The 72,089-nt window shown below is 42.7% G+C and overlaps 1 protein-coding gene across 2 annotated transcripts; it reads left to right on the top strand.

The window, feature by feature from the left end:
- Positions 1-13,089: 13,089 nt before the first annotated feature.
- On the top strand, positions 13,090-70,737 carry LOC111949919 (leucine-rich repeat and fibronectin type III domain-containing protein 1-like protein). 2 transcript variants are annotated; one of them, XM_023967268.1, is made up of 6 exons: positions 13,090-13,297; positions 24,345-25,749; positions 55,627-56,303; positions 57,361-57,450; positions 58,026-58,453; positions 70,351-70,737. In XM_023967268.1, the coding sequence occupies exons 2-4, from the start codon at positions 24,368-24,370 to the stop codon at positions 57,429-57,431; spliced, it is 2,130 nt and encodes a 709-aa protein (XP_023823036.1). In that variant the 5' UTR covers positions 13,090-13,297; positions 24,345-24,367; the 3' UTR covers positions 57,432-57,450; positions 58,026-58,453; positions 70,351-70,737. The 2 variants fall into 2 exon arrangements, with proteins under 2 accessions (XP_023823036.1, XP_023823035.1); XM_023967267.1 differs by having other exon boundaries at positions 57,361-57,477.
- The last annotated feature ends 1,352 nt before the right edge of the window (positions 70,738-72,089 follow it).

Here is a 72,089-nt window from a genome sequence, read left to right as displayed (position 1 = left end):
GCTTTTTAACCCAGCTTAATGCGGTCTCTATTTACTCAGGATTCTCGTGCCTAAGTGGATATTTTCATACTGTCTCACAGACCCATGACAGGCACGTTTACCCAACACTCTCCACCCACGCTCCTCATCCACGTACAGTAGCTGCCAGTATTTCCTGTCTGATGTTTGTGTTGTTGTTGTGGAAAATGAACATCTTTATTGTCTGATCAAAGTAACCCACCGGCATTGTTATTCTGCTGGTTGACAAGGGCTCTTGAGCTGACGGTTACATCTGATGAGCGGGTGATAAATCACTCACAGCTCCACCGTGACAGTGTGCTCATCTGGGCTAGGTGAATGGTCCCAGATTCCTGTGTGTAACGTGTGCCAACGTTAGGCCAGGTCTGTTCAGACAAACAGAGCACATATGGCACAGACACACGGCTAGCCTGGGTATTTTAGTTCACCTGACACATTCAGCTGTTTTCAGCTCCATTAGCTCAGTACATGAAGAATAAAAAATTCAGGAAATGGTAGATCAGGGAAATGTGAGCTATCCCTTTACACATGGCTATAATTATTAGTTATTATGAATAATACTATATGTAGTGTCTTCTCCCTTCCGCTCCTAATTTTGTTGTATCTCCGTAAATGATGGCAATGCTGTTTAATGGCAAACTCCTGTGACGTTGGATTGATTAATGTGACGCCTGCTGTTCATCGAATGATTAACTGTTTATAATTACGTGATTAAATTAATCAGGTAATTATTAACTCATTAACCTGGGGGCTTCATGGGAAAGTTTGGGCTTTATTGAGTTTCTATTTCCCAAATTAACTCAAAGAATAACAGAATATCGATTTTACAACAGTCGCTAATTAATTAATTTCCTCTACAGTCTCATTCTGAACGTCGCATAATCCGTGAATCTGCACAAATCCGAGATTCACTAAATAAGTCCGTACCACACCAATTGAGTTGATTATTTATTTACTAACAAMCTAAAATGATAATATAAGATACGCCTATGTAGATATTCCATAATAAATCAGCCGTTTCCAGCTACTATAGTCATTTACAACATTAACAATGTCTACACTGTATTTCTGATCAATTTGATGTTATTTTAAAGGACCAAAAWTTMTKTTTTCTTTCAAAAACAAGGACATTTCTAAGTGACCCCACACCTTTGAACGATAGATTACACAAACACACAGTCTATGATATTGATTAGAACTTAGTACAATGAAACAGGTCCCTAGCGAGCCAACACAATATGACACGTGTTACACAAAATAGGGATTTCAAAAGAGAAAGAAAGAGCGAGAGTGCACGAGAGAAAAGCACACTTTGGTACATTTGTAAACTATGCTTAGTTTAACCCTGACCTTGCCACGAACTGCCACTCTTATGGGTCAGAATATAATGATATAATTACATTTCGAAGGTCTCCGATGGGGTCTCTCCTCGTGGACCAAGTTCCGACCTCTCCTCTGATGGCGACACTTCTGTTGTTACCGGGTGTAACTCTCTGATTGTCCACGCGATGTCAGTGTCCTTTCTCTTAGTGGTCTGCTTCCTCGCCCTTGTTCTGAAAGCGGGGTCTTCTGAGGATGGCTAATCGGCCATATAGGTGGTTCCAGCGTGGGAATGAAAGCAGTGTAGACACACGATTCCTTGGAGAGAATAACCGGGTGGTCCTGCTTGAATTCACCCTCTTAGACACAGCTACTCATCRGTAGCATAGATTGTTAAAAGGTTGCTTTGTCTTCTTCAACCTCGTGTTTCGTTTTGGGGTTACAACTAATCGGACCTTGGCTGCAGCTCGTGGTCCCTAGTCATAATGTTAATTCTTAACTCACATGTTTTACACCCTCGGGTCAGAAATGGCCATTTCCGCATTTAGGGTAAGTTCTCTGGGTGTAACTAGTTGCGAGGCAAGGTCTGGATTTTACTCAGATCCAATTTAGACAACTAACTTCACATTTCATCTTTATATAAATGTTCTCTTTGATCTGGACATTTTCCACACAACGTACAGTATGCAAACATCAAGTGCATATTGTGWAAACTCTTCAAGTTGCAATATTTTCGTTATAACGTCGTCATTTAACTTTTTAATAACATAACAAAAACGACGTTCATTTTCATATTCCATCTATCGTCATTACTACCATTTTGTCTGACAAAACATATTGTCCCAAAGTCCATTTATTGCATGTTACTGTTCAGAGGTAGCTTCTCCATAGACCCATCGGGGCGGCAAGTAGCCTAGTGGTTAGAGCGTTGGACTAGTAACCGAAAGGTCGAATCCCCGAGCTGACAAGGTAAAAATCTGTTGTTCTGCCCCTGAACAAGGCAGTTAACCAACTGTTCCTAGGTCGTTGAAAATAAGAATTTGTTCTTAACTGACTTGCTTAGTTAAATAAAGGTAAAATAAAAAATCATGCATTCCATACTGAGAGGACGAAGGGATTTTGTCTGCTCCCTTAAGATTTACAATGGACGTTGAGGTGACATAAAACCCACCCACCTCCATACCTCTCCATCTCTCCCACGCTGGTGGGTGTGAGAGATATCTCTGTAGGATTATGGTCCACGGTAGCCTGAGCCGCACAGGCCAGTCATGACACTCTGCAAGTACCTAGCCTCTTGTTAGATCATGAAACCAATGAGAGCATATGGGGTTTTAATGAAAAAGGTGTTTTTTTTATTGCAGATGCTAATGAGTGGTTGTTTAATTATGTTCATATTGATCAGAGAGGGAGAGAGGAGAGAATAAATATAGAGGGAAGGCGGGAAAGAGGAAGATGGGAAGATATTTGTAGATAAATACTCCGATTAAATCAAAACACAATTCCTTCCTGTCTAGTTTGAAAGCAGGCCAGTGATGTAAATAACCCCAGAGTTAACCATCCGTCTCTTTGTTTGGGTTGTGTGCAAGTGAGTGTGTTATTTTCCTCTCCCTTTTTAAAGTAAGGACTTGACAGTGCATCAGTGTATTATCATGCACGGTTTTTCTGCTCTGCATATGCAAATGAGGTCTGATACCCCCGGGCATTTTTTCCGACAACATGTGCAAAAGTTCGAAGCAGGAGTGCAAGGCGGCGAGCGGGGCTGATTTGGAGTCGGCGCAGAGTTGAACTCGGCTCTCCCGCTAAGGTCAGCCGTGAAGGAACGGTTTAGAGGGAGACGTAATCTGTCATGTACTCTAAGATTATACTGTAAATAGAATAGAATAAAGTTGAGAATGCTATAGTTAAGTCGAGCATATCATATAAATTGATCAAATAAAACAGGATTTTATACAGGCTGGTGTAGCGTTGAATCAGTTTGCTACTCCATTTTGGAATGTGTTTCATCACACCGCATAGCTGTTCTCCCCGATTTTGATTTCACTGTTGTCTATAACTTACGCTATCTTAGCGTATTTTCTCTGAGGGGTTAGGGTTAGTGTACAAAACATTATGAACACCTGCTCTTTCCATGACGTGGACTAAGTCCACGTGAAAGCTACGATCCCTTACTGAATACACTTCAATGTGTGTAGATGAAGGGTAGGAGACAGGTGTATTAAAGAAGGATTTTTAAGCTTTGAGACCATTGAGACATGGATTGTGTATGTGTGCCTTTCTGAGGGTAAATGGGCGAAACAAAAGATTTAAGTGCCTTTGAACGGGGTATGGTAGTAGGTGCCAGATGCACCGGTTTGTGTCAAGAACTGCAACACTGCTGAGTTTTTCTTGTCAACAGTTTCCTGTGTGTATCAAGAATGGTCCACTACCCAAAGGACATCCAGCCAGCTTGACACAACTGTGGGCCAGCATCCCTGTGGAATGCTTTCGACACCTTACTAATTGAGGCTGTTCTCAATATTGGAAAGGTGTTCCTAATGTTTTGTACACTCAGTGTATATAATGCTGTGTCTCTCTCTCTCTCTCACCCACAGGTCAATGGACATCCTCCACAAGGGACCCAGTTGTTTCCTTTAGTCCCCAGTTCCGACACCCAGATGCTGCTTAGGTAGTCACCATTACCCCCTGCTCAGCGGCTCCCTGACCACATGTAGCTTCCCATGTCTGCCCTTCTCTGCTAGGCCAACACAGCCCACACAGTCTTCATGAGGATCACGACCCTGCCAGACCATACCAGATAGAGGTATGTATATCAGTGCAGTGTACCTCGATACATCTCGTATTGAACAGCACTGGCAATCTTGAGATGTTACACAGTGTGCGTAACGGACAGACTTTCTTTTGAATATTGTAATGAGGCAGCAGTGGCTTGATGGTGGACAGCTGTCTTGGTCTTGATTTCAATGGCGTGAAGAGGCATGAAGGGGGAACGTTGACATATCCAAGACAAGATACAGCTCACTCACACTGCCAATCTGCTGGCCATCTGGCCCATCAATAGGGATGATTTAAGTCACAATCGAAATCCACGGACCTAACCCTAAACCACCAGTTGGTTTTTCGGGATCTAATTTCCTAAGAACTGATTTGATAGAATTTAAAGAAAGCCTTTCCCATTCCTGTTCATCTGAGGTTTAAGGGCTGATATTTACTTTTCACAACCGGTTGCCATGGCAGCACCTGCTACACCTTCCCTCTGGGGGAAGAGCTGTCCTTAGTGTCCTTAGAGCTGTCCTTAGTGTTTAGAGGCTACGACACTGACCTTTGACCTTAAACCTCTATCAAGTACACCTGCTGTAGTCTGTCCCCTGAGACAGCTGCCCCTGTCTGGCCTGGGGTCAAAAGTCACCCTAACACAAAGTGACAGGCATTTTAACAGGAAGTAAAACCTACCACAACACCATCACAACACCATACATAAGTAAAATCTGCTAGTCCATTAGCACAAACTAAACTACTACTTGTAACGTTGGAAAGAATACTGAGGCTGTGCCTATGTGCAGCCAGGGATTTATTTTGTGCCAGCCCATGCAGTCTTAATTCATTCAGACACTTTCAATGTTGCTTTAAAAGCCAGAAACKTTGACGCTCACCCTACATTTAGKGGTGAATCGATCACTGAACTYGCTGTAACAAWGAAGAGAAATGGGGATAATGCATGAAGAAAACACAGTATGCAGTCTGAGTGAGTCATTTTGTAATTTGCCTGGATAGGTCTTGCAGAATTTCTCAGCTATTCTGAGACCTTGACATTTCTGTAAAAACAAGTAACGGACCTCAAAGTGCCCTTTTTGTATTTGCATGTTGTTACGGTTTTTAATTTAAGGAAAACACTGCGGTAGAAATGCCAACAGGTCATTTGGGGGCAGGTGGTGGTGTTAAATGTGCATAAATTGATATTTATGCTTCTTTGAGTTAATGGAGAAAAACAGAGAAGAAAAACAGATTCCCTTGGAATGATTTGAATATTGATTTTGATATTGACATTACAGAAGGGTGGCTGGTTGGGTGGCTGGGTGGTGTTTAGGACGGATGTATGGGTGGGTGGGTGCATAGGTGAATTGGTGGAATGGTGGATTGATTGATGTGTAGTAGGTAGGGCAGGTGATGGAGATCAGAGAGAGTAGGATAGCAGGATCCCATATGGAAAAGGTATAGAAGAATTTAACAAGATTCCTATATGTTCTACCTGGAACTTGTAAGTAATACATGTGGCAGCAAGTACACTTAAAAGATTCTTGTAATATCTGACTTATACGGGTGGTTAAAATGTAGACATAACAAAAATGTTGCATGTATTATATAAAAACAACATACATGAGACATTAAGCTAAGCCTTCTAAGGTCTCACATACATGTGTCATACACACGTCAAAGCACTTGCATACCACTGTCTGACATCATTGAAGCATGTGATGTGACAAAAAAAAGAATCAACGTCCTCAGCGAGGAGGAGCAGAAGGAGGAAAGGGGAAAGCAGAAGGAGGAGAGGAGCAGGAGAGGAGCAGGAGGACGAAAGGGGAAAGCAGAAGGAGGAGAGGAGGAGAATGGGAGGACAGGAGGAGGAGAGGGGAGGAGGAGCAGGGGGAGAAGAGGAGAGTTGGGGGAGGAGGGGAGAGGTGGACGGGAGGATGAGAGGAGGAGGAGAAGCAGGAGGAGGAAAGAGGAATGCAGAAGGATGGGGATGAGAGGAGAAAGAGGACGACAGAAGGAGGAGGAATTACTTTGATTGCAGCATTGAATCTATTTAGTTATTAAGTAGAGATTTCACAAAAGCCATTCTCATGATAGCACGTTGGTAGTAGTCAGTGACAAATATCAAACCTAAGTAGGGATGGGCTTGGTTAAAACCCTGYTTGGGAGACCAAWMGCATAGTTGTAAATAAATCAACTGTCCAGTAGGAGGTGCTGCCTAACGTTAACCATGGAAATTCCAAACATGAAAATGTACATACAGTGGTTGCTCCTTTAAAAGTTGCGTCATACTGCYGCACACCTTGCGGGCTGCTGCAGCATTCTGTAGCATGTTATCTAATTGTCAGSCATTTTTTCTGTTAATGCAAGTTAGTGCTAGTTTGACCACCAGAGGGCATCTTRGAGAGGCATTTGATAGTCTTCCATATTGACATTACCGGAGAATGTAATACCTTTTTTGTAATAACATAGTATATGGGATTTATTTTAAGAAATTTGCCTTAATTAATTTGATTAATATTGTGGTATTTCTATTCCGAGAAAAACAAAACCCTCATGGTTTCCATTAGGATGGAATAGAAAACATGGCGCTGTACAACGTGACGGTCAGGAGTAGGCTACAGCATAAGAGGATTGGAGGATTCTCTAAATTGTTTGCCTTCATTAGACATATTTTTTTCCAATATTTCTGTAAATCAGTTATATTTATTCCCATAGTAATTCGTTATGGATCCATAACTAAATCAACATCTGCATTTTGAAAGAGTCTTTTTATCATTATTTTATTAACGAAAGCATGAAGATGCTGATGAAGAAATATGGTACTGTACAGTAAATGCTTTTATATTTGGATAATAAAGTATTTAAAGCATTTTGAAGATATAAGCCACCTGCATTTGTTTATTAGGCTACTGTGCAGTCTGACACACAAACATAGCCTACAATACATACTGTAGTAAACATGGGAAAGTGCCTAATTCCTTACATAAGGGAGAGCAAGCATGTCTGTACTACAGAATTCTGGCACGCGGGAGACCGGGGTTCAATTCCCCGNAATTAACAGGTGTGCCTTGTTAAAAGTTAATTTGTGGAATTTCTTTCCTTCTTAATGTGACCCAGAGTTACCTCTGCTGCAGAGGATAAGTTCATTAGAGTTAACTGCACCTCCGATTGCAGCCCAAAATAAATGCTTCACAGAGATTAAGTAACAGACACATCTCAACATCAACTGGTCAGAGGAAACGATGTGAATCTGGCCTTCATGGTCGAATTTCTGAAAAGAATCCATTACCAAAGTACACCAATAAGAAGAGACTTGCTTTGGCCAAGAAACACGCGCAATGGACATTAGACCGGTGGAAATCTGTTCTTTGGTCTGATGAGTCGAAATTTGAGATTTTTGGTTCTAACCGCCATTTCTTTGTGAGACGCCGAGTAGGTGAATGGGTGATCTCTGCATGTGTGGTTCCCACCATGAAGCATGGAGGAGGGGGTGTGATGCTGTGGGGGTGCTTTGCTGGTGACACTGCTGGTGATTTATTGAGAATTCAAGGCACACTTACTTAACCAGCATGGCTACCACAGCATTCTGCAGCGATACGCCATCCTGTCTGGTTTACGCTTAGTGGGACTYTAATTTGTTTTTCAACAGGACAATGACCCAAAACACACCCCCAGGCTGTGTAAGGGCTATTTGACCAAGGAGCGTGATGGAGTGCTGCAGATTAACTGGCCTCCAAAATCACCCGAGCTCAAACRAGTTGAGATGGTTTGGGATGAGTTGGACCGCAGAGTGAAGGAAAAGCAGCCAAAAAGTGCTTAGCATATGAGGGAACTCTTTCAAGACTGTTGGAAAAGCATTCCACATGACGCTGGTTGAGAAATATTAAATATTAAATATATTTGTTTAACACTTTTTGGTTACTACATGATTCCATATGTGTTATTTCATAGTTTTGATGTCTTCACTATTATTCTACAATGTAGAAAATAGTAAAATAAAGAAAAACTCCTGAATGAGTATGTGTGTCCAAACTTTTGACTGGTACTGTATGTGCTTTGTACACGTACCCAGTCATGCGCTCACACACACATGCACGCACACACATTTTAAATACTTTATTTGAATCCACCAAACAAATTTACAAAAAAAGGATCCAATCATTTCAAAGGTCCCTGTATGCATGGCACTCAAGGGTACAGAAAGCACCTCCTTCACCAAAGAGCTAGGCTGCCCACAACAGCTAAAACAGAGCAGTACCGAGCCAATTGCTTTGCCCTAGTTTTTGTCAGGCCTGAAATGTGGAGGCCACACACTGCAAGCCTGTGTACGTGGCCGAGACTGCCGAATATCAGCGCCACCAGCTTGCACCTACACCAGAGGCTGTCCAAGAAAGCCACGAGGGGCTGGTACTTAAGCAGCTTATTGGCAACGGCCTGCTCCATATAGCCGTCAAATGAACAGCCCACTTCCAAAATGAGCACCTCTTCCTGGCCTCCTCCTCAACAACATCTGCCGTATTTGGCACACAGGAAAACACATCATCTTCAACATCGAACCGGCTTCCCCTTCCCCTTATGCATATGTGCGGTTGGTGAGACCACTTTTCCCAACTTGCTGGCTATCAGGTCAACAAYATGGTCATGTTTAGCAATGTACAAATCCTTGTAAGAACAGCAGACATTCACAACATGGGCAATGGACTCCATTACATTTCCCTCATGTAGAATAGAAAATGGGTCATGGTTTGCAGGGTACCAGAGTGCTAGACTATATTTTGTTGGTAGAACTTGCAGCCTCGCTTTAACAGTAAAGGTGAGAATGTCCTTGCCAATGGCAGCATTCTAGTACATGGAATGAGAGACAGAGTGGTCAGCACAGTCCACACACACACACACACAGTCTCCCTTCCCTACTGTGCAGTATCGACCCATGCTGAAAGGCTGCAAGACCGTAATGGAGAATTCGTAGAAAAGAGATGGTCTCGACTGGCTTAGGAGAACCAGCCCACAACCAGAGGTGCTTCTAGAAGCTTACGCTTAGGCATGGGTGGCCAGAAATCCATCAAGGCTTTTTAACCCAGCTTAATGCGGTCTCTATTTACTCAGGATTCTCGTGCCTAAGTGGATATTTTCATACTGTCTCACAGACCCATGACAGGCACGTTTACCCAACACTCTCCACCCACGCTCCTCATCCACGTACAGTAGCTGCCAGTATTTCCTGTCTGATGTTTGTGTTGTTGTTGTGGAAAATGAACATCTTTATTGTCTGATCAAAGTAACCCACCGGCATTGTTATTCTGCTGGTTGACAAGGGCTCTTGAGCTGACGGTTACATCTGATGAGCGGGTGATAAATCACTCACAGCTCCACCGTGACAGTGTGCTCATCTGGGCTAGGTGAATGGTCCCAGATTCCTGTGTGTAACGTGTGCCAACGTTAGGCCAGGTCTGTTCAGACAAACAGAGCACATATGGCACAGACACACGGCTAGCCTGGGTATTTTAGTTCACCTGACACATTCAGCTGTTTTCAGCTCCATTAGCTCAGTACATGAAGAATAAAAAATTCAGGAAATGGTAGATCAGGGAAATGTGAGCTATCCCTTTACACATGGCTATAATTATTAGTTATTATGAATAATACTATATGTAGTGTCTTCTCCCTTCCGCTCCTAATTTTGTTGTATCTCCGTAAATGATGGCAATGCTGTTTAATGGCAAACTCCTGTGACGTTGGATTGATTAATGTGACGCCTGCTGTTCATTGAATGATTAACTGTTTATAATTATGTGATTAAATTAATCAGGTAATTATTAACTCATTAACCTGGGGGCTTCATGGGAAAGTTTTGGCTTTATTGAGTTTCTATTTCCCAAATTAACTCAAAGAATAACAGAATATCGATTTTACAACAGTCGCTAATTAATTATTTTCCTCTACAGTCTCATTCTGAACGTCGCATAATCCGTGAATCTGCACAAATCCGAGATTCACTAAATAAGTCCGTACCACACCAATTGAGTTGATTATTTATTTACTAACAAGCTAAAATGATAATATAAGATACGCCTATGTAGATATTCCATAATAAATCAGCCGTTTCCAGCTACTATAGTCATTTACAACATTAACAATGTCTACACTGTATTTCTGATCAATTTGATGTTATTTTAAAGGACCAAAAWTTMTKTTTTCTTTCAAAAACAAGGACATTTCTAAGTGACCCCACACCTTTGAACGATAGATTACACAAACACACAGTCTATGATATTGATTAGAACTTAGTACAATGAAACAGGTCCCTAGCGAGCCAACACAATATGACACGTGTTACACAAAATAGGGATTTCAAAAGAGAAAGAAAGAGCGAGAGTGCACGAGAGAAAAGCACACTTTGGTACATTTGTAAACTATGCTTAGTTTAACCCTGACCTTGCCACGAACTGCCACTCTTATGGGTCAGAATATAATGATATAATTACATTTCGAAGGTCTCCGATGGGGTCTCTCCTCGTGGACCAAGTTCCGACCTCTCCTCTGATGGCGACACTTCTGTTGTTACCGGGTGTAACTCTCTGATTGTCCACGCGATGTCAGTGTCCTTTCTCTTAGTGGTCTGCTTCCTCGCCCTTGTTCTGAAAGCGGGGTCTTCTGAGGATGGCTAATCGGCCATATAGGTGGTTCCAGCGTGGGAATGAAAGCAGTGTAGACACACGATTCCTTGGAGAGAATAACCGGGTGGTCCTGCTTGAATTCACCCTCTTAGACACAGCTACTCATCRGTAGCATAGATTGTTAAAAGGTTGCTTTGTCTTCTTCAACCTCGTGTTTCGTTTTGGGGTTACAACTAATCGGACCTTGGCTGCAGCTCGTGGTCCCTAGTCATAATGTTAATTCTTAACTCACATGTTTTACACCCTCGGGTCAGAAATGGCCATTTCCGCATTTAGGGTAAGTTCTCTGGGTGTAACTAGTTGCGAGGCAAGGTCTGGATTTTACTCAGATCCAATTTAGACAACTAACTTCACATTTCATCTTTATATAAATGTTCTCTTTGATCTGGACATTTTCCACACAACGTACAGTATGCAAACATCAAGTGCATATTGTGWAAACTCTTCAAGTTGCAATATTTTCGTTATAACGTCGTCATTTAACTTTTTAATAACATAACAAAAACGACGTTCATTTTCATATTCCATCTATCGTCATTACTACCATTTTGTCTGACAAAACATATTGTCCCAAAGTCCATTTATTGCATGTTACTGTTCAGAGGTAGCTTCTCCATAGACCCATCGGGGCGGCAAGTAGCCTAGTGGTTAGAGCGTTGGACTAGTAACCGAAAGGTCGAATCCCCGAGCTGACAAGGTAAAAATCTGTTGTTCTGCCCCTGAACAAGGCAGTTAACCAACTGTTCCTAGGTCGTTGAAAATAAGAATTTGTTCTTAACTGACTTGCTTAGTTAAATAAAGGTAAAATAAAAAATCATGCATTCCATACTGAGAGGACGAAGGGATTTTGTCTGCTCCCTTAAGATTTACAATGGACGTTGAGGTGACATAAAACCCACCCACCTCCATACCTCTCCATCTCTCCCACGCTGGTGGGTGTGAGAGATATCTCTGTAGGATTATGGTCCACGGTAGCCTGAGCCGCACAGGCCAGTCATGACACTCTGCAAGTACCTAGCCTCTTGTTAGATCATGAAACCAATGAGAGCATATGGGGTTTTAATGAAAAAGGTGTTTTTTTTATTGCAGATGCTAATGAGTGGTTGTTTAATTATGTTCATATTGATCAGAGAGGGAGAGAGGAGAGAATAAATATAGAGGGAAGGCGGGAAAGAGGAAGATGGGAAGATATTTGTAGATAAATACTCCGATTAAATCAAAACACAATTCCTTCCTGTCTAGTTTGAAAGCAGGCCAGTGATGTAAATAACCCCAGAGTTAACCATCCGTCTCTTTGTTTGGGTTGTGTGCAAGTGAGTGTGTTATTTTCCTCTCCCTTTTTAAAGTAAGGACTTGACAGTGCATCAGTGTATTATCATGCACGGTTTTTCTGCTCTGCATATGCAAATGAGGTCTGATACCCCCGGGCATTTTTTCCGACAACATGTGCAAAAGTTCGAAGCAGGAGTGCAAGGCGGCGAGCGGGGCTGATTTGGAGTCGGCGCAGAGTTGAACTCGGCTCTCCCGCTAAGGTCAGCCGTGAAGGAACGGTTTAGAGGGAGACGTAATCTGTCATGTACTCTAAGATTATACTGTAAATAGAATAGAATAAAGTTGAGAATGCTATAGTTAAGTCGAGCATATCATATAAATTGATCAAATAAAACAGGATTTTATACAGGCTGGTGTAGCGTTGAATCAGTTTGCTACTCCATTTTGGAATGTGTTTCATCACACCGCATAGCTGTTCTCCCCGATTTTGATTTCACTGTTGTCTATAACTTACGCTATCTTAGCGTATTTTCTCTGAGGGGTTAGGGTTAGTGTACAAAACATTATGAACACCTGCTCTTTCCATGACGTGGACTAAGTCCACGTGAAAGCTACGATCCCTTACTGAATACACTTCAATGTGTGTAGATGAAGGGTAGGAGACAGGTGTATTAAAGAAGGATTTTTAAGCTTTGAGACCATTGAGACATGGATTGTGTATGTGTGCCTTTCTGAGGGTAAATGGGCGAAACAAAAGATTTAAGTGCCTTTGAACGGGGTATGGTAGTAGGTGCCAGATGCACCGGTTTGTGTCAAGAACTGCAACACTGCTGAGTTTTTCTTGTCAACAGTTTCCTGTGTGTATCAAGAATGGTCCACTACCCAAAGGACATCCAGCCAGCTTGACACAACTGTGGGCCAGCATCCCTGTGGAATGCTTTCGACACCTTACTAATTGAGGCTGTTCTCAATATTGGAAAGGTGTTCCTAATGTTTTGTACACTCAGTGTATATAATGCTGTGTCTCTCTCTCTCTCTCACCCACAGGTCAATGGACATCCTCCACAAGGGACCCAGTTGTTTCCTTTAGTCCCCAGTTCCGACACCCAGATGCTGCTTAGGTAGTCACCATTACCCCCTGCTCAGCGGCTCCCTGACCACATGTAGCTTCCCATGTCTGCCCTTCTCTGCTAGGCCAACACAGCCCACACAGTCTTCATGAGGATCACGACCCTGCCAGACCATACCAGATAGAGGTATGTATATCAGTGCAGTGTACCTCGATACATCTCGTATTGAACAGCACTGGCAATCTTGAGATGTTACACAGTGTGCGTAACGGACAGACTTTCTTTTGAATATTGTAATGAGGCAGCAGTGGCTTGATGGTGGACAGCTGTCTTGGTCTTGATTTCAATGGCGTGAAGAGGCATGAAGGGGGAACGTTGACATATCCAAGACAAGATACAGCTCACTCACACTGCCAATCTGCTGGCCATCTGGCCCATCAATAGGGATGATTTAAGTCACAATCGAAATCCACGGACCTAACCCTAAACCACCAGTTGGTTTTTCGGGATCTAATTTCCTAAGAACTGATTTGATAGAATTTAAAGAAAGCCTTTCCCATTCCTGTTCATCTGAGGTTTAAGGGCTGATATTTACTTTTCACAACCGGTTGCCATGGCAGCACCTGCTACACCTTCCCTCTGGGGGAAGAGCTGTCCTTAGTGTCCTTAGAGCTGTCCTTAGTGTTTAGAGGCTACGACACTGACCTTTGACCTTAAACCTCTATCAAGTACACCTGCTGTAGTCTGTCCCCTGAGACAGCTGCCCCTGTCTGGCCTGGGGTCAAAAGTCACCCTAACACAAAGTGACAGGCATTTTAACAGGAAGTAAAACCTACCACAACACCATCACAACACCATACATAAGTAAAATCTGCTAGTCCATTAGCACAAACTAAACTACTACTTGTAACGTTGGAAAGAATACTGAGGCTGTGCCTATGTGCAGCCAGGGATTTATTTTGTGCCAGCCCATGCAGTCTTAATTCATTCAGACACTTTCAATGTTGCTTTAAAAGCCAGAAACKTTGACGCTCACCCTACATTTAGKGGTGAATCGATCACTGAACTYGCTGTAACAAWGAAGAGAAATGGGGATAATGCATGAAGAAAACACAGTATGCAGTCTGAGTGAGTCATTTTGTAATTTGCCTGGATAGGTCTTGCAGAATTTCTCAGCTATTCTGAGACCTTGACATTTCTGTAAAAACAAGTAACGGACCTCAAAGTGCCCTTTTTGTATTTGCATGTTGTTACGGTTTTTAATTTAAGGAAAACACTGCGGTAGAAATGCCAACAGGTCATTTGGGGGCAGGTGGTGGTGTTAAATGTGCATAAATTGATATTTATGCTTCTTTGAGTTAATGGAGAAAAACAGAGAAGAAAAACAGATTCCCTTGGAATGATTTGAATATTGATTTTGATATTGACATTACAGAAGGGTGGCTGGTTGGGTGGCTGGGTGGTGTTTAGGACGGATGTATGGGTGGGTGGGTGCATAGGTGAATTGGTGGAATGGTGGATTGATTGATGTGTAGTAGGTAGGGCAGGTGATGGAGATCAGAGAGAGTAGGATAGCAGGATCCCATATGGAAAAGGTATAGAAGAATTTAACAAGATTCCTATATGTTCTACCTGGAACTTGTAAGTAATACATGTGGCAGCAAGTACACTTAAAAGATTCTTGTAATATCTGACTTATACGGGTGGTTAAAATGTAGACATAACAAAAATGTTGCATGTATTATATAAAAACAACATACATGAGACATTAAGCTAAGCCTTCTAAGGTCTCACATACATGTGTCATACACACGTCAAAGCACTTGCATACCACTGTCTGACATCATTGAAGCATGTGATGTGACAAAAAAAAGAATCAACGTCCTCAGCGAGGAGGAGCAGAAGGAGGAAAGGGGAAAGCAGAAGGAGGAGAGGAGCAGGAGAGGAGCAGGAGGACGAAAGGGGAAAGCAGAAGGAGGAGAGGAGGAGAATGGGAGGACAGGAGGAGGAGAGGGGAGGAGGAGCAGGGGGAGAAGAGGAGAGTTGGGGGAGGAGGGGAGAGGTGGACGGGAGGATGAGAGGAGGAGGAGAAGCAGGAGGAGGAAAGAGGAATGCAGAAGGATGGGGATGAGAGGAGAAAGAGGACGACAGAAGGAGGAGGAATTACTTTGATTGCAGCATTGAATCTATTTAGTTATTAAGTAGAGATTTCACAAAAGCCATTCTCATGATAGCACGTTGGTAGTAGTCAGTGACAAATATCAAACCTAAGTAGGGATGGGCTTGGTTAAAACCCTGYTTGGGAGACCAAWMGCATAGTTGTAAATAAATCAACTGTCCAGTAGGAGGTGCTGCCTAACGTTAACCATGGAAATTCCAAACATGAAAATGTACATACAGTGGTTGCTCCTTTAAAAGTTGCGTCATACTGCYGCACACCTTGCGGGCTGCTGCAGCATTCTGTAGCATGTTATCTAATTGTCAGSCATTTTTTCTGTTAATGCAAGTTAGTGCTAGTTTGACCACCAGAGGGCATCTTRGAGAGGCATTTGATAGTCTTCCATATTGACATTACCGGAGAATGTAATACCTTTTTTGTAATAACATAGTATATGGGATTTATTTTAAGAAATTTGCCTTAATTAATTTGATTAATATTGTGGTATTTCTATTCCGAGAAAAACAAAACCCTCATGGTTTCCATTAGGATGGAATAGAAAACATGGCGCTGTACAACGTGACGGTCAGGAGTAGGCTACAGCATAAGAGGATTGGAGGATTCTCTAAATTGTTTGCCTTCATTAGACATATTTTTTTCCAATATTTCTGTAAATCAGTTATATTTATTCCCATAGTAATTCGTTATGGATCCATAACTAAATCAACATCTGCATTTTGAAAGAGTCTTTTTATCATTATTTTATTAACGAAAGCATGAAGATGCTGATGAAGAAATATGGTACTGTACAGTAAATGCTTTTATATTTGGATAATAAAGTATTTAAAGCATTTTGAAGATATAAGCCACCTGCATTTGTTTATTAGGCTACTGTGCAGTCTGACACACAAACATAGCCTACAATACATACTGTAGTAAACATGGGAAAGTGCCTAATTCCTTACATAAGGGAGAGCAAGCATGTCTGTACTACAGAATTCTGGCACGCGGGAGACCGGGGTTCAATTCCCCGACGGAGAGGAAGGGGTAGGCTGTCCTTGTAAATAAGAATTTATTCTTAACTGATTCCATATGTGTTTTTTCAGAGTTGCGATGTCTTCACTATTATTATACAATGTAGAAAATAGTAAAAAAATAAAGAAAAATTTTGGAATGAGTAGGTGTGTCCAAACTTTTGACTGGTACTTGCTTAATTAATTTGATTAATATTATGGTGTTTCTATTCCAAGAAAAACGATAAACCCTCTGGGTTTCCGTTAGCATGGAACGGTAAATATGGCGCTGTACAACGTGACGGTCGGCAGTACAGTACTGGGCTATTTAGCTTAATAATTCCTGTGTCGTGCGTGCAGGGCACGCGGGAGACCGGGGTTCAATTCCCTGATYGGGAGGAAGAAGTAGGCTGTCCTTGTAAAAAATAATTTGTTCTTAACTGACTTGCCTAGTTAAATMCAATATGGAGTGCCTGGGCTCATAAATTCAGAGCGTTGTCAGTTTGTAAATTCAGATKGTTTTGCTCTCGGAGCGTARACTGGACGTTTGGGCCGAGGAGTAGGGTCGATTTGAGTGTTCTGGCCTTACAACGCCAGTCAAGCACCCAAGTTAACATTGGCTAGCTTGCTAYCTACTTCCAGACACAAATGAGACCCCTCTGACCATTGRACTCGCCCTAGCAGAGCTGGTTAGGCAGTTTTRGTGTTWACCAYAGYGTTGGTGACTGTAACTGTGCTGCTGGAAACAATTTAATTACGCTTTTTTGCCGACGTTTACTGACACCGGCCATATTCAACGGGTGTTGAGCGCTCGTAAATTKATTATTCTGCGCTCTGGTACACTCAGACGAGAGTGCTCTGAAATCGGAGTACTGTAGATCGCCAGAGCGAATTTAAGAAAAKACRCGAATGTCCACTGAGAACGCACAATGACTACACCCCAAGAACACAGTGGCCTCTATCATTCTTAACTGTAAGAAGTTTGAAACCACCAAGACTTTCTAGAGCGGGCCACCTGGCTAAAYGGAGGTGACCGAGGGAGSGGAGGTGACCAAGAACCCTATGGTCACTCTGACAGAGCTCTAGAGTTCCTCTGTGGAGATGGGAGAACCTTCCAGAAGGACAACCATCTTTGCAGCACTCCACCAATCTAAGCCTTTATGGTAGAGTGGCCAGAGAGAAGCCACTCCTCAGTAAAAGGCACATGACAGCCCACTTGGAGTTTGCCAAAAGGCAAAAACACTCTCAGACCATGAGAAACAAGATTCTCTGGTCTGATGAATCCAAGATTGAACTCTTTGGCCTGAATGCCAAGCGTCACATCTGGAGGAAACCTGGCACCATCCCTACGGTGAAACATYTTGGTGRRAGCATCATGCCGTGGGGATGTTTTTCAGCGGTAGGGACTGGGAGACTAGTCAYGATCGAGGGAAAGATGAACGTAGCAAAGTACAGAGAGATCCATGATGAAAACCTGCTCCAGAGCGCTCAGGACCTTTCAACAGGACAACGACCCTAAGCACACAGCCAAGACCTTCGCAGGAGTGGCTTTGGGACAAGTCTCTGAATATCCTTGAGTGGCAAAGACAGAACCCGGACTTGAACCCGAACGAACATCTCTGGCGAGACCTGAAAATAGCTGTGCAGCAATCCCTATCCAACCTGACAGAGCTTGAGAGGATCTGCAGAGAAGAKTGGGAGAAACTCCCCAAATACAGGTGTTCCAAGCTTGTAGAGTCATACCCAAGAACACTCGAGGCTGTAATTGCTGCCGAAGGTTTTTCAACAACGCACTGAGTAAAGGGTCTGAAAACTTATGTAAATGAAATATTTCTGATTGATTGAGAGGACATTAGTATTATTTTTTTTTATTCGAATAAGGCTGTAACCTAACAAAATGTGGAAAAAGTCTCGGGGTCTTTCCGAAGGCATTGTAAGTCAACACATATACAGATACACCACTGATATATAAGGCAACACATTCTTACCAGATTATTATTAGATTACTAATTAGATGTTTTACAAATCATCTTCTTCTGCCATATACAATTCTTATTTGATTTGTATGATTCTTTTTCATATGGGATCTTATGTTGGAGATTATGATGGATGGATATGGGAGTTGAGGCAAAGGTGATAGAGGATGAGAGATATGAAGCAATGTACTGTAGATGAGGGACATGTATAGATGGGTTCAGTGGGGCAGTGGGAGGAGGGTCTTGGAGACATGGATGAGTCTAGGCAGATATACCCAGAGAGGGAGTGTGCCTTCTACAAGGGTAATTCACTGGGAGTTGCTGTGAAATGGACCAAGTCTGCTGAAGCTGACAGATTATTCAAACATTTTCCCGGGGAGTTGTGACAGAAGAGAGTGGTTCTGAAATCAGACTCAATCCATAATGTACTGGGTCCCATCACCGACTGCAGAGTTTTCCCTTGGGCACCCATGCAGCACAACTATAATCAAAGAAAACAGGAAAAAAAACGAAGGATATTTGCTACTGRGGGACAGGGGAGAATTCATGCGTTCTCTATGCATTTTGTAGGTTTAGAAATACTAGTCAAATAGCATCGATTTACATACGGTAGAGCCTTGGACTCCCTGATTTCTGCTAGATTTGCATAGGAAAGTTTGATGAAGCATACTCAAGTGGATTTTATAATGCTCTGAGGCTGAAGGACTAGATGTTTTTCACATGACGGAGGGATAGGAAGTCGGCAAACCGACAGAGAAATGCCTACTTTTTAGTCCAGCGTCACATGGATAAAATTCCCAGTTGTTCAGCCGCAGAGCAATTTGAAATGTTTGCTTGATTCCCATGTACGGTAGTTGTAATACCTCAATGGTTTAGAGCATGGTTCTGGCAACAGCAGCGTTGTGTGTTTGATTCCCACATGGCCTAAATACTGTATATTACATACAGTTTGTCTTAGTCTTGACAACTTTGAAGTGTCTGCTAAATGACCATATTTTTGGGATAGCATAGCATCATAGGCTATACACCATATGCCATATACCACCATATTCACTGTTATTTTTTGATCCTCACTTTATGCAAGCTACAGTATTGTATCTGAGAGAACCATACAGTAATGCAGGGCTGTGGCAGTGCAGATAAAGACTTCAAAGACTTGTGTCTTTAAAGGAACTGTGAGATTTGAGGAAGGATCTGACCATTCAAAACCATTGAATATGTCTCACTATCTTTCATCCAAAGGAATAACAGTACTAGTGTAARAGATGAAACAGCACACGGATTTCAAATATAAACCTATTCAGCAGTCTGAAACTGTGTGCCAGTTACGCAAAAATCCGTATGATTGTAATATGCAAATGTAACCATGTCTGATTCAATGTAAAACTAAAACAAAAACAATATTACATATATTTCACAATTCTACTATTTTCCTCTAGTTCGTCAGCTACGTATGATGCCGATGCTGGCACATTGCGATGGAGTTGATAACCGCAACGTAATTCGCCCAAGAGGGGATAAATGAACGGAATATTCAAACGAAATAAAGCAGCATATATCTTTTAAACAGTTTATCTTATCTCTTCAAATAGAGGAGCCCTAGAGGGACAGCTGCATGCAGTGATCATGAATGGAGCTCAGTTAGTACTGCTGACTACCAAGTAGGGCCCCCGCCTCGCCTCTTCCAGCCAAAAGGGTCTTTCAAAGGGAACCCGGCTTCCCAGTGTCACCACGTAAAGTCCACAGCCAACAGAATATTTTCTTGATGCTTTGATTTCACATTCATTTAAGGCTTGCTGTGATGACTCTGCAGGAAATATACACACCCATAAATTATGATCAGTTATGTTAGGTTACGGTTGTAGTCTGCGTTGCGGTTGTAGGATGCTTTAGAGGTGTTGTGAGAGACTCATTCAATCGCAGTGCTATGCYTTAGAGGCTGTAGCCCCATTAGACGCACTGAATTGCCTGTGTGGCTTAGATCTTGGTAGTGATCCCGGCCAGTGTGGGATGTGTGGCGAGGGGTCCGTCGTCTTTGATGTATAATGCTGATTTTAGGGATTCACAGCAAAATATTTGATCTCTAAGGCTCCAGTCAAAGCTTGTTCTTTGATGGCTTACTGGGTTTATGGTACAGTACGTTTACTAAACCCAGAGGATGTTTGCCTTGCAATAATCAAGTAATGTTGTAATAATGTCTAACTTAACCGCTGGAACACGCTGAAAATGGCTCCAAAATGCCCTCTAGGAAAGTCTTCACAGTATCTAGCATCAAACAACACCCAGTTAATGTGCAGTCGGTGCCTTATTCCTTTTATTTGACGAGCACAGATTATTTATTTGACGAGCACAAAACAGCTCTGTTTTCCCATTCATACTGCATAATTGATGTCACACAGCAAAGTTCATGATTTAAAGGGATACTTTGGGATTTTAGCAGTGAGGCCCTTCATCTACTAGCATTAGCACAATTACTGGAAGTCTATGGATATCTACTAGCATACTGTAAATGTACTATATAGAATAGATTGGTATGTTGCCCCTCTGTGTTTGTGTGTCTCATGATATAACTCAGTAGCTGAGGCAGTGTGTCAAATGATTGATTCTCTGCGGTCTCCCTCCTTCTGAGCACCGCCGCAGTCCGTCTCAATCCTCGCAGACCCAAGCACAAACAACACAAGTCTCCAAATGTACAATATACTGGCTTTTGAAACCCAATCTCCTTCTCCTAGACCCCTAGTCTGCCTGTTCATCTGCGGTTGCTATGAGACAAACACCTTGGAGCATGCCTTGAGGGTCACCCTGACCAATAATAGAGATGCATGGCTCAGCGTCTTGCTGAAGCACTTTGTTTTCTCTCGTTCCTGTCCATCCCTTTATCTGAGGAAGAGAGTGGTGGTGCGTAATGGGGTGTGTAAGACAGGCCTTTGGTCCAAGGCACTAATGGATAAGCTCCAGACCAGAGCCGCCTTCTGAACAAACGCACAAACCAGAATCGTCTATTTATCCCAAAACAATTTAGAGAATATCAGCGTCATACCGTCAAGTAGGAAAAAAACCCTGCTGTGATATTTAACTCATTGCTTGCCACAGAAGACAATAACATGAGCGCACATCAGTCAAAACGTGTCAGCCAGACACGCAGGATGTGGTTGCCACGTTGATAAATGAACGTTTCATGCGACATGATTAATATCACGCAGCGATACGATTGTCATAGCAATTAAGTTATTGGCAAGTTGAGACGACAAACATCTGCATGTGCCAGATCTTCTCAGTCAGTTTATGTGATAGGCCCTTCTGAGAAGGAGAAAGAATCACGCTGATGTATTCCTGTATCAGTCCTCTTCGTAAGGTTATTGGTGTACTACTGTACTACGCTCTACCAGGCTCCTTTCATCTTGCCTGATGTTTCACATTATACTGTAGAAACTTGGTAATTTATGTGACTAAAAACGAATGAAGCTCATGTTTTAACTACTTGGTATTTACACACGCCTGTAGCCTGTCTTGTACTATCAAGACCAGAATACATTAGTGCTCTTGTACAACTCTTCAGCATTYAAGTGAAAACATACTGACAGTAAGCAGAAGCCCGATTCCCTGAATAACTGAAGGACAAGCGATCCCATGTTCTGTTTATCTTAGAGTGGAGGAAACAGCAGCCATCAAGTGTCGCCCAGGCGGTCTTTACTCCATGCGTAGTGAACCGCCCTGGGTCTTGCTCCTATTCTCTTCTCCCTCAGCCCAATCCCTTAGATGGTGGGGCAGCAGGTCTCATTGACTGGGCCCTCCCTGGGCCCCCGGGGCATTGCAGGCCGTTCCACTCCACAGCCGACAGCCTAATCCGTCTCCATTGTGGGGAGGCATAGGAGTCAGAGAATTCTGTCTGAGCAGAGCAGAGTGGACACTCATCCTGTAAATAAGCTCTGGGATGTCGACTGTTTCCAGTCTCCACACCAAGATTCCCCAGAGAGCTGACGGCTAGCTGCTTGCCATTTCAAGCCCTCTACCTTGGAGAGTTCTAGCCCATATACTGTAACGATGTTTCCCGCTACAGCTGACAGGGCTGTGGTTTTAGTAAACATGATATGAGAGGAGCTGGAGATCAGGCCCTCATTCTATGGGCAGTTTTTTTACCTTTAGATGATGGCAGATGGTGTTGTCTTACAACAARTTAGCCTGAGTGAGATGGGGAGAGTGAGAGAGTGTGATTGTGAGAGAGAAATTTAACAGCATCCATGTTATTTTGTCATTTACCTTKATTTCCTCTTATCAAGTTGAATGTGGCCTGACCGCCATTCATTCAACAACYGAGCAGCATGTTCCTTGTTAGTCTTTATTTTTATGTACTGTATTTCTTTGTTCCTTCCCAGCGAAACGGCAATTTACAGTTGCTAATAGCTGTTGGCATGTCTTTAAAAGGACCGTTTTTTTCTGTTGTCTGGCAGTACAGTTAATTCCTTTTTAATTATGAGAGCCAGCAGATAAGTGTTTTTCAGAGCATCCATCATGCTGGCCTTTTTCATCCGTTACGGTATGTACGGTATGGTGGCCTATATGTCTCACACAGTGATTTGACCTTGAGAGTAACCGCACCAGTGCATACTGCACCTCTATTCACAAGATCAAATGCGTTGTAAGAACAAAACAACAACCAAAAAAGGCTTCCAACGTGGCTTCCGTGGCTTTACGTTCGTTTGGTATTCATCATAGCGTTAGCCCCATAATCCAAGGTACAGCTGTGAAATGGCTTGGTGAAATGAGATGCATARGGGCAGCTGCTCTGTTTCTGTTGACGCTGCATGGCTGATGGCCACTTCGTCGCACGAGAGAAGCCATACAATAGCCTCATACATCTCCATTCCAATTCCATTCCCTGGTTTTATTAAATTCACAGCACAGACAGGAAACAAAAAGGCCTATTTAATGGCAAATCCCATGCAGATCCTGGTGTATTAAGTTGTAAAGCTGATAACTGTAACCGCAGAAATGCTATCAATACAGATAGTGCGTGTGTGTTTAAGGTACTTCGGCATGAACAAGGAATTACCACGATAAAAATACTAAAGTACCGTTTCATGGATATGCCCTCATATGAGAGAGAGAGGAGATGTATATACTGTGTATATATATCTCGGCCATAGTCTGTTCATAGCACTTCAAATCTGTCCCGCTACCGCAGATATTTTTCTATTTGTAATAGGACTACCAATCTTTATTTTAAAGAAAAAACAGTATCTGCCATACCTGGAAGCAGGGTAGATATGAGACACTGTGTGTTTCTGTGTTTGCATGTGTGTGTTTTTTTTAGAGAGGATATGAAAAAAAATGTGTTCGTAAGTGTGTGGGTGGATGACTGCGTGCTTTTGCTACAATTGTATATGTATTGCCAGTTGGCGTCTTCTATAKGGATACATTTCTGTTTTCACTCATATTGTAGATGTATGCAGCTATTTAAAAGACTGGCTTTTAGAGAATCCACAGAAGGTAGACCCACTGTGATAAACCCCTTATTAAACTGTGCAGCCAACTAACTTTGTCCGGGGATTGCATGTTGAGTTAAATGATTTGCTAAGCTATAATTACACAAACCTACACAAACCTTCTCTCTTCATTGGGCGTATTAGCACGACATGTGTATAATTCCCTAACATCTTAAAGAAGTTCCTATGCAGAGGAAAATAAGATACAAGCTGTTAAGAAAATTGGCTCTCTTGAAACATCACCTCAACCTTATGCCTCAGTCTGTGCTAAACATTTAATTCAAGGTATTGCACTTTCAGTCTGTGCTAAACATTTAATTCAAGGTATTGCACTTTCAGTCTGTGCTAAACATTTAATTCAAGGTATTGCACATTCATTGAAATGCATGCACATACATTTACTGGCTTTAATTATCTGAATGTACTTCGAACACTGCTTTTTTGCATCCTGATCATGGCTGATAGAGATATTTAATCTCAGTTTAACCACTGTGATAGCTAAACGCATAGATATACATCTTGATTCACCTAGTGAATTCCCCACCTAGCGTCTCACGTCCTGACATGTTCTGACCAGTGCCTCTCTCCTTTGCCTTGCAGTTTCCCAGAAAGCCGGAGGGAGGATGGACCGGCTGATCTTCTCCTTGTTGATGCTGGCCGTCTCCACCAGGGGGCAGCTGTGCCCCAAGCGCTGCATGTGCCAGAACCTGTCCCCCTCGCTGGCCATCCTCTGCGCTAAGACYGGCCTACTCTTCGTGCCCACCGTCATRGACCGGCGCACCGTGGAGCTGCGGCTCACTGAGAACTATATCACAGCCATAAGGAGGCGGGACTTTGCCAACATGACTAGTTTGATCCATCTGACGRTGTCCCGCAACACCATAAGCCAGATCATGCCTTACACCTTCGAGGACCTAAAGCGGCTGCGGGCGCTGCACCTGGACAGCAACCGYCTGAGTGTGATCAGGGATGACCACTTTCGGGGGCTCACCAACCTTAGGCACCTGATCTTGGCCAACAACCAGCTGCACAATATCTCTCCCCACGCCTTTGATGACTTCACAGGAACCCTGGAAGACCTGGACCTGTCCTACAACAACCTGGTGGACATCCCCTGGGAGACSATAGGTCGTCTAACCAATGTCAACACCCTTAACATGGACCATAACCTTATAGAGCACGTGCCCCAAGGGATCTTCACCAACCTGCATAAGCTGGCGCGTCTGGACATGACGTCCAATAAGCTTAAGAAGATCCCACCGGATCCACTTTTTCTGCGCATCCCTGTCTACGCGAAAGCCAAAGGATCTCCTCAGTCGTCATTGGTGATGAGTTTTGGTGGAAACCCGCTCCACTGTAACTGTGAGCTGCTGTGGCTGAGGAGGCTGACCAGAGAAGACGATCTGGAGACCTGCGCCTCTCCTCCAGACCTCACAGCCAAGTACTTCTGGACCATCCCCGAGGAGGAGTTCATCTGTGAGCCTCCGGTCATGACCAGGAAGTCTGCCAAGACCTTCACCATGGAGGGCCAGCCTACCAGTCTGAAGTGCAAGGCCAATGGAGACCCGGACCCAGAGATTCACTGGATTTCCCCCGAGGGCCGTCTGATCTCCAACACGTCACGGACTGTCACCTTCAGCAACGGGAGCCTGGACATCAACATCACCTCCCTGAAGGACTCTGGAACCTTCACCTGCATTGCCTCCAACGCAGCGGGGGAGTCCACGGGCCAGGTGGAGTTGGTGGTCAACCTCCTCCCCCACCTGGCCAACAGCACCAACCGGCTACGGGAGCCCGACCCTGGTCCGTCAGACATCCTCACCTCGGCCAAGTCCACCTCAACCACGGGCAARGACACACGGAGGAACCAGGAGGGAAGGGTGCTGATGGCGGAGCTGACAGCTAGCTCAGTGCTGATCAAATGGCCATATCAGAACCACGTTCCTGGGATCAGGATGTACCAGGTCCAGTACAACAGTTCCCTGGATGACACGCTCATCTACAGGTGAGGAGGGATAGGGATCTAAACAGGGGTGATGGGGAAATGAAGAGGGGAAATAGCTTCAGTCTCTTGGTTAGAATGAGTTAATAACTTTGAACAGTTTTTTTTTTTTGTATTAATGACCTACTCAAGGTTTTATGATTAAATACCATTTTGACTCACAGATGTACAATTACAAAATGTCTATCAGTAGCAATCATAAGAACACCAGAAACATTTCATCTTGTACAAATGTATGTCATTATAATGAGATGATAATTAGGTGGTAATTACCCATCATTATTTGCAAGAGATAAACAAGGACACTTTTTCATTTGCTTTGAGAAAATGTTTCCTCTCTTCTCTTGTTCCAAGGTAATACTTTTTTGTTTTGATGCTTCCGTCATTGCAGACGCCAGGTCCAACATCAATTTATATCAATTTGTAGAGTTTGTATCGCTCTGATGGATGCTGATGGATCGTTCTGTTCCCGCTCATTAATTATTTTGGTCCTCAAAAAGTATTGGTTTTCATTCAAGTCTCCTCACGTCTTCTTACGGGGGCTGGCCCAGYGCTGTATGCAGGCAACTTTTTATTTTTCTTCTCTAATCAATGACAGCAGTCACCAAGGGAGAAAATTGATTTAGGATCTCATTTAGGGCGTCCACGCCGAGATTCTGGTGGCAACTCTCAGTGACCAAAGATAGGCAGGTCTGTCCCACTGTAGAAAATGCACAGCCACAGTGAGAGAAAGGGAGAACTTTTCAATATTTGTTTCAAGGGAAACGTATTCCCCAAGCGGTGTCTGTTACCACGGGGAGTTGGAGGGATGATTTTGAATGCTGAACACGTAGAGGAGCGTTGTGCACAGAGAGGCACAGTTTGGATTGTGGATAGTTTTAGAGCAGGTACACAGTTTATAGACTGATGCTTCTGTGCTCTGATGCACTCTGTCTCAGCAGATAGTGTGGGGAGCCTAAACGAATGAACACGGCAGCTAATTAACTGAGTGGACAGGAGAGATGTTAATGTAGGTGAATTTATCTAGTACTAAGGACTTAAACCTGGCTCCCTGATTATTGTTCCTCATTGACTAGTTGACTGATTTGTTTATTTGGTGTGGGCAAGCAGTGAGCACACACACACATTGCACGCTCGCTCGCGCGCACACACACACACACACACACACACACACACACACACACACACACACACACACACACACAGTTATGTAAACCTAGCATATTACAGTATGTATCTTGCACTTGTCTACACACCCACTGAAGGGTATGAGCACATAGTACACTCAAAGGCATTCAATACACTAATACAAACACACACCCACACAAACAAAGCAAGTACAGTACAGTACATTTCTTAAACAACTCATCATAAAAAAAAACATATTTCTTTGTTTTAGATGAATCAGAGGTTTTGTTCGACTCTAGGGCAGCAAAGCTTGCTTAAATTCAGCCTCTGTCTTCCATATTGATTTGGAAGAAGAGAAGAATGTGCATAAGGGACATGTTTCGGAGGCGAAGAGCTCAAGCTAGCAACAACACCCCGAAGCTGTAATTTATAGACATTTTTCAAAAGCTGTGCAGAGCAATGGCGTAACAGCCACTGCCAGCTCCCAGTACACAACACGCCGCAGCCCAAAAATTATTACGAGCGAATCAGTATAATGCCCACAGGAACTGGGTCGACCAAACGAATGGTCCAGCCTGCCAGCTCGCTACGCATTAGGGCTATGGAAATGTCTGCCGGTACCCTTCTGCTGATTTGTCCCTTTGCAAATTAGCTGCTATGTTCACTTTGCTCTGTTCCAGCTCCTACTCAAAATGTGTCCTTGATCATTTTAGCCATTTCTGTAAAAAAAAATAATGAAAAAACATGTCATTTTGGCCCAATAGGGCTTGATAGTCCTTCCCTTCATGTCCGTGGATCTGAAATGACTTGACAAATGCATTTGATACAGTGTAAATCAATGCCCTCTTTTTCACATCAACAGTCAGAAAAAAAATGGACTATTAAAAGGAAGCCATCTGACAGTATTGGGACATGGCCCCTACCATTCCTCTGATGTAGGAAGTGATTAATAGTTTATATCAGAAGCACCCGGGGCCCGGCTGTGAGGACCATTGAGTTCCACTGTATATTTGCTGGCACAGTCACTTGGGCGGTACCCATCGATGGCATTGCTAGTGCATCCATGCGGGGTGTCACCAGGAAACAATGGGACCCAGCTGGACTTATGCAGTAGTCACACATCCTCAACTCCCCTTAACACCTCTGATTTACAGGACTATTTGCCGCACTGACACCACCGAGCTCCTCTCACTCCCTCTCTGGGGTGGGGCCCCGGTGAATAGAGGCCCCACCACAATAGAATAGCACCGTCGTACACACGCACACTCCTTTCATGCTCTGCTTTTTAAATCACCTCTGCATGAGGTTCTGTTAGGCATGGGCGGAAGAGCACTGTAGGGGGAGACGGGAAGAAGTGAAGAGAGAAAGAATGAGGGAACCYAGATTTTAGTCGCTGTGATATCATGATTATCAGCCAAACTATATTACTAAGGGATGGAAGTTTGTTCAGTCATTTTAAATCGAGGAGCAGGCTCAGAATGTGTAAGTGCTTCTACTACTTCTTCTACAGCTATAGTGTTCACAGTTGAATAGACTGCTAATCCACTTGCGAGCAAGTGGACTCATGTGAGAGGGAGGGAGGAAGGAAGACATTTACTGTTTGCTCACTTATACCATTGGTTATTTTAATACTTTGTGATGACCAATGAGCTCACCGATCTACTCGCTTGACAGACTTGGGTCTGTTTATACTTGAGTGATTATTAGTATACATACAACATTCATCACCTATTTATTTGGAGCCTTTGTTGGCTCTCTGAGCTGGCATGTTTTTTTTGGGAGAGACAAAGCCATCCCGTTGGGCWCACACTGGTTCAACCATCGTTGCGTCCACGTCATTTCGATGAAATGACGTGGAACCAACATGGAAGAGATGTTGAATTGACGTCTTTGCCCAGCGGGATCATTGGTATGCAACAATTTGCCCACTTGAAGTGTACCTGCGATATCTCTCAGACAGTCCTTATAAGGACTATATATAGTCAGAACAAATGAAAACACTGAACATTAGGGATTCTTCTAAACAAAGGCTTGGCAAAGTATGATGCGTGGAGCAAAACGGAGCATTGCGTAAGTGAATTCCCCAAATGATGGTTTTGACAAGACTCGTTTGTCATCAAGCTCATCCTATTTTCAAACGTGACGGGTCATTTCATTTTGGTGTTGTACTTGAAGGCCCCCGGCAAAGAGGGCACAATGACATGTTCACAGCATTGCCTTGTGAGAAATCAAAATAGAATCAAACAGGAGAGCATTACATTGCTGTACACCGCTTCTCCTGAGCAATGGGTATACCATCAACGTAGTTGTCTCACTGTGCATGATGGTGCAGCATATCGCCTGTACAGAGATGGCTAGATAGACAAAAGGCTAAATATGTAGGTTTTCCAGTCCACATAGTATGTAAGATCAGATCTCGCATGGAGATGTCGAATAGGGATCCAAGAAAGACAATGTCGTTGCCTATTTCAACAAAGAATGGCAACATAATGTTTTGTTATCAGATGCCCACAACTGTAACATAAACGGTAAGACAAACGCGCCTTGTATAAATCGACCGTCGAAGACTGAGTCAAAACACAAACATCTATTTAAAAGTAAATTAAATCTCTATTATTAATCTCTAAAATTGTTGGTTTTAAGGCRTGCCAACGCAAATGAAACCAGGCGTTGAGTGGAGAAGGTTGGTGTGGGACAGATGGTTATCCCAACCTGTTCTTCCTRGTCTACCTGCCCACTTCAACGCTTTCTTCAAGGTTATACGCCGGGACGGCATTTAAGTCATGTACAGGAAAAAGAAGGTGGGGATTCTGATAGGCTGCCATCACGTGTGATATCTCATTCACATGCATACAGAGTGCTGAAGCTTTCAACTGGTGTTTGTGATATCACACATAATATGCTCAGCTGCACATTACCATGTGCACTACACTTAAACTCAGGGACACAGGCGTACAAGTGTGCAGACTCTCTCTCTCTCTCACACTCACTCACTCATACACACACACACACACACACACACACACACACACACACACACACACACACACACACACACACACACACACACACACACACTGCTCTACTAACTACCATGCAACGTCTGACTCTAAATCTCTAAGCTTAGCCTTTTTCTTTTAAGTGTTCCTTCTTCTTCGTTGCTCCCATTTTCTATGACTGGCCTCTTAGAATCCGGTGATGTTCCCCTTTTTCCWGGTTTATCCATCTTAGTGGATTCTCCTCACGTATGTCTCTGTTGGAAAGGGCAGCAAGGGGCCGATTGGCTTTATCCCCTACCAGAAGCACCAGACATGAACCCATCTGGTTGTCTCATCTCCGCCCCCCCCAAAAATCTCAGCTCCCTAAATGTATACATGCATGCTACTCCGGCTGCATATCAATCAAATCAACTTACTTACTTGACTATCATTATGCTGGAAAATAAATAATAGACACCTCTCTGAAAGTATATGATAACAAGTTAGACGACTAGACTGCTGAGGATCAAGTGTTTAAAATCAACATGAAATGAGCTGGAAATATGGACRGATTCCTTTGAATTCTGATGTGGGTGATAGAGGATATTTTCAATTTGAAGCCAGAACTTTATCTCATGTGATATGAACTGAGCCAAGACGAAGCATGAAGACGAGGAAGTACAGTATGTCATTAGGCTCCAAGTAGTAGTACTGGAAGCTGCAATCCATCAGAGGTGATTGGCAGATGGTTAATGTGTGAACCGGGATATAGCATGGAGAAGAGAATAGCCTAGATAGATAGTCTTCCCCTCCAAGCTAGTGACTCCCCCATCGTGAATGATTGATGGGATGAGAGGACTTCTCCTTGCTGGAAGGCTGCAGGGTATGTACTATGTGGTCGGATGACCCATAACACTAAAATCACACACTGGTATTCCTGTTTCAGCTCTGGTATGATCCAATTTTATCCTGAACTTAAGTTTATAGAAGGAATGTTGTCATTCTTAGGGTTGCAAAGGGAGGATYTATTTATGGAAACATTTGAGGTTTACCAGTAAACTACCAGCATTTTTGTATCTTTCAAAGATTTTATGTAATATATCACAAGYCATCTAGCGGGCCTTTTTGGGTACGTAAGATTATTACYGGTGTCTGTATTTATCTCTGGACATCTGTGCATTCTTATCGCATGTAAAATATGTAAAATCATGAWWTWWTTTTTTTAAATAAACGCTCTAAAATATTATCCTAAATATAAACCATGAACTTTGTGAATGCCGTCGGGGTTTAATATGAGGGTCTCAGCATGAAATATCCTTTATATTATTKTTTTTTACAACCTTTTATTTATTTTACTATGTCAATATGTATTTGTTGCCAATGTTTTGGCATCAAATTGGTGGCAGTTTGTCAATAGTTGGACGAGTTGCAGAGGGAATTAAAAATAYTGCCATTGTTGATTAGATGCTTTTTTAAAACCCTCCCGTTGTGTATGTTTCATGTTAATTAATGCTGTGTTCCCGGTCTAAATTGACCTCCCCATTTATAGCTGATTTATAAATCCATAAGAGTATATATATTATCACCTAATGTTGTGTTAGATCTTTTTATCGACTTAAGTTCTTGTGAACATTACAAGTTTTGAACTTCTATTTGCTATTTATGGCCTGTAGGCCTCATTGACCTGAGGTCATACAAAACGTTTTTGAGTAAGAAAAGCATAATGTATGGAATATTTTGACTATAACAAATACTCAGATGAAACTGTCAGTTTCCTGGCCTCTCTCTTCCTCACCGGTGTCATGATCAAAGATATGATCGTGAGCCTCATACAGTATATCGTTTGGTCATTGTGCTGCCACAGAATGAATTGTGAGCAAGGCCTCAAAATAGCTTTATAAACCAGGGCTGTGAGAAAAGTTCTATATATTATTGAAACAATGTTGCGATTGTTTGTGAGAATGCCAACAGGTGTGGTTCCCGTGGGGGAAATATTCTATTGGGGAAGGTTGCCATGGACGCCAAGAAGGGGAGTGAGGTGTGTGTGTGTGTGTATGTATGTGTGTGTGCTCAAACACACATGCATGTGGTGGTCTGGGAGAGGAAGTGTCCATCTGGTTAATGGGCATGTGCCTGAACTCAATTTTATACACTAATTGTAGTCTCACCCATTKATTTCTAATGACCGGTGATTTTTGACCAGGAACACCACAGGTGTACAAAAGTTAAATAAAACACCCAAAATGTAATGAAAATCATCCAAATGTATTTTATGTGTTCAGATGCTCTGTGTGGACAAAGTCATGGAACCMTATGGCAATCAGATTAAATTAACTACATTTTTCAGAGCGCGAACTTGAAAATCGGTCCAATTTGACCGGAACACAACAGGAGGGTTAAATTAATTAGGCTATTTCCTTTTGAACCATATGGTCTATCTACTAGAAACTCATGGACAATTATGGACACAAAGTTATAGAACTATAAATTACCAAACTTACAATAGATTGCCAAAATTACCGAAGATATCGGGTAACTTTGGTAAATTTCTGGTAGCTTTGTAACCCTAGTCATGGTAAGTTTTATCGGTCAATGGGAGAAAGCAGTGSGTTTCTCCCTAACTCTTCTACTGAGCCTGAGTCCTGCCAGTTGTTAGTTCACTTACGGGTAATGCCTTCCTTATTTACTTTGTTTGTAATTCTCTACTAATATGTGTGTACACACATGTGGCATTACGCACTTAGCTAATCATTAGGCCATTGTCCTCTAATTCAATGATTCACTTAGTATTAACTAATTGGATTACACCCCCTAACATCAACTGGGCATTCACACAAGTACCAAATACCTGCTTCAATGACTGCCAATTATACTCAACCCATGAAAAATAATTCATGTTATCAAGCGCTACAGTTCAAAAGAGTCACTTCGCTCTAGCTAGTTACATGGGCGTGAGTGAGGCCCTTTTGTAATGCACAGTTACCGCAGTACTTTTTCCATTCTCTCCTCCTCTGGTCCAAATCTAGCTGTGCTCAGCGGAAGGCCCTGTCACCTCCCCAGACCCATACTGATGTGCTGGTCCTTGGCATCTTGCTCAGAGTTTTCATCATCCTCCCCAAGCCCCAGACCATTTTTTTATTATGGGTGTTGACACGGGCCCCCCCCCCCCCTCTCCTCCATCCCCGAGAGTGTTTAGATTAATTTAGCAGACAGACATGCAACAGCCGTAGCGATAACGAGGGAGGGAGGGAGGCGCTGGCCCAGTTAGTGATTTTAATCACCGGCAACAGGTCACTCTTTTTTTATAAAGGAGTGAAGGCAGCAGAATGTGACAGAGATGCTGCTGAGTTACCTATTGATGGATAACGGAGGCGACTACGTCATTGAATGAGGAGGAGGGATCGAGTTGATGCACCGGAAATGATGGGCAAAGGCCATACGTTTGTCATTACCGTGTTGTAATACGAACACTGTTCCGTGTCTTCATGAACAGTCCATCATCTGAACGCAAATATCAAATTCACACACACACGTGCACAAACGCACGCATGCACACACACACACACACACACACCACACACACACACACACACACGCGCACACGCACACGCACACACACACGCACAGTCACATGCTCTTTCTTTCTCATGAGCACACACACACACACACACACACTCAGTCACATGCTTTCTCGCTCTCTTTCTTGCTCAAACTAAGCATTACATTAATTTGGTTAGCAGGAATGTTATAAGAAGCATTAGTAAAGTATGCTCCTGCTCTTTTAAGTGCAAATCCATCACAGAAACAGTTTGATTGAAATACTAATTTCTTTGGAAGCACTCAAGCCTGCACTGTGAAGTAAAACAAACAAAAATAACTTTTTAACTGACTTTGTCCACTTGTCTTCTCCCAAAACATGTCTCACAATGATTTTAGGAAGTTTTCCAAGCAGATTTAATTCCTGAAATACTCAATTATAGGAAGGCAATGTAAGCCAATGCCCGCTGATAGTAGATCAATTCCCATAGGCTCTTGGAGTGTTTCCGGGTGCTTCTTCTCAAAGCCTGTCGCTAAGCCCCTTAGTGATTGTGGATAACTGGGATTTCTCTGAAAGGCATTAAGGTGTTCTGACCCCCCCCCTCTTTCTTCAACTCAGAGCCACTTCAAATAATCGGGCAGATTTGAGGAAGCGTGGCAAGTGCCATATTTATCCCCCATTTATCAAATCTATCGATCCGCAACACGTCCACAGAGAGACGTATGCTGTCATTGTGTTCTATGTGTCCGAGCGGCTCCTACTGTAGGTTTGCGTTTCATTGCGGGTTGAATCTGCCGTTTTACAGTTATGTCTCAACGTATTGTATGTTTGGAAACAATGAGAGAGAAATGGTCTCCATCTTGGTGCTCTGGTAAAATGTATGGGCAGTTTGAGATGGCTGGAAGGATTTAGTTTCAGGAAACTAGGTTCTGTCTGGTGAACATGCAAATCATAAGACTCTGAGTGGTGGCAGGAGTGTGTACCATAGGTTGAGGGCAGCCTAGCAGGGAGTCTCTCTGCCATGTGTTAACTGATGGGCCACTTATATAGCCTAAGCCAGATGGCCATCAGTGTAAGTGGGCTGAACTAGCCCTGTCTGCCACCTGAGGACCCGACAGAGGGAAGCAGGTGGCCTGGACAATTGTGTGTGTCTGGGTGGTGTGTTTTCCTGTGAGAGTGTGTGTGGCACACAAAAAAGACTTCTGTGACTCTCTCTCCACACACACACACACCACACACACACACACACACACACACACACACACACACACACACACACACACACACACACACACACACACACACACACACACACACACACACACACACACACACATCAAAGATTGGGGAAGAGTAGAACTGTATTAACTGCCAGAACTACTAGACCCAGTGTGACTAGGTGCTGCAAAACCAGGTCCTGACGTCAACCAAGGGTGGTCACATGGCCACTGTCATGTTTCAGTCAGATGTTTCTGTGGCTTCTTGCCCCCTAGTGGTCAGATTGTCCTTCCTATAATTGACTCATGTCATGTGACAAGGTTAGAGCCTTTTAGAGGGAGTGTGATGACACGATGGCATAATGGTCAATTCAGAGGTTTGTCACTTGACTACATACCTCGTCTCCTGTATGCAATCCAAGTTATCTTACCTTTTAGGTCTTCTTGCTCTCCTGAGAATCGAGGCTCTTGAAATGGAGTTGGTCGGCAGTGGTGAGCGCTTTTGGAGGAAGAATTGGGCCGACCTGCGGTCACAGTCGTAGTGGAGGCTTCTAACTTTGCCCTGAGAATCCTACAGAGATTATTTTGGAACGGTTGGAGTGAGATTTTTGGAAGAGTGCTTTCCTGCTTTTAAGCCGACCTATATGTTGTGTCAAGCTGGGTAAAGGACAAACTGGGAATGGTTTACATCTGTGAAAGTGTCGGGGAATGGAATAATTTTGAATTTTTTTTGTTGAGTATCTACCGCTTAGAGGAAGCGGGCGCTTTGAGTCACGCTGCGGGCGCTTTGAGTCACGCTGCGGGCGCTTTGAGTCACGCTGCTCGGGGCTCAACCTGTGGCATGTTTTGCTCTCCAGGGCAAAGCACCGCTCAAAGAAGTGATCCGTGGGCTAGCGTTGAGGTGGATCAAATTAAATGGATTATTCCTAGTGTTTGTGAGCCCGCCGTTTGGTGAGACGTAGACCCAATGGCAAGAAGGCATAGTCAGAGGGTTGGGATGGAGAAACTACTGTGTGCCAACTGTGGGGGAGAACAAAATGTGCAATCCGCACTCCAACCTGTGAAAGGCAGCAATACGCAACACGGCGTTTATTCTGCCAGAAAGCCAAAGGAAGAAGAAGAAGAACACAAGGTTAGAGGTCATTCAAGTACAAGATGGTGCAAGAATATGCACATTAAATGCATTGATTGACATGGTAATGGACCAATAGTATTCGAGAAAAGGTGACAAAACGTACCCCTCTGACGCTGTACGTTACTTCGTGACGTCTCACGATGTAACGTAGGGCGCGCATAATGCAACTCATTGTGTGCCGTACAGCCTCTCTCCACCAGGGGTAGCACTTCTCTCGCKGTTTAAAAACAAGAAATGATCGATGGTGAATGTAAAGTTAAGTACTCGTTAGTTCATCAATAGTTAATTCAATCGATAGTACATTTTCATCATGACTCTCAATAGCCGTGACAGCCGCAGTTTACTTGTGYAGATAACTTTAGCGCCACCCTAAAAACTCTATTCAAATTCGACACAAACCTTCAAATAGGTACGTAATGACACATTATATAAGCTCTTTATGGTGTTTTATAAACATTTTAGAGCTGATACGTTTGACAAGTCGGGTGAAAAAAGTTGTTTCCCCACACGACATATCTCCCCCTTTCACTATCACTCAGTAGCTCAGAAGGTAATGGAGCTCCATTACCTTCTTCAATCATGTAGCATGTAGAGACGGGCAGCATGAAGGGCTCGTCATTGATTTTGCTTGATTGTGCTTTACAATGGTATTCATATTACAGTTAACCTGGAAGTATTACATGTTTGGGGCGCTAAAGTAAGGTCATATGTACAGAACACTGCGATGTACGGAAGTTTGCTAGTTATCACCAAGTCATTGGACGAAGGTGTTTTCTGTAGGGGGGGGGGGGGGGGGGTTGTTAAATCCCGGTCAGAACGTTAACATGTGTCACTTGCGGTACGGTTTTGGAAGTATAAGGATTTCATATTAGGGAGAAATAATTTTCAAAAAACAAAAGGTTAAATGAATACACAACTTTATAGGGTTAGTTAATGTTCCCACACGGCCATGTCTCCATGTTACAGCGCTTGTTTACGGAAGACAGACGGAAGACAGAGGGACCACCTGTGCTAATTAGCTACCTAGCGGGCTCCGAAAACTTGTGTGCAATGGAAGAAGGCCGTCAGAAACGTGTTGTCACTGAAAAATTCTGCTGGCTTCAACTGTGATGAAGCCGTTTAAAACAGTGTAGAGCATGCGCATATTTTTGCATTTGTGAAATGATTCTGCTGTGACATGAAAGTAGAGGGCTTTATGTTTCTAGAACCGCATTGCAATTGAGAATCGATGGAGTTTTAGCTGCCAGTGCCAGTCTATCTCTGAAAATAACATAAGATCCTTGGACCTTAAGGAGTAACGGTAGGCTCCTTAAGAGTACATCTTGGGCTGTTAGACTCCATATACTGCATTGTGTGATGGCTCTTTCTTTTGTATCGTGYCTTTTGGAGTTTGAATTATGTATTGCTCTATATTTACACATGAACTTCTTAATTCTCACTCATATTTGATGGGAGTATTTTTAGTTTCCTCCTGAATCATTAAAGTGGACTGCGATGATTTGACTCCAGTATTATGATAAGGCATTTCAGTCATATCATAACGTGAAGAGGACAGAACAGACACAAGTTCTGCCCYTAGCAATTACTGTACACCATGCCAACTATTCAAGTTTAAAGCTAGACATTCCCCCATGTGCCCTCAGAGTTCTCCTGGTACATTGTATTTTTCATATGGTTTGGTAATGTCCGGAGGTTTTACGTTTCTGGAGTTGTGCTTCATCCTGTCTCTCTGGTATAATGTGTAGAAATGTACCGTGTTCACCATCTATGTTATTGTTAATTGATGATACTACTGTAAACCTATCTGTCAGACGGCGACGTATTTGGCTGGCTGGATTAACAGCGGCCAAGAAGTTGATAGCCTCGCGTTGGCAGGCTCCTCATTCTTTAAAACAGACAGCAGTGGCTGCTATCATTCATGGACATTGTAAACATGGAAATGTCTGTAGCGCGTACGCATGGGCCCGAGTGAAAGAAACATTACTGCTCTTTCATCAGCGTATGACTGTAAAAAGTTAGCTATTGTGAACTACTAGTCCTGCGGGTGGGGGGTGGGATGGGAACTGTATGTGTTGTTCCGTCTTGTCACTTCTTTGTCCATGTGTACCTTACTAAAAACAACAGAAACATTTAATCACAAAAAGAACAGACACATTAGTAGTGTATGCAATGGTAACTGCATAGTAAGCAGAAAACGAGTACATGGCGATGAGGAGTACTGTAAGCCGTAAAGTGATGTTAGCTATATATTAAGAGAATATTTGCTATGCTTTAATGGCGTAGTGCATCACCTAATTCAGGGTCTGATGTGTTTACACAGCTTAATGGCATGCAAATAAAGTTTCCTCCCTGTATCGTGAAGCGAGGATAGCCAAATGCATTGTCAGCAGGGTCTCTTGCATGCAGTACGGTACATGCGGACTCTAATTGCATAAATGTGCCCTCTTACCATGACCGCCTACAGCGATTGCAGAAAGAAAAGATACATTACTTTCATACCCTCTGTTGTTCTTAATCTCTCATCCCGCCGGTATGTACTGTATTCTCCATTTTATCAGCCACCACACAATTAGCACTTACACAAATGTCCTCCTCTTCCAGTGGAATAAAAGCAGGAGATAACACCGTCGAGAGCTACCGCATTCATCACTAGCCATTACTAATATGTCATGCTGTGGTGGCGTACAATCCATTAGAGACAAGGAGCGCTACACTAACGGTTTTACAAAAGGTATAATTAGTTGTTCATTTTAATGAAAACGAGAGATCATATTATTTTGCTTTTTACTCTAGCTGCGGGTGAATATGCATTAGACAATATCGAGGGTGCACGGATGACGATGGATCTGATGAAAACAACTTTATTAATGGAGTTTTCATATGGCGGTGACGGTCATGACGCCTGTGATGATGGTAATTATTTGGCTATTGACGGTGACAACCAGAAGCATGACATAGATGACAGGCTTGAAAGTAGTGACTGATATCAGTAATGACATTGGCCTCTATAATTAGGATGATGACGATGGCCATGACAATTATCCCAAGGGATTACCAGCCAACTCTCTCTGACTTGCTCAGTCTGGCAAACCATTCTGTGATTCTCCCCTCTGTATCGGTAACCTGTCTGTCCGTGGCCGGTGACGCGTGACGTGTCTCTCCGCCCTCTGCAACATGCTTGGAAGAGCTTGCATCACACCACATTAGCGAGGGAGTAAAGTTAACTCTTATCAGCGTTGCGCGAGCCCGCAGAACCTCCGCAATCTCAGTCCATACATTATTCACACGGAGGGAGGGCAGGAGTGACACTGGCAGATGGGCAGCAACACACATCCAACCACACATCTTCACCCAGATCCCCCAATTTTAAGATTAGCAAAAGCGCAATGTAAATCCTTGCCTTTGCCAAAGTCCRCTACTGTAACCAATGTGCGCTTTTGTCTTTCACTTTGTGTGCCATTGTCATCACAATCCAATCCGTGTAGCCCTGTCTCCTGGTCTACTGTGCCAGTGTGCTCTATGCCCGGGTGTTCCACGTGTTTGTCACTGAGGGGGCTTCTTTAATTCCCTCAAATGAGTCTGGCTGCCCCTGTGAAGATACGAGGCTAGTGGAGTTGACGCCACACTCTCTGCAGCTAAAAGGATCTCGCATCCTCCACAGGGGTCTTATTATCCCTTCCTCTTCCATAAAGACAWTGAATTAGCCCGCCCCAACACCGGGGTGAGGGAACGCAGCAGTGCGGGAATATAAATAGCTCCTAATGCTGAGCACTGATATCAAAATTCCATTCATCCTACCTTTTGATTCTTACCCAATTCGTTTTAGCGAGATCCCCGACGGTCGGGTTTGTTTTTCGTTAGAGACAGCGACTGACAGTGTCTCATCTGGGGGATAAAACGCTGAATGACAGAGAGGCTGCTGGGTAAATGGAGATGTTTTGCTGTTAATGGTGGTAGACTGTGGGATCTCAAGGCTGTTGCATATGTMTCACTGGTCTCTGATGTTTAACACTTTCTGGTTGGTTGCATTGCAACAGCATGGAAATGGTCAAGTTCGTGTTGCATGGCCCGGTGCCCCGGGTAGGCAGCGTTTCCATTGGTCCTAAAGTGAAATCTTCACCCACCTGGAGCACCGAGCCATGCAAAACGAACTCCACCACTGATTCAAAGGCTACATGGGAATGGGCCTTCCAATGGATCCCTATATATATATATATATCTCTGGTGCTTTTATCTTCTGGTGCATACTAAAGGAGTGCATAGTAGGTACTTCATCTGCACTGGGAATGGGACACACAGCGATTATGAGGTTCGTACAGATGCCACGTTAAAATCCGGTTATACCTTGGATAGATATTTACTGCAGTGTTTCCCCATTTGAGAGTGTGTGTTTTTAAGACATAAGCAGTATCTGTGTGTTTTACAGATGAGGTGAATGTTTTATTGCCGACGTCACAGGGATAGTAAAAAGAGAGACCTCTGGGTATTCATCTGAAGTCTTTTATCCACTCGGTGCGAGATGGCTCTAGTACACAGAAYAATAAGACAGTCAACGGCTCTGTCTTTTAAGATGCACTGCGGGAGAGTCAGGGAGGAGAAAGAGGTGGTGTGGAGAGAAATTGCAGCATCCTGAATAGCCTGTGGGAAGAATTACAACATAGCTGTTTAGGCTCATATACAATAACATAGCATTCTCACACTTACCGTCTGCATGGCCAGAGGTCTCTGACACACCACTCTGAGGCGGACTGACAGAACCAGGTTGCAGGGCAAAGGTCAGCGTGCAACCATTTTGTGTTGAGGGCTGCGGAAATTAATTATTCACACGGATTCATTTTCTAACCAGTCATGTTTATTCCTATTTACCTAAAGCGCATGTTGTAGAGCTTGAAGCGCCCTGTTGTCGACCCCTATTTAGTATCGCTCATCATATGATGCAGCTCTGAAGCGCACACTCTGATTAGCATGGTGGGGAAACCTAGCATGGTTTCCAGTGCTTCCTCTCCACCAGGTAGAGGGCACCGAGGTTAGCTCATGAATAAATGATGAAATAATTGCTGTCTGTTTGAYAGGCTGGTCATGKCTGTCCTACTCTCCCCTTGCCACAGTTCTCTCTGCTTGGCTGAGGCGCCGGCTCAGGCAGAGAGGCCTTGGGCGTGTTCTGTGCTGGCTAATTTCTCGTGGACAGATTTCTCGTGGACGTTTAAAAGGCTAGAATCTGTCAAGACCCATGTAGAATTTTGTGATTATGAGCAGCAGTAGTTATATGTACCTATATTTGTGGTGTGGTTTTCATATGAACCCTTTTGGGCTTCCAACCTCACCTGCACACCATTTTTTATTTGTACTGTTTTGTCTTTCACTTCTTTTCTTTGGTGKYAATAAATAAAACCTAWAACCTAGTTCCTGGTTTTGTGTTTTATTCATTGATTATTTGGATGGATATGGATTAGGCAAAGGCAGTGCTTAAACTAGGGAGATGATTTCAAGCCCTGTGCGCAGTAGTTATTGTACCTATGGGGAAACACTGAAGACGGACCGTTCGTTCTACATTTATATTTTCATTAAATGTCATGTTTCACATTAACACCCCCAAAACAATAATGTGTAGTGCATATATGTATCAATATGATATGTCACTTTTTTTTTTTTTAATTCAAGATTGGACATTTGAAATTAAAATGATGCGGCTGTGSCGATGAACAGCTCTGGAACACTGCACCAGGTGGCTGTATCCCGAGTGGGTTGCTTTTTGACAATAAGGTACCAGACTGTCTACAGACATAATGTTTTTAACCTAGAAGAAGACCCAAATGACAGGAGTAGGCACGAAGGAGTCGATCGGGATTGGCAAGAAGAATGTGGAGTTGTCCTGAAAGCATGGTAAGCCAACGTTAAGGAGTAAGTGTRAGGCTAGCTACAGTAGCTAACGTAAACRCWCTCACTTTTGTACATCACCTTGGTCCGTACAATTGACCTTATTTTAGCGCCCCAAAAACGTAATACTTCAAGATCAACTGTAATGTCAACARCATTGTAAAGCACAATTTCTCCCCTTTCCAACAGAATCAATTACAMGATCCCCACGCTGCCCGTTTCTYCATGATTCAAGAAGGCAATGAGCCCCGTCGGGTCTTTTTAAAAATGGCGGGTGGGGAAGCGAAAACTAKTGCGTGATAGTGAGAAGGAGAGATTTTTTTCACTTGATCTGTCCACCTTATCGCCTCTAAAATGTAAATAAAACATTATAAAGAGTTTATATAATGTGTCATTACATACCTATTTGAAGGTTTGTGTCGAATTTGAATCGTGTTTTTAGGGCGGTGCTAAAGTGATCTTAGAAGTAAACAGCGGCTTTGAGAATGATGATCGCATGCAGTGATGACGCAAAAAATGACTAGGTATCCCCCCCCTTACCTCCGTCACTGTCCATTTCTTGTTTTTAAAGGATGAGAGACGTGCTACACCTGGTGGAGAGAGATTGTAAGACAGAAATAGTTGCTTTATGCGTGCTGTACGTTACGGAGGGTRCGTTTTTTCAACTTTTCTCCAATACTATAGAGCCATTACCATGTCGATCAACGCTTGAATAGAAACGTAGTTCACACCCCAGATTTGGAAGTCAACACAGTCGCTACAGTCCCATTAGTTTTCTTTGTAGCCTCGTTTGAATGTTGTGGTTGCGCACATTTGTACGGAATGGGGTGAGTTTACGTTAGCTTATTGGTTAGAAATCTAGCTAGCTAACTTGTTGCATTTTACAGGCAGACTGTCAGTTTAACACTTAACTAGCTAGATAATGAACTAATCTGCAATTATTGTAAACCATTATCTTGCTACCTACGGTAGCTATATCTGTAAGATGTATAGCAAGAAGTATTGTGGCAATTAATGTTGATTAGCTACCTCACGTTAGCTAGATCCCGTTAGCCGTCTATATCCTACAGATGTAACTCAGAGGTGTAGCCTACTTAAGCAATAGAGTAGATACTTATAGAATTAATAGGGTTGTCACCTAGCTAGCTAGCTAGCTACCTAGGCCATATTTGAGTCAGTTTGGCTGCAAAGTTGGGTCTCAAAAATCTGTTTTTTAAGTTAACAGCTAGCTACAGTAAAATAAGGAGGAGCATGATGCTATGGTGGAATGAGTCGAGGTAGCAATTGTTAGTGATATGAGACTTGGTGCCATAATATAATTCACTTGGATGGTGTCATCTTTTTTTTAAATTAGCTCTATTGTTGTTATTTACAGACATGAATCAGGAAATAGGCAAACTGATACATGAATCCTAATTGCAGTTTCAATTTTCTTTTGTTTATCTCTGCAGGTTTGTCACCTGATGTCGTGGAGCCTGGTGGAGATAAATGCCACCATTCTACAAGGCACATANGAAGTCAACACAGTCGCTACAGTCCCATTAGTTTTCTTTGTAGCCTCGTTTGAATGTTGTGGTTGCGCACATTTGTACGGAATGGGGTGAGTTTACGTTAGCTTATTGGTTAGAAATCTAGCTAGCTAACTTGTTGCATTTTACAGGCAGACTGTCAGTTTAACACTTAACTAGCTAGATAATGAACTAATCTGCAATTATTGTAAACCATTATCTTGCTACCTACGGTAGCTATATCTGTAAGATGTATAGCAAGAAGTATTGTGGCAATTAATGTTGATTAGCTACCTCACGTTAGCTAGATCCCGTTAGCCGTCTATATCCTACAGATGTAACTCAGAGGTGTAGCCTACTTAAGCAATAGAGTAGATACTTATAGAATTAATAGGGTTGTCACCTAGCTAGCTAGCTAGCTACCTAGGCCATATTTGAGTCAGTTTGGCTGCAAAGTTGGGTCTCAAAAATCTGTTTTTTAAGTTAACAGCTAGCTACAGTAAAATAAGGAGGAGCATGATGCTATGGTGGAATGAGTCGAGGTAGCAATTGTTAGTGATATGAGACTTGGTGCCATAATATAATTCACTTGGATGGTGTCATCTTTTTTTTAAATTAGCTCTATTGTTGTTATTTACAGACATGAATCAGGAAATAGGCAAACTGATACATGAATCCTAATTGCAGTTTCAATTTTCTTTTGTTTATCTCTGCAGGTTTGTCACCTGATGTCGTGGAGCCTGGTGGAGATAAATGCCACCATTCTACAAGGCACATATGTATATGCATCCAGGTTGAGGCTTGCTACCAGCAGGAACATGGAGCACTATGTGTTAGTTAGTCATAATATTGTTTTCCTTTACATTGCATGATTGTACTCTTGTAATAGTAATTTTATACTCCTGTATAATCCTGGAGTAATTCTCTGTCAGAGAGGCTGTGATTAGAGGGTTATGCAGGAGGACCTGTGCCCGTGGGAGGTCAGGGGTGAGGATTGTAATTTCAACTGTATTTCAAGCCCACCTCTATCTGTTTCTCTCCAGGTGATACAGAGACAGAATGGTCCAAGCAAGGACCTCTAGAGCCTTCTGACAAATTACCTGCGATCTCTCCAGAGCGCAGAGAAGTAAGCTGGACTCATAATAGTATACTTGATGCACTCTGTTGATCTCCTTTACTATGGCCGTCTGCCTGTGTGATCACATAGCATATTGTCCTGGGCCACTGGTTGGATTGGATTTAATGTACTCATTCTCTCTCCTCCCTGTAAAAGTCTCACAGATTTGTGTAAAAACTAACTTGTGTGTCCATCCCCCTGTCCCCAGGTGAGTCTTCTGGGCTATGGAACTCTAGAACAGCAGATCAAAAAACCTGCCACCCTGTTGTCAGCTATCCACAGACACTTCTTTTAAGAAGAATGCAACCATTTTAATTAACACATTTTGGGATTGACCAAATGCAATAAAGTTTTGTATAAGCAATTCATTTTCATTTTTCAATTGTTAGATTAAAAACAATAACTTGTTCGTAGCATGTTTGTCACATTGGTCTATATTTTTTTTTACTCCTGTGTTAACTTCAACATCAAGATAGCGCTTAGAGTTTGAGACAAAAGGTCAAATACTTTTTAATGAATGTATATCAGACACATCACACACACGTGTGTCAACTAAAATATACTGTATATCCCAGTCAAGATTGAAGAATGGGTCAAATGGACGAAGTCAATGCTTTTGCCCGTAGTACTTCGTATGAATATGAGAGGAGACATACAATACATGTTGACAGAATGGCTGTGAGAGAGAGCCTGTAGCTGTGCTCCCAGGTAAGGCCCTGGCTTCCGGTAGCACTGAAGGCCCCAGTATTCAGTCAGGCAGCTTGAAGATGTGTGTCACTCTCCAGGCCCATGAGACGGCATGACAATAAATACATGTGTACCTTTCATCAGCAAAGCCATTTTAGCAATTACTGCACATGTTGCTGAACAATTCAACCCATTTGTTAGTGCCACTGATCCACTGCATATGAAAATTCCCTTCTATGCAGTTCATTAGCATGGACTGTAATACCTCTATGGTCCTGTGGTGAAACAACTGCTGTGTAAGGTATTGGGCAATGGCTTTATTCCGGGGCCCTTATTCAGTGTCTTCAGAGTATGAATGGGTGATCTAGGACCAGCTCCCCCTWGTCAGTGTAATCATATTCATTGTGATATAAAAGCCAAAACTGATCCTAAATCAGTACTGCTATTCTAAGATGCTTTCTGGATATGGGGCCCTGGTCTGCCTGCGGCATCCTGCTTTCTGTGACCCAACTCCCTCGCCACCTGAAATGCAACAACAACATGAATAAGAATTAGCCTAGTCAGTCAGTAACTTAGCTAATTAACYAAACACTAAGGTAAATGTGCACATTCCCAGTTAGCCAAAAAGCAAGCCTATTGTTAGTAAAATCTGGAGAGGCATTTATCAGTATTGGCAACTTTTTCAGTCTCAAAATGCATCAACAGGCAGGGGAATGAAGTAGTTTGACAAAAAGTGTTTCATAGTCAGTAACTAGTCTTTTTAAAATATAGCTAGCAATTATATAGCTAGCTAGTTATTTTCTAGAAGCCTAGCTACAGTCCACTTCTCATTGGTTACTGACATCCAGGGGAAGGCGGGTGCAGTTCATGACGACCCATAGGATGCATACAGAGTTTTAAACTGATCCTAGAACAGATTCAACATTTTCAGATTTTGCAGTACCTATCAGGAATTTCGCTGCCAAACGAGTTCTGTTTCACTCAGAGAAATAATTCAAATGGTTTTAGAAACTAGAGAGTGTTTTCTATCCAATAGTAATAATAATATGCATATTGTACGAGCAAGAATTGAGTACGAGGCAGTTTAATTTGGGAACGCTAAATGTCGAAGTTGAAACAGCACCCCCTGTAGTGTCAAGAGGTTTTAAGGATCGGGGTCGCGCCAGCGGGACAACTTCCGGTGAAACTGGAGGGCGCACAATTCAAATAAATTCTCAGAAATATTATGGATTTTAACCTGTCTAGGGCTGGGGTTCCACTAGCCCCTCGCCAACAGCCAAGGAAATTGCAMGGCACCAAATTCAATCAACAGACATCTCATAATTCAATTTTCTCAAACATACAAGTATTAGACACCATTTTAAAGATAAAATTCTCGTTAATCCAACCACAGTGTCCGATTTCAAAAAAGCTTTTCMMCGAAAGCAGAACATYTCATTATGTTAGGTCAGCAACTAGTCACAGAAAGCATACAGCGATTTTCCAACCAAAGAGAGGAGTCACAAAAAGCTGAAATATTGATAAAATGAATCATTAACCTTTGAAATTCTTCATCAGATGACACTGCTTTCGACAACGTTACACAATACATGTATGTTTTGTTCAATCAAGTTCTTATTTGTCAAAAAACCTCAGTTTACATTTGTCTTTGCCTCCAAAACATCCTGTGAATTTGCACAGAGCCACATCAAATCACAGAAATACTCATAATAAACACTGATAAAAGATACAAGTGTTATTCACAGATTTAAAGATATGCTTCTCCTTAATGCAACCGCTGTGTCAGATTTCCCCCCKAAAAATCGGAAAAAGCAAACCATGCAATAATCTGAGTACGGCGCTCAGAGACCAACACAACCTAAGAAGATATCCGCCATGTTGGAGTCAACATAAGTCAGAAATAGCATTATAAATATTCACTTACCTTTGATGATCTTCGTCAGAATGCACTCCCAGGAATCCCAGTTCCACAATAAATGTTTGATTTGTTCCATAAAGTTCATAATMTATGTCCAAAMACCTCCTTTTGTTAGCGCGTTTGGTAAACAAATCCAAACTCKCYACGRSCGTGCAAGTCCAGCGGAACGTACGGACGAAAAGTCCAAAAAGTTATATTACAGGTCGTAGAAACATGTCAAACTAAGTATAGAATCAATCTTTAGGATGTTATTAACATAAATCTTCAATAATTTTCCAACTGGATAATTCCTTTGTCTTCAGAAATGCAAATGGAACGGGAGCTACCTCTCATCTGACTGTGCGTGACCAGCTCGTGGCTGCTGGCAAACCTCTGACTCATTCCCCTCTCATTCGGCCCCACTTCACAGTAGAAGCATCAGACAAGGTTCTAAAGACTGTTGACATCTAGTGGAAGCCGTAGGAAGTGCAACATGACCCATATCCCACTGTATCTTCAATAGTGGCTGAGTTGAAAAACGACCAACCTCAGATTTCCCACTTCCTGGTTGGATTTTTTCTCAGGTTTTTGTCTGCCATATGAGTTCTGTTATACTCACAGACATCATTCAAACAGTTTTAGAAACTTCAGAGTGTTTTCTATCCAAATCTACTAATAATAGGCATATATTAGCAACTGGGACTGAGTAGGAGGCCGTTTACTCTGGGCACGCTTTTCATCCAAACGTGAAAATGCTGCCCCCTATCCATAAGAAGTTACATTTAGGTACATATAAGTGTCTTATATTGGCTGAAAGCTTAAATTCTTGCTAATCTAACTGCACTGTCCGATTTACAGCAAAAAACATGCCATGCAATTGTTTGAGTACGGCGCCCCACATCAAAATATTTGTCCACCGGCACAGGATTAAATATTCACTTACTTTTTGAAAATCTTCCTCTGATTTGTCATCCAAAGGGTCCCAGCTATAACATGTAGTGTCGTTTTGTTAGATAAAGTCCTTCTTTATATCCCATAAAGTCTGTTTACTTCGCACCATCAATTTGAGTAATCTACTTGCAGAGAAAGGAATCCGAAAATCTACCCCTAAACTTTGTTTCGCCAAGTCAAAATCGGTTTCTATTTTCTCCTCAGATGCCATAAAATTTTATCAAACTATAATATTTATTTCGGAAAGAAGTATGTTCAATAGGAAACCGATTCTTCATGGCGCGCTCACACACGGATTTCCAAGACTGTGTCCTACCAACATTTTTGAAGTTACAAGCCTGAAACCTTGAACATAGACTGCTGACACCCCGTGGAAGCCATAGGAATTGCGTCCAGGGATAATTTACAATATGACCTTTCTCTTGCATTTCTAAGAGGATGGTCTCTCAAAAAAAAGTATTTATTATTTTAACATTTCCAGAAACTTCAAAGTGTTTTCTTTCCAATGGTACCAATTATATGCATATCCTGGCCTCAGGGCCTGAGCTACAGGCAGTTTACTTTGGGCACGTCATTCAGGCGGAAATAGAGAAAAAAGGGGCCTAGTCCTAAGACGTTTTAATGGCATTTTTCTCAACTTTTCTCAATCAGATGGATAGCTAGCAAATATTTTTGTTTTCCCTAACATCTACAGTAAAGTTGCCTGATACAGCGGGCCAGTTGATAGTAATGTAGAATGAATGATACAGCTAGCTAACTGCAATGCCAATGGCTAGCCAGAGTTCATCTGAAATGTATACTTACCGGTGAACAACAGTACACGCTTCGTCCACTGCCAGTCCTATCAACCGCTTGCTGAACATGGTTGTTTGAAGACATTTTCTCCATACATCGCTTGGTGTATGTTGATAGTTTGCACGCTAGCGAAATCGTCCTCTTTGCCAGTCAAACATTTTACGCACAACTGTTGCAGTGGCTTAAACGACGGGATGGAGTGGACACTGCTAAGATTCAAAATATCTGTGTTGAAAACATTCAGTACTCACTCAATCATCCATTATTACTGCTTTGCGCCTGTCCACCCGGATCATAAATACAGGTAATTAGCATAAGGGAGGGGCGTGGCCGAGAGTTTCCTTATGCGAGGGAAGCGACTTCGCTTCTTTCCTTCACACAACGGAAATCACAATTTCACATTCCCCCCAGAAGTTTAACAGGAAGTGATAACTTTTATTTCTGTGTAACCAAGATTATGTGCTGGCTAACTGTCTCTTCTGACTGCTCCTCACCGCAGTGGGGGCCAACCAACGTCAATAATGCATCAGACCCCTGCTTACAGGTGAAGGGAGAGCTTGGCAGGCAGGAGTGGGCACTTCCCTTTCTGCAGATATTTTATCCATGACCTGCTTCCTCACCACACACAGGCCCTTTTAGTCAAACACACAACATTATGGGCAGAATTCKGTCTGTGCTAAGGATCAGGAGGGTAGAGGCCTAGTTCAGAAGGGAAACGAGGAGCAGATATAGGCTCTGCTACACACAGACTGATTGTCCCTGCCTGTGCTCTTTGTTCTGGGGCCCGGGGGCAGCGTTTTCCCTGATGTTRTGAGGAGAATGAATAATGGGGCGTGGCACGGAGTCTCTGTGGCAACCAGGCCTGTCGGCACAATACAGCCACTTTCACGCACTTAGAGAAGCTGACAGGCAGCTGTGTGTGTGTGTCTGTGTATATGCATGTGCGTTCATCCGCACGTGCATCTTTATGTGTTTGTGTAGAGGTATGTGTGTAACCTTGAGAGCAGCGGCACCAACAGTATTTCATTTTTTACTATTTTATCAATCAACTTCTATTTGAATCATTGACTCATCAGTATTAAATGGATGTTTGTAACTAATTTAAAATGCAGTGGAAATGCAGCCTGATGCGTGGAGATTTAAGAAGGGATTAGTGTTTGTGTTGGTTCTAATCTGTCCCCAAACAGAGCTTCTCAATGACCCCAAACTGGCTAAGGAAATACCAGGGGAAAATAAGTTCAGCCCCATGAATCAAAATGTAAATCCTCAAACTGAAACTTTGCTCAACAATTTTTATGAAGAATCTTGTCTCTCTCTAATTGAGTTCACCTCTGGCTTGTCTATTCTCCCAACCTGGTATAATGAATCCTGTCAAGCACATTTATTTTACAAAGAGCATTACATATTTCCCATCTGAATTCCATTCTGGGGCCACCTGACGCGTACCTGATATCAATGGGACAACACAGAGAGTCAGAGCAATTGACTGTCACTTATCCTCAACCTTCCTTTTGGAAAAGCCCATTTGGGGAAACTGGTAGCACAGCCTTGGGAGAGAGTGTGTGTGTGTGTGTGTGCGTGCGTGCGTGCGTGCGTGCGTGCGTGCGTGCGTGCGTGCGTGCGTGCAGTGATTCAAAGTTGCATGCACTACCACTCTCCCGAACCCCTCAGTCAATGGGGGCTGGTTAGTAACCTATTCAGGTGTGCCTGAGACGACAGCTAGCTCTGATAATTGTATAAATAAATGAGCATGGTGTGTAAGCATACACACCTCACTAGCGATACGCCTTTAATTCCCACTGCTTCCTCGATACGCCATCATCCACCATGCAATTTTTTAGGTCAGCGTTTCTCCGCCAGACTGCATGCCAATCATTCAGGAAATTATACAGTGCATCCCTACAGATGGGATTATGTGGGAAGGAAATGTCATTTTTTGTCATATTTTTGTGTTCATACTTATTTCTCTTGAGAAAACATGGAGGCTGATTTTAGTAAGAGCTACTACCAATATTAAAAAACAGTGTATGTCACAGGTAGAAAGACTGCATCTGTAGCACAAATTAATTATCACCCCTCTAAAGATTKCAGACAAAGTACAATATATAGATATACGATACCAGTCAAAGGTTTGAACACTTCCAACTCATTCAAGGGTTTTTCTTTATTTTTACTGTTTTCTACATTGAAGAATAATAGTGAAGACATCAAAACTATGAAATAACACATATGGAATCATGTAGTAACCAAAGAAAGTGATTTAGATTCTTCAAAGTAGCCATCCTTTGCCTTGATGACAGCTTTGCACATTCTCTCAACCAGCTTCACCTGGAATGCTTTTCCAGCAGTCTTGAAGGAGTTCCCAGATATGTTGAACACTTATTAGCTGCTTTTCCTTCACTCTGCAGCCCAACTCAACCCAAACCATCTCWATTGGGTTGAGTTTGGGTGATTGTGGAGGCCAGGTCATCTGATGCAGCACTCCATCACTGTCATTCTTGGTCAAATAGCCTTTACACTGCCTGAATGAGTCACACTAAGTGCAAACCAGATGGGATGGCGTATCGCTGCAGAATGCTGTGGTAGCCATTCTGGTTAAGAGTGCCTTGAATTCTAAATAAATCACTGACAGTGTCACCAGCAAAGCACCCCCACACCATCACACGTCCTCCTTCATGCTTCACGGTGGGAACTACACATGTGGAGATCATCCGTTCACTTACTCTGCGTCTCACAAAGACACGGCGGTTGGAACCAAAAATCTTACATTTGGACTCATCAGACCTTAGGACAGATTTCCACCGGTCTAATGTCCATTGCTCGTGTTTCTTGGCCCAAACAAGTCTCTTCTTATTATTGGTGTCTTTTAGTAGTGGTTTCTTTGCAGCAATTCGACCTTGAAGGCCTGATTCACACAGTCTCCTCTGAACAGTTGATGTTGAGATATGTCTGTTACGTCTGTTATGTCTGTTACTTGAACTCTGTGAAGCATTTATTTGGGCTGCAATTTCTGAGGCTGGTAACTCTAATTAACTTATCCTCTGCAGCAGAGGTAACTCTGGGTTTTCCTTTCCTGTGGCGGTCGTCATGAGKGACAGTTTCATCATAGCAATTGATGGTGTTTGCGACTGCACTTGAATAAACTTTCAAAGTTATTGAAATGRTCCGMGTTGATTGACCTTCATGTCTTAAAGTAATGATGGCCTGTCATTTCTCTTTGCTTACTTGAGCCGTTCTTGCCATAATATGGACTTGGTCATGAAGCTGGTTGAGAGAATGCCAAGAGTGTGCAAAGCTGTCATCAAGGAAAAGGGTGGCTACTTTGAAGAATCTCAAATATAAAATATATTTTTGATTTGTTTAACACTTTTTTAGTTGCTACATGATTCTATATGTGTTATTTCYTAGTTTTGATGTCTTCACTAATATTCTACAATGTATAACACAGTAAAAAATAAGGAAAAACCCTTGAATGAGTAGGTGTGTCCAAACTTTTAACTGGTACTGTAATTTAAAACAAGCTCTTTCATACCTGTCTTAGGGGATCAAGGCCTCTATTACTATAGGCCAATGTTGTATACTGTATGTTGTTTAGAGTATGCATATGTGGTGCATTTAAATAATTATATTAGGAAATTGGTTTTTAACACCTACCAAATAAGGATTTATCAATATTAGTGATCCAATGATGCATTTTGGGATCAACAAGCTGATTGTCYTAGTTATTTACCAAGAAGCAGCATTTCATTTGCATTCCATTTCAAGCTTCATTCATCTCATCAGGCTCTTCACTTAGAGATTTCAATCAGCCTCGGAGGAAAAAAAAGAATAGCAGTTTCATTTCTCTGCCCTAAATTTCCCACAAAGAGAATAATTTGCTTCCCTATTCACAATCGGCACCAGGCTTCATTGTGGAGTAATTTAATTTGGGGTATCTGCCGCAAGGATGTTTCATGAATCAGAAATCAGTCCCCCTGCATCGCTCCAATAACTTTTTTCTATTCCTTTTTGTAGCTATGTTCATGTGTTTTACACCTAAAGTGTCTCATGTCTGATAGCCTATTCCAGAGCTGCCARGTCCATGATAAATCCCGCAATAAACCAAAGCACAAAAACACCAGATAAAGGTCCTCTGCACAGCCCAGATCAAGGCGACTTTGTTCAGCATTGTGCCATGAGGATTCTCCGTAAAGGCAGTCTGGATGTCATCCCTATACAGAGAGAGAGAGACAGAATGAGGCAGACTCTGGGCTTCCAGTCAAAAGAACAGGCAATGGTGAGGCAAATAAGAGGACTTCAGAGCACTTTTAAAGTGGCTAGTCATAGAGCTCCTCCTTCTCCCTGCCACACTTTAATAGGATCCAGGATTGAGATCTACTTTTTCCCCTACAGACCATAACATTAACTATTAAAGGGGAGAGGAAGAGAAAGGGGGACAGAGACACAGAGAGAGAGAGAGAGCGACACACCGAGAGAGACAAACATAGGGAGAGAGAGAGAGATGGAGAAAGAGAGAAGAAAATTGTCTTTGCTGACTCGTGGACTAATTTGAAGACTTTTCCGTGATCCTAGTTGGATTAGGATAATTCTTCCTCAAACAGGTGCTCTCGTTTTAGTAGTCGATAGGTTGGAGGAGTTCCCAAGCAAAACGGCCACCTCAGGGGATCCGCAATTAATAAACAAACGTCTTCTAGCACTGTCTTTCACCTTTTAATAGGAATACACTCAACCAATTTCCGGCCAGTGTAAGTGTGATAGTGATTCGAACACAAGAACATTGACCAAGATAAATGGAAGAACATTATATCAGCTYAAACCTATTMATATTCCTATATTCTCCAATCCRCGTTAAGGCCTTRGTATTACATGTGAAAGAGGAATTCCCTTGGACTCAGACATCTGATAAGATTGTCTGTAAGAGCATTAGCTACAATGACTCTTAAAAAATGGAGATAAGGTTATGGTTGGTTGATTGTCTGAATGGAGAACGTGGATTTGAACCTTTCATAACCTTGTCGTTGACACGTCACTTCTCTAGCTGGTACTGAATTGGAAAAGCCTCTAGAAGAAGATGCAAAAATAATCTGGGTGAAAAAAGATTAGGAAGAGGATGCAGTGGCAGCAATAACATTTCTGGCTGGATGTCAGGGTTACGATTATTGTTACTTTTCCCCATGTACTTCATTTTGTCAATTCACATAAGTGAAATCATTTTCTTGTATGCACTAGATTTTTCGGAAGTTGGTGCAAACAACTCAGAGAATATTTCCTATTTAATTATGTCTGGTTTGCGTAACAGCTTTCTCTGCTAGTAGAACATGTATTTGCACAAATGAAAATGACATTTCCATTATTATATTTAAAAAAAAATTTTCCTTAGTGCTCACATTGTTAAAACTTCCATCCAGAAAAGTTAGAATATTTCTTGGTTTATATTGAATAGGGGTTCTCATGATCGCAGGCTCAAACTGGAGGCACCTTGTGATTTAACACTGTACTGAGCAATGCACATTCTCAGTCACTGTGTCTCGGTGGAGGACATTTCGGGATGGACAGTYACAAGGTCCTAGCCAAAGTCACCCATTCTTTCAACCCTGTCAACAATGTCTTCTCTTCGTCTTCAAAATAATGGTTAACATTAAATGATTATAATTTATTTTAACAAGTCCAGGAGAGTTTTCTTAACTTAAGTGTTCTACTGTGTTCTACCTCAAGCAAGGCGGCTTAATGAGATGACACTGGGCATTGTTTACAAACTCAGCTTTTTGAACAGTTGAAGTGAATTTAAATGTCAAGACTTGTTAGCCAGATAATGACACACACGTAATGAAAATGGGAGATTTGGAAGCTTTTTGGAGTTAAGCGAATGGAGACTGACATTTAATCACAGCTCAAGATGTCGCCGGGATCACTTTTAATGACCGTCATCCTCTCCTTTTTCCCTAGTGAAAGAGTTCCGGACGTATGCGGGAAAATATCACTGCTCACGTATACTGTCAGAGATCACACGCGTGACCGCACACTATCACAGTGCATTTCAGCGGTCTGTACTACGGTGTTGCCAACTTTGTCCTTTCTGTCACAACAGTCTGCATACTGTTGTCATTGRAAAGGTCGGATTCACCAGATTATTATCACAGGGAACGGTGTCTGCCGACGACTACATGGTTTTATTGTCTCTTTGTTCATATTTTTTTTTTTCCCCCTGACCTTGCCCTCATGATAGTGCTGCACAGCTGCAGGAATGGGACAAGATCATTGACATAATCTAGGAAAAGTGGAGCAATCCTGAAAAATTACCTGACAAATGGAGTCCAATCATATACAGTAATTTCAGTTTGGTGCTGAAAGGGGTGATTTCAGAATGAAAAGGTATGGTAKCTAAAGGAAAATGAAATGGCTTGTGTTGGAGCAACATACAGTACCTACTGATGTTCATAGGCTCACCAGTGCTTCTGAAGCCTACWTGCACCATATTATCTGGTAGTATTGGCACCTAATGGGCACATGCTTTACTCCTTGGATGGACATTGATCTCAATATGGTCTTTCTCTACAAWCTCATTGGACCAGGGTTAGATGATTGACTGTGGATGTAACTCACAAGCTCTCTGCAGAGTCAACYTTTCAGAGAATCCACAAGGGACCCTTARACGGATTACTTTCATCCATAATATATTCCATGTTATGCATTTCTGGTAAATCCATTTTATGGCCCTTGAATATTGATTTTGAGGTTTGTCATTATGATGGTCCCACTCGTGAGCCCAATGGGCTGTACCAGTTTGATCGCACCACTCATCTCAAACCAAGGGGTGTACCATAACYCTATTATAATACTGTGGAACAATTTCTTAAGATAAGTATGTCTTAGCGAGTAACTATCCATATCGATTCACATAGCCCTCTAGACAAGTCCAGTATCTACACTACTTTTTGTTACTCAGAAATTGAAAATTGAAAATATATCTAAATATCTACAGATTATTTGTTCCTGTATATATATCGTGTCAGTCATCAATCCTAAAACAAGTTCCTCTCTCTAATCAATAGAATGATCCCGTCCASCAGTCAGGACTTCCTGGTTCGTGACCTGGTGTCAGGGCGTGAGTACGACCTGTGTGTCCTGGCGGTCTACGACGACGGCATCACCTCGTTGACGGCCACGCGGCAGGTGGGCTGCGTCCAGTTCATCACYGAGACRGAGTACAGCCAGTGCCAGGCCCTCCACAGCCAGTTCCTGGGRGGCACCATGATCATCATTATTGGTGGCATCATCGTGGCCTCCGTGCTCGTCTTCATCATCATCCTCATGATCCGCTACAAGGTCTACAGCCACCAGGGCATGGACACAGGTAAGGTGGGCACCCTGGACAACATCTGTGCGCAGACCAACGGAGGACAGGCTGGGGGACAGGTGTCCCACTCTGGGTCTAAAGTTACAGAGAGCCAGGAGGAGCAACAGGCTCATGCCTTTGCTGGGGTGGGAGGGGGGCCAGGGACAGGGGGAGGAGGGGGTGTGAGTGGAGCGGCATCGCCTAATGCCACCCAAAAGGACTCTAACACCATGGCGCTGGTGGTTGACTGTGAGAAGGCGGTGCAGATATCAGACATGACTGCTGAGGACCTGCTGTCGCCTAGTAAGAGGCGTCACTCCAGGACTGCCATCGAGATGAAGAGGAGAGCTTCGCTCACACCCAAAGAGGCCGCCAATGTGAATGTGGGGGGAAGTAAGTATTTGAGCGATAGAGACAAATACAAATGGTTGTGAATGGGGTTAATGAGAGAGAATGGCAGTGAATGACCCCATTTTTTTACCGTTTTCAATGTGGTATRTCTATGGCATGTCTGAAACATCTGGCTTGTAATTCATTTTTATTCCTTCTGTGACCTACAGTAGGTATCGGTAGTTAGAGCTCTGCCACTGAACATGAGTCCATTGCATAGCCCAACCCAGCACACCTCATTGCAGCACATAAAACGCCAATTCTGAGACATGTAATTGTGCTATTCTACTGACTCAATGGGCCACAGACAAGTATATTTTAAAGAGCCTCTCCAGAGTGAGAAGCTTGGATACAATGTTCCAATTGGATAATTGCACTTTCTGAATGAATGGCCATGGATTTAGCATTGTAAATCACTAAATCAATATGGTGAATTAAATCAGGGTCAGGGAGAGACAGGCCCTCTCTTTCAATAGCGTCAATCACTCAGTGCAGCTGCAAAATACATTTTGGTTGAAATTAAGGGACATAATGAACCAAAATGATCAATCTAGACTGAGGATAATTTGTCAACGAAAACGGTTGAGTTTGGCTGCCCTTGAACCTGACCAAAACCTTTGCAGCCAACCACATTCTCACAGTCATTGCTGTGTAATGCACACTTTGCACTGCAATGCAGATAATGAATTCCCAAAAGGTGCTGCAGTGAACAATCACTCTATACATTTACATTCTGTAATGATCATTTACTTTCACCAGTAGAATCATATGCGACACACAACCAGTAAGTGCAAGGCTACCATGAGATCGGAGTCACTTTGCCGGATCCCATATCAGATCTGTGCCAAAAACCTGTGTAGCTCCCCTGTGTGAGACAAAACGGTGCCAATTTGGTACAGATGATACCGGGCCATGAATCACATTCCCACGGCCATGTCCGCAGGCTCCCGAGTGCTGTGTCCCTGAGACGAAGGGTGAGGGATGCACTGCGCCGCGTCCAGCCTGGCTGTCACTAACTCTACCCGCCTCATCTCTCACCTCTATTTGTCTCTTCCACCAGACACGCCGGCGCCCGCGGCTGCCGACGACGACAAGAGGGCTCACAGAGACTGGAGCGACTTTAAAATTTGATGACTCCTTCTGCTTCTCGGTGAGGAGCAGCCATCAACCTCCAAGAGTAATGGTGCCCTTCTTTCCCTGTTCCTCTCCATTAATCTACTTGAGAGAAGAAGATGAGAGAGGGGGGGTCTTTAGTGTAAGATAGATGAATAGATACAAACTGAGACGGAGAGATGGCCGTGTCAGGGAGAAAATATCACTTAGTCAGAGCTAACATATTACTAGCCACGTTACTGCCAGAGACCTCCCTCAGMAGTCTGTTCCCACACATATGCCATATTCAGCGAGACTAATTGCAGAGGACACACCCTTAACACTCAGTGCTGCACTTTGATAGCAGCAGACATCCAAACAACATAATGCAAAAAACATGAATTACKATTACTTACATTTTCGTCCTACACCAACACACTGTAGCGGCAATACAAGACCGATCATAGCACAGTGGCAATTACAAYCAAACACATCTGATCCACRAACCAGTCAAAATCATCATTATAAGTCAAATTACCATTCAAACAATTGCAKATTTTTTCATGATCAGTTGTGATTAATGTCATGCATTCAACTCAATCAGTAACCATCYCTCATGTTTATGTTTTTCAGAATATTCCAGGGTTCCAGGAATCAAGGAGATTAGATTATAAATCAGGAACATTTTTAGGACTTCTGTCGGACTTCCTCCTTGCGACCCCGGAGTTCACACTGTATCCATGGACCCTTCCATGAAAACACACCTAGATGGACTCAATAAGGACTCAATTCACCATCATAATCTATGGGAGTGGAACTAGATGGGCCAAAGGCCTCGCCGGTGGCTTTTGAAACGTATTGCCTTGTATCCCTTTGTGGCTGACTGTCTGTGTATCCGCTGTCATTACCACAGCACTACTACTGTTCCTGGACCTGTACTTGGACCAGGACTTGCCAATACCTGGACCTGTTCATGCACCTGGATCTATTCCTGGACCTGCTCATACTGTACCTTACTTTACCTGACTGTCTTCAGACTCAGGATGGGGACCCAGCCTAAGGTGAGTGTACACAGGATCATGTACTCRATGTGGGTTGACCAGGAAACACTCCCTGGTCGGGTCACAAGGTCAGCAAACCCCCCAGGACTTATTCATGATTTAACCAAGTTGACCATATATTTCAATCAAGCCAGCCACAGATACAGTGGCTTGCGAAAGTATTCACCCCCCTTGGKATTTTTCCTATTTTGTTGCCTTACAACCTGGAATTAAAATGTATTTTTMGGGGAAGTTTGTATCATTTGATTACACAACATGCCTACCACTTTGAAAATGCAAAATCTTTTTTTTGTGAAACAAACAAGAAATAAGACAAAGAAACTMAAAACTTGAGCATGCATAACTATTCACCCCCACCCCAAAGTCAATACTTTGTAGAGCCACCTTGGGGTATGTCTCTATAAGCTTGGCACATCTAGCCACTGGGATTTTGCCCATTCTTCAAGGCAAAACTGCTCCAGCACCTTGGATGGGTTCCGCTGGTGTACAGCAATCTTTAAATCATACCACAGATTCTCAATTGGATTGAGTTCCGGGCTTTGACTAGGCCCTTCCAAGACATTTAAATGTTTCCCCTTAAACCACTCAAGTGTTGCTTTAGCAGTATGCCTAGGGCCATTGTCCTGCTGGAAGGTGAATCTCCGTCCCAGTCTCAAATCTCTGGAAGACTGAAACAGGTTTCCCTTAAGAATATCTGTGTATTTAYTGCCATCCATCATTCCTTCAATTCTGACCAGTTTCCCAGTGCCTGCCGATGAAAAACATCCCCACAGCATCATGCTGTGGGGATGTGGGGTGATGAGAGGTGTTGGGTTTGCGCCAGACATAGCATTTTCCTTGATTGCCAAAAAGCACYATTTTGGTCTCATCTGACCGGAGTACCTTCTTCCATATTTTTGGGTAGTTTCCCACATGCCTTTTGGTGAACACCAAACGTGTTTGCTTATTTCTTTCTTTAAGAAATTGCTTTTTTATGGCCACTCTTCCGTAAAGCCCAGCTCTGTGGAGTGTATGGCTTAAAGTGGTCCTCTGGACAGATACTCCAATCTCTGCTGTGGAGCTTTGCAGCTCCTTCAGGGTTATCTTTGGTCTCTTTGTTGCCTCTCTGATTAATGGCCTCCTTGCCTGGTCCCTAAGTTTTGGTGGGTGGCCCTCTCTTGGCAGGTTTGTTGTGGTGCCATATTCTTTCCATTGTTTGATAATGGATTTAATGGTGCTCCGTGGAATGTTCAAAGTTTMGGATATTTTTTTATAACCCAACCCTGATCTGTACTTCTCCACAACTGTTTGGAGAGCTCCTTGGTTTTCATGGTGTCATTTGCTTGGTGGTGCCTCTTGCTTAGTGGTGTTGCAGACTCTAGGGCCTTTCAGAACAGGTACACTGAGATCTTGTGACAGACCATGTGACACTTAGATTGCACACAGGTGGACTTTTTTTTAACTAATTATGTGACTCCTGAAGGTAATTGGTGGCACCAGATCTTATTTAGGGGCTTCATAGCAAAGGGGTGAATACATATAAATGCACCACTTTTCCATTATTTAAAAACAATTTTTTTATTTCACCAATTTTGACTATTTTCTGTATGTCCATTACATGAAATCCAAATAAAAATCCATTTAAACTACAGGTTGTAATGCAACAAAATAGGAAAAACGCCAAGGGGGATGAATACTTTTGCAAGGCACTGTAGCTCTGAGATGAAGGAGGGTGATAAAAAATGAAACTCAAATCAGAAAGCTAATTTAGGGTTGTGTGTGAGAGTGTGTTCTGTGTTGTATTTAGCCAACCATGTTAGAAGATCCAGACAGTTCCAGTCTGATTAGCTTGTGGTTACAGACAGGAGAAGGAGGGTGTTTGAGTGTAACATGTGGTTATTCTGGAGGAGGAAAACCACTCCAACCCAATCTTTCTCCCAGAGACATSTCATGTTTGCCTCCCATCTCCCCCCCGTCTCCTCCCTGCCCATTCCACTGGTTCCTCTGGCTTAACTAAGAACCTGGCTAAACGGACGGGAGATAATTATGGGTAGACAGGCAATTAAGGAATCAAATTTTGTAAGCGATCAGCGCAATTAGGTCCTGAACACACTGATGGAGGAACACAGTGGGAGAGAATCCTAGACGCATCACTAAATCTGTCTGGAGCTAATCCTACTTTCTCTTTCAACTCTTTTTTAAATGTATTCKTTTATTAGGATGGCCATTGGCTGATGCCAATGACGGCAGCTAGTTTTACTGGGGTCCGACCCATAACAAGAAAGACAGTTACACATACATGTCAGTACATACATACAACAAGTAGGTTACATGGGGAAGAGGCGTAGTGCCATGAGGTGTTGCTTTATTTGTTTTTTGAAACCAGGTTTGCCGTTCACTTGCGCTATATAAGATGGAAAGGAGTTCTTTGCACTCATGGCTCTGTATAATGCTGTACGTTTCCTTGAATTTGTTCTGAACCTGGGGCTTGTGAAAAGACCCCTGGTGGCATGTTTGGACACACCTACTCATTCAAGGGTTTTTCAGCATATGTGTGAACTCCTTCAAGACTGTTGGAAAATAATTCCTGGAGCATGAAGCTGGTGGAGAGAATGCTAAGAGTGTGCAAAGCTGTCATCAAGGAAAAGGGTGGCTACTTTGAAGAATCTCAAATATATTTAGATTTGTTTAACACTTATTTGGTAAATGAAAATAAAGAAAAACCCATGAATGAGTAGGTGTGTCCAYAATTTTGACTGGAACTGTATATACATATCGACCTCAATTGCATATACCCCTGCACTTCGACTCAGTACTGGTAACTGGTAACTTTTGACTGGTACTGTACAGTCGTGGCCAAAAGTTTTGAGAATGACACAACTATTKATTTTAACAAAGTCTGCTGCCTCAGTTTGTATGATYGCAATTTSCATATACTCCAGAATGTTATGAAGAGTGATCAGATGAATTGCAATTAWTTGCAAAGTCCCTCTTTGCCACGCACATGAACTGAATCCCCCCAAAAACATTTCCACTGCATTTCAGCCCTGCCACAAAAGGACCAGCTGACCACATGTCAGTGATTCTCTCTTTAACACAGGTGTGAGTGTTGACGAGGACAAGGCTGGAGATCACTCTGTCATGCTGATTGAGTTCGAATAACAGACTGGAAGCTTCAAAAGGAGGGTGGTGTTGGAATCATTGTTCTTCCTCTGTCAGCCATGGTTACCTGCAAGGAAACACGTGCGTATCATTGCTTGCACAAAAAGGGCCTCACAGGCAAGGTATTGCTGCCAGTAATATTGCACCTAAATCAACCATTTATCGGATCATCAAAAACTTCAAGGAGAGCGGTTCAATTGTTGTGAAGAAGGCTTCAGGGCGCCCAAGAAAGTCCAGCAAGCGCCAGGACCGTCTCCTAAAGTTGATTCAGCTGCGGGATCGGTGCACCACCAGTACAGAGCTTGCTCGGAATGGCAGTATGCAGGTGTGAGTGCATCTGCACGCACAGTGAGGTGAAGACTTTTGGAGGATAGCCTGGTGTCAAGAAGGGCAGCAAAGAAGCCACTTCTCTCCAGGAAAAACATCAGGAACAGACTGATATTCTGCAAAAGGTACAGGGATTGGACTGCTGAGGACTGGGGTAAAAGTCATTTTCTCTGATGAATCCCCTTTCCGATTGTTTTGGGCATCCGGAAAAAAGCTTGTCCGGAGAAGACAAGGTGAGTGCTACCATCAGTCCTGTGTCATGCCAACAGTAAAGCATCCTGAGACCATTCATGTGTGGGGTTGCTTCTCAGCCAAGGGAGTGGGCTCACTCACAATTTTGCCTAAGAACACAGCCATGAATATAGAATGGTACCAACACATCCTCCGAGAGGAAATTCTCCCAACCATCCAAGAACAGTTTGGTGACGAACAATGCCTTTTCCAGCATGATGGAGGACCTTGCCATAAGGCAAAAGTGATAACTAAGTGGCTCAGGGGAACAAAACATCGATATTTTAGGTCCATGGCCAGTAAACTCCCCAGACCTTAATCCCATTGAGACCTTGTGGTCAATCSTCAAGAGGCGGGTGGACAAACAAAAACCCACAAATTCTGACATACTCCAAGCATTGATTATGCAAGAATGGGCTGCCATCAGTCAGGATGTGGCCCAGAAGTTAATTGACAGCACGCCAGGGTGGATTGCAGAGGTCTTGAAAAAGAAGGGTCAACACTGCAAATATTGACTCTTTGCATCAACTTCATGTAATTGTCAATAAAAGCCTTTGACACTTATGAAATGCTTGTAATTATACTTCAGCATTCCATAGTAACATCTGACAAAAATGCGTAAAGACACWGATGCAGCAAACTTTGTGGGTATTAATATTTGTGTCATTCTCAAAACTTTTGGCCACGACTGTACGTTTTCTCAACTACCGGTTCTTGTCAATAATACAGTACAGCACTCACAATCGTCTTGTTATCAATTTCTTTCAACCAAACATGAGTAATTTGTATCAGTGCAGTACATGTTTACTGCCCTTCTCTATAAGCATTCTGAAAGTCTGTTGTTCATTTGTTTACAMAGAAGTATTTGGTCAAACACAATTTGCTAAGAGCTGGCAGCAAGCTGATAGGACATACTGTTAGAACCAGTATAGGCCGCTTTCCACTCTTGGGTAACGGAATAACTGTGGCTTCCCTCCAGGCCTAAGGACAAAGACTTTCCTCTAGGCTGCAATTAAAGATATGCCAGATAGGAGTGGCTATAGAGTCAGCTACCATCCTAAGTAGCTTTCCATCTAAGTTGTCAATGCCAGGTGTGTCATTATTGATTGATAACAATKATTTMTCCACCTCTCCCACAATAACTTTACAAAATTCAAACTTGTAATTATTTTCTTTCATTATTAGTACAATGGCACACTGTTAGTTGTTGGCATTTCCTGTATAAATTTGCCCACTTTGACAATGAAGTAATCATTAAAATAATCTGATTCAATGAACATTTTTGTTGAATTAGCCTTTCTGCCCCCTCCCCCCKAAAAATCATCATTTTTTATATKATTGATCTTGACTTCATAATACAGTTTCTTCTTCTTTTTATTGAGTTTAGTCACATCATTTATTAATTTGCAGTAAGTCAGCCAGTCAGATGTGCAGCCAGACTTATTAGCCACTCCTTTCGCCCGATCTCTTTCAACCATACGGTTTGTCAACTCCTCATCAAACAGGTGCATGTTAATTAATAATTGGAAGAAGCAAATTCATCAAGTGCCGTGCCTGAATGCTCCTTATTAATCACATTAGACCAACAAATATTTTTWACCTCATCCACATAAGAGTCACAGCAAAACATTTTGTATGATTTTATACACTATTTTAGACCCAACTGTTGGAACCTTGGCTTTCCTGGATATAGCCACTATATTGTGATCATTGCATCCAAAGGGTAGGGATACAGCTTTAGAACGAAGTTCTAGAGTATTCGTAAAAATGTGATCGATACATGTGGATGATCTTGTMCCTGTAGTGTTTGAAAACACCCTGGTAGGTTGATTAATAATCTGAACCAGATTACAGGCACTGGTTACAGTGAGGAGCTTCCTCTTGAGCGGACAGCTTGATAACAACCATCCAATATTCAGGTCCCCAAGAAAGTAGACCTCTCTGTTTACGTCACATACACTACCAAGCGTTTCACACATATTATTTAGATACAGACTGTTAGCACTTAGTGGCCTTTAGCAACACCCCAAAAGAAAATGCTTTAGATGTTCCAGGTGAACCTGCAACCACAACACTTCAAWAACACTTGATATGGCTTTGAATATATACAGCAACACCTCCCCCGTAAGCATTCCTGTCTCTTCCATAGGTGTTATTCTTGTATTGCTACTGCTGTATCATCAAATGAATTATCTAAGTGAGTCTCAGAAATGACTAATYTATTAACATTATCTYATGTTAGCAAGTTATTGATTTAATMAACCTTATTTCTAAGGCTACATATATTAAAAWTGTCTATTTTCCGGCCCTTTCCTGGGTAGCTTATCAGAAATAGACGTGATATGCCCCCAAAAAAATAACATTCGGCAGTCCATTAATAAGTTGGTGTATGTAAGTGTGTGTGTGCTGCGGGGTTGAAGCTACAAACCCGTAGGTTTGGCTCTATCATCCCTTCCCGGCATTTGGGAGGGAGGGTGGACAATGAGCCTGTCATAGCAGATGTAAGCAATGTTCCCACGCGGTCTGAAACCTTTCATGGTTGGGATAAGTTCTTTCCTCTTCTGGCGCACAGCTTCAGGATTGTTCTTGTTGAGGAAGATKTACGTTTCTCTCAAGTTCTTGACTCTTTCCAGAACAGCTACCTTGTCCTTGAACTTCAGGAACTTGACCACTATCGGCCTGAGCCTGTCACCTGGACCTCAATCTTCCTGTGGTCCATATTCAGTTTCTCAGAGAATTTCCCTCACATTGTCCTTAGACTTCATCCAGGTCTCATGTGGAGATTCTGCATTTCTGTCCATAACCATYTTTGTACGCCTTGATTGTCCCTCGAGATAATCTGATTTCTCTGTCATTGTTATCATGATTCACACACAGAACTGATGTCATCTCTCAATGACTTACAGATTGTTGTCATCTTGCCGTTCTCCTGTTTAAACTCACCGAGCTGACCCTGGGAGAACTGCAAACTGTTCTTCAGATCCTGGACCTCTCTGATCAAGTCGTCCATGATTTTATTAGTTGACTCCACCGGTGTTTGGACATAACACTTGAAGCTATTTTGTTGTTGTTGTAAAAACTGCTTGTAGCACTATATATATATATATATATTTGTTTGCTTGTTTGTTTAAAAGATCCTTCACCTGTGATAGAAAGACACCGCTGTCCTCAACAGCACTCCTGCCAGCTTTGGTCTTTGTCATGGTAGCAACGTAGGTTATGCTGTTACTCCTCGCAGTTCCAAAAGGGCAGGTCGCAGGTAAGATTGAAAACAACAACTAACAGCAGAGATCTAGACAGCCACAAGCRCAGCTTTACCGTAGCATGTTTAGTAAACCAACCAGTAGAGTTCCATGCTGAGTGCAGCTATGGCTGTGTTCATTAGGGTAATGGTGTGCTTTTTGTGTTTGGCTTTSCTGACTCGAAACGTTTTGTTTACTTAAGTCAATACATACGTTTCTTGAAGGACATGCATGTGGTTGGTCATTTCCCGGGACGCCTTACGAGATCATACTTGCTTATTCTCACATCAAAGATAGGACTGTGCTTTCTAGAGATTTATCCAGRCATCTTGTCATAGCTTAGGTCTATGTTATCTTAGATCACTGCAGTGGTCATAGWATACCATTGTACAGTCAACCACAGATGAATCCCATTAACGTTTGATCCCACAACTCATTGAAGTTGATTTCTTACCCTCGCCCACCGTGTGTTCAGACAGGCTTGTGTCTCTGTGATGGCACTTCTACAATTTGTACAACAAAGTGATTACACAGTGATCTGGCCCTATCGTGTGATGGAGAGGAMGGATGTTGCAGTGAAAGGGCCTCTGCTATTACGTATCGGCTTCCTGAAACCAAGCAAGGGAGGTATGCATAATTGATAATAGCAGCTAGTTCTCGCCTCAGACGTTAACCTTGCCATCAATTCCCCTGTGAAGTKTTTKTTTTACCTGCTAACATCTGAGAGCACAGAAGCGTGTCGAGAAGGGAGGCTAAAATGAGCAGGACAGTTCTGGAGCATCGCTGTATGTCCTAACAAATAGTTTCATCATACTCTTACTCGGATGGCTTTAGCCTTTGATAGTTGAGAGTAAACTCACCCTTAATATATTTTATCAGAAAACTAATGTTGTGCCTGTCTGATTAATAAAATGTCAGTGGCGGGTGGACAGGTGCTTTTGTTTTGTGTTCTTTGTTGGATATTAATGTGGAGAGGGTTGAGGTGTAGTGATGTGTGAAATCAGGGGACCCCATTCTTCTTAGCCCTCACCATTCCCKGAGTGGACAYGGACAAATGGAAAGGCTCAGTCGGCCGTCAGCGCCAAGGCCRGGGCCATGAAATCACTATTGATCAACCCATATCTCACCARCAAGCAGGAGTTTGAGAAATTAGACTGGTTTCAGGTTAGACTTGAAAGAGATGAGATGAGGCGAAGATAGATGTGTGTGTTCAAAGAGCCTGGTGTCGTGAATATTCTGTCTCACAAAATAACACGAGGATTGGAAAACAGAACCACTGTAAAAGGATCGTAACCCTGCTGCTGGTGTAATTTCGTAGTTAGTGTTTGCTATTCAAGCAAGGGAGATGTAGAGACAATCTGTAGGATACGTGTGCGGGCTGTGTGTGTTTTCCTACATGCATGTGTGTGTGTGTGTGTGTGTGTGTGTGTGTGTGTGTGTTTTGTGAGAACATCATGCCTCTCAGATTTACACAAGAGTCCATCCTACAAAAAAAGACCACACAAACAAAAAGCAGATGATGCTTTATGCATCACAACCTCTGCCAAATGTAATTAATTACTACTGTACCAAGAGGCCGGCAAATGTCAGCAGAGGAATTTATTTTGCTAATTTTGCAGCTTTCTTTATTGCCGTTGCTGTGTGTTTGCTTTGATCGAGGCCGTAGTTTCTGCTTTCTGTGTGTGTGAGGCACTGGGCCTRGGGGCACACTGCAGCTCAATTTAAACTCCGCACTAATTCCAAACAATGGCAAAGGCATTGATTCTGTTTCTTTTTGTCACACAGCCCGTCTGCGCCCAGAAAAATATGTTTGTATACCGAGTGGCAATTCCATTCTTGTCTCTTCGCGTTTGTATTGAGCGAGAACAGAATTGAGTTAGGGGTTGCCGTTTTTCTGCCTCTCCTTAAAGTTGTATTTTCTAGCTACGTGTTCTATGATCCTTATTGCTCTGGAGACAACAAAAAAAATGATCACAACAACAATCAAAATTCKTCACGGATTGAGATCACAACTAGTTTTAGGTTGCTATCAACATTTTGCTAAAATAGGCCTTGGAGAAATCAATGATGGCTTGATGGCGCCCATCTTCCAATCCTCCCACACTTAGCATTATGTTTTGTCAAGTCTCCAGCCTCATTTCTCTGGCAATTAGAGGATAGCTACGTGGCTAATCATTGCTCCATGCTGATGACGCAGCGATGAGCATGTTACCCAATGTATCAGCAGCGGCATGGCGCGTGATGATCACAGGTCCCTGGCATCAATAAACAGGTTGTTTTGAGTGAGATCACAGAGGTCTCCCCACGAATGGAAGTCAAGAACAGCGGGCTAAATGGTATATGCTGAACTGTCTGAAAGCTCAACTATGGCATCACTATGCAGACATTATGCAAACAAGTTCTTTGTTGTTTTTTTGGGAGACKGAATGATGTTCGACTCAGATATCATGGGGCAGAARCGAGGCGGCAGGGGACATTAGGTTGTAGGCTCTATTTGTTTTCACWTTGTCACTTTATCATGTTCTTCTGAGCAGGGCAAATGCAGAGGAGGCTACTGAGATTCACAATACCAGAGTTATGGTTTTATTAAACAGACGTTGCCGGTTCTGGTGACTAAGAGGCAGACCTAAAACCAAGGGCAAAATACTGTTGATGTTATCACTCGCCCTCTAGTCAGACAATGTGAAACAGCAATAACAACATCCCATGTAAAAAGGTGAGATGATGAAAGTTGGTATGGAGAATAAATTACGGTCTCCCCCTGAACAGTTTATGGGTTGGCCGGCAGAGGATCGCAGTGGATGCCGTTCAGAGAGAGATTTGTGTGGCAGACACACTGAGGTGATTCATATCAGATGATGATTGGGTGATTGCCCCGGGGGAGGTGTTCACTCCATAGTACAGCCGGTCCCAATTGATTTCTGCTGCTCAGGCCACATTTAATTGCATAGTCAATATGTGATGATGGGAATCATAATCAGCATTGCAAAATAAGAGTCGGACAATGTGTATCGCACTGACCCCTCCATGGAATACACTTTCTCAGGACAGGAGTGCCGCCATGCCGTGACCCTGAGACAGCAATGCTGGTCCAATATCCTTTCTCCTGGATGGTGAAGAAGATCATATATTTAGCTCAATAGTGCATACTCATGCTCAATAGTGAAACATGCTTTGTTTGTAAATAGCTGTAAATTAAGCTATTTCKCATACAATCGCTGTCAATAGCGTTTCTAGAGGTCGTGTGTCATGCAACACCATGAATGATTTGCAGCAGGTGGCAGATCTAATGGAAAGTAAGCTACAGTATGATGCTATAGTTCAGTGTACAAATAGGTCTCCTGTACTCGGTTTGATACGTAAACTTTTAAAGTGGTTAAGGAAATACAGGACTATATATTTCTGCACTTTTGCTGAATCCAAGCACTTCATAATATGTGGTTGTGCTTTAAGAGAGACTCTCCTGCTGTGCCAACAAGACAGTAGTACAGATGGGCAGGTTCTGCTTTGTGTAGACGCTAGCTGAATTTATCAATGCTCCCACGCTGGGAGGGAGAGGCAGAGAACGCCCATGGTCACTAAGGTCCTGGAGCAGATTACATCACAACTTAAAGCCATACATTTTTCACAGGATAATACCCGCTATAGACTAGTCCCGAACATGTATTGAATGTGACTGTAGAATGTATTTTGTTCAAGTCACGTGTTACAGTACACTTTGCTATTGAAAAGCAAATTGTTTGTTTGAATGGGTTGTGGTGAAGGACTAATGGCCCCTATGTTTTCGAATYGACAATCTATTTCTGCCTTGTGAAGTCAGCATAAAGTGCCTGAAAACACTTTCATGCAGTTGTGTTTTTTTGACATAAACATCATGCTAGTACATTCAGCCAACTGAGAAGCAAAAATAAGTACCCTCTCAACTCCTCCACTTTATAGGCCTCAGTCCACTCAGGGCTTTCAGCGTCAAACATGTTAGCTTGACACAAGGGATCAGCATTTCCAAAATGGCATCCATCGTTGTAGCTCTTACACCTGTTCAGCCTCTTCTCCTCTCCAATACAAACCACCTGCAGTGCCAGCTAGTCAGCTATATCCAGGTGCCATACATGTCCACCAGAGAGCCTATATCCAGCACCATTTGTCAACGTGCCTAGTTCCATATGTAGATGTAAGCCGAAGTATTATATTTAAAAATGTCTGCCAGGCTTGTGTTCAGCTCACCACCTGCCATGCATCCAGAGCCATGATATGCCCAACCCGAGGGAGGCTTAGTCAGGCTACCGTGAGGGCTGGGCTGTCTGAGCTGACCGGCTTAGCTCCTATCACTCTTCTGTGGACAGTGCGTGAGACATTGAGGARGAGTCTAAGGCCGAGGAGTCCCAAATGTAATCTTGCACTATACTGGAAAAGCATCTGTTCACTTCAATGGCTGTTTAATGGCACAGGGTTGTTGTTTTATAATCCTGTTTCGTTTCATGGCCACGTAGGCAGGCCCGCCACGGTTTGGCCAGTGCTGTGAGGGAGGCTGCCAGTCATTTACATTTGCATCAAACAGCAGTAGAGCAGGACACGGATCCAAACAGAGGACATTGTCCAAGCACGGTGGTCGTATGGCTGCCAGTGTTTGTGAAGCTTCCTGTGTTTGTATTAGACACACAGGTTATTCAACTGATGTACTTTGGTCTATTGTCATTATGGAAATGTTTGAATGTTCTCTGTTTCATTAAATAAAGCCTTAGTTTGGCAGGGATTCAATGACTCGAACCCTGGTCAAGGAGAAACAGTATCATCAACATACTTCAGGGGCTACAATGTTGGCTGATCTTCATGAAGCCCTTTCAATGATCAACCTGGATTAAGTGGACTTGTTTGTGTGGTCAATCGTAAACGGATGAAAGGGCAAAATAGAACATATTCCTCACTGATTTCGCTGTCTCTCTCTTCTCTCTGCAGGTATGGGCCGAGTTTACCCCATCCGGACTCCGAGGACAGAAGGATATAAAGGAGGAAGAASTAACAGGGACTAAGCAAACTGAACCGCATGTCTGTGCATCACCACCACCTCTTCGTCACCATGGTCTTCATCACCCTGTGTTGCGTTTTTTTTTCACCTTTGAGCCGAACCCAGTGAGAACGGAATCAAACAGGCAGACTCAGACAAAACGCTCAGACCTGGGGACTCACCTTCTTCTGTGTTCTCCGTCACTTTTTAATTTGGCTTTATCTTTTGTATCTGTACATAACGCAATTCCAAATCTTATAGTTTTGTACATGTAATTTTTATGGTGTGTGAAATTTTTCTAATAAAATATAAAAGTGGATTCATTCCCTAGAGACTAACAGGCCTGTTTGTGGCTGATGATTTACCGTCTGTTACACCTACTTCTCTCCTCTTGTATTCCCCSTATTCAAACCTAGTACTCTACACCCACACCCTATCCCTGCCTCGCCTATCTCTGCTTCATGGCACCACAAAGCCAATAACTTGTTACCTGGTGGTTGTAGCACAATAGCAGTCAATCCAAATTACTTTAGAGGGAGAAAGGGATCCCAGAAGTAAAAATAAATTAGGTTTGAATCATCCCGTAGCGTCCAGCCCTTTATATATATTACCCCACCTGTCCTACAGCCTTCCCCATATAGAGATATTCAGCATCAGAGTTAGTCTCTCTCCCCCACCTAGTAGGCTTTAAATTCTGCCAACTCAATTCCACTGACTTCTTTTTATGTTTTTCCCCCTGACCCTCAAAGCCGACATGAATTTCAACACTGCAATTTGCACAGAATCTCTTGTGGTGGTTTTCACCATCTGGTGCAGTGAATCTGATCCAGGTCAGGCATTTAACCAACGGAATGCTTTGCGTGAGTTGGATGTCTTATTGAAAGTGCTAAAGCCTGGCTTTCATGGCTGTTTATAGCTATCCCAAAGTCCTCCTAAAGGCTTGCTGGGAGATGTGTGCCATGAGAGTAATGACTGTTTGCCATTGTGCTAAATCATCATTTTGCTGTTATTACATACATCATAAAATGGAGTAATCATCACTATTTCCTCATGGCAAGAGATCGAATGATTTCACTGTCATTAATACAGMGGAACATCGAGGTGCAGATGTTCCCAGAAGAAATTAAATGTTAACATCAGTCACTCTGTGAGTTTGAAAATGTCACCCTTATACGTATTTCAGTCAGGAAACCCTCTTTTGGACTCTTTCGCATACACCATATATTTTACCATTTCTTTTTTTCCCCCACCACAGACAGTACTGGTTTCCAGTCGATGGAATGTGAGACAGAAGTGATGGTAAAAGGCCTTGTCTATTGMATTTCTTGAGTAATTCATTTTTTGGGTCGATAACAGTACTTTTGTCATGTTCACTTCTGCAAATGTTGGCAATGGTCATAGAGGAAATCTGCACTTATCAGCTAACTGGAGAAGTCCGTCTGTGAAACGGTACATTTCATTCTTGAAAGTGATGTTACACTCGGTAGCATACCTACAGTTGGAGTCATTAAAACTCATTTTTTAAACACAATTTCTTGTTGACAAACTATAGTTTTGGCCAGTCGGTTAAGATATCTACTTTGTGCATAACGAAAGTAATTTTTCCAACAATTGTTTCCAGACAGATTATTTCACTTATAATTCCCTGTATCACAATTCCAGTGGGTCAGAAATTTACATACACTAAGTT

Source organism: Salvelinus sp. IW2-2015, linkage group LG22 (genome assembly GCF_002910315.2).
Source record: "Salvelinus sp. IW2-2015 linkage group LG22, ASM291031v2, whole genome shotgun sequence".
Classification (NCBI taxonomy): Eukaryota; Metazoa; Chordata; class Actinopteri; order Salmoniformes; family Salmonidae; genus Salvelinus; species Salvelinus sp. IW2-2015.
This window is presented reverse-complemented; position numbering and strand designations above follow the sequence as displayed.